This window comes from Patagioenas fasciata, chromosome 1 (genome assembly GCF_037038585.1).
Source record: "Patagioenas fasciata isolate bPatFas1 chromosome 1, bPatFas1.hap1, whole genome shotgun sequence".
In the NCBI taxonomy this organism is placed as follows: domain Eukaryota; kingdom Metazoa; phylum Chordata; class Aves; order Columbiformes; family Columbidae; genus Patagioenas; species Patagioenas fasciata.
The window spans coordinates 173,218,494-173,289,217 of record NC_092520.1 but is presented as its reverse complement, the minus strand read 5'-3'; the positions used below and the strand labels follow the sequence as shown (position 1 = coordinate 173,289,217).

General features: G+C 44.8%; 2 protein-coding genes and 1 long non-coding RNA gene across 4 annotated transcripts in view; 2 read left to right on the top strand and 1 right to left on the bottom strand.

Moving 5' to 3' along the window:
- Positions 1–26,859: 26,859 nt before the first annotated feature.
- GSG1 (germ cell associated 1) lies at positions 26,860–43,074 on the top strand. The gene is made up of 6 exons (XM_065837628.2): positions 26,860–26,997; positions 29,364–29,682; positions 32,315–32,362; positions 35,128–35,280; positions 35,404–35,515; positions 36,604–43,074. Exons 2-6 carry the CDS (start codon positions 29,364–29,366, stop codon positions 36,917–36,919), a joined length of 948 nt encoding a protein of 315 aa, XP_065693700.1. The 5' UTR covers positions 26,860–26,997; the 3' UTR covers positions 36,920–43,074.
- Positions 37,736–60,248, bottom strand: FAM234B (family with sequence similarity 234 member B). 2 transcript variants are annotated; one of them, XM_065837616.2, is made up of 13 exons: positions 60,195–60,248; positions 53,729–54,121; positions 52,666–52,764; positions 49,798–49,986; positions 48,351–48,481; positions 47,550–47,697; positions 47,061–47,202; positions 46,256–46,399; positions 42,692–42,773; positions 42,306–42,461; positions 41,576–41,693; positions 40,198–40,424; positions 37,736–39,784 (listed from the first exon to the last, which is right to left on the bottom strand). In XM_065837616.2, the coding sequence occupies exons 1-13, from the start codon at positions 60,229–60,231 to the stop codon at positions 39,779–39,781; spliced, it is 1,872 nt and encodes a 623-aa protein (XP_065693688.1). In that variant the 5' UTR covers positions 60,232–60,248; the 3' UTR covers positions 37,736–39,778. The 2 variants fall into 2 exon arrangements, with proteins under 2 accessions (XP_065693688.1, XP_065693680.1); XM_065837608.2 differs by having other exon boundaries at positions 37,736–40,424.
- A 7,246-nt stretch (positions 60,249–67,494) lies between these two features.
- Positions 67,495–70,724, top strand: part of LOC136110853 (uncharacterized) — an 8,824-nt gene continuing 5,594 nt past the window's right edge. Inside the window, exon 1 of the long non-coding RNA XR_010652680.2 lies at positions 67,495–67,683. This is a non-coding gene — a long non-coding RNA (uncharacterized lncRNA). The remainder of the gene's footprint in view (positions 67,684–70,724) is intronic.

Below are 70,724 nucleotides of genomic sequence, written 5' to 3'. Positions count from 1 at the left end.
CAAAATCCTGCTGGCTGGTTGCAGGACAAGTAGAAGTGATATACTCCATACTGTTTGCTATTTCTCCGCTTGTCATGACATGGAGAAGGCAGGGTTGAGCCTGAGCTACTGTGTGGGTTTAAAAAAATAGAAACCAACAAGTTTCATACTGCTCTGTAGTGGTATAACTGATTTGTTTGTATATGTTTCCTGGGGTTATCCATGTGATACAGTAATTTAAAGAGACATATGATATATCTCAGAGCGATATGATAAACTGCATTTGTCACGCATGACCCTGCAGGGCTTCAAATGGAAGCATTCATCTACTAGGGAGGAGAGGGCGATGTTTCCCTTATTTATAGCTTTGCTCAGTTCTGAGGAAGCAGATATTGGAAGTCACACCTTTATGGTTTGGGTCATTTCTCTAATGTATGTTGTCATGTTCCTGTCCCCCTAAGGACCACTAAACTTCCAGCTTAGGGAAGCTGACTTTACAAGCTCAGCGGCACAAGAAAAGGGTGGATTGCAGTCAACACTAAACAGATGTAACTCTTCCTCTGTGCAGTCTGTTTTTTATGTTTGTTTGGTTGTTTTGTTCTGTTTTATTAGATGGCAGGAATATTCTCAGGACCAAGTACTTTGGTAAATTGTATGAACAAAAAAACCTACCAAAACGTTTTTTCCAAATTCACTAAGGACTGAGAGACTGACATACTTTTGAAAGTGAGTGATAGGTACAGAGTTGAAAATGCCCTGTGTTTTACAGTATTTGTGTAGGAATGGTGTGTCACAAAGCTTTAACAGACAAGAATTGCAATAATTCTCTCCAGGACTTGAGCATTATGAGTGGGGTCTATGCCAGAACGCATTCCTGCATCACGTCTACCACATCTGGGAAGCCCCAAAGCTTCCCTTGTTTCTTAAACAGGAATAAAATTTAATATGAGCGTGAGATAAGGAGACCATTCCTACCATAATTTGCGTAGTGATTACAATTTAGTTTTGTCCTACTGTGTGCAAAGGATCATACCTTTCATTCTTACATTGAAAAGGGAGATGAGGATGGATTAGGATTCCCCTGTGTAGTGGGTGAACTGACATCTCACACTACCTTAGAGTACTGACATTCACATTGTGGTCTTTGCAGCAGATTTGGAGATTCAGCCAGATGGGGTAAGTGACAATCTATTCGTAACTGGCTGAGAGGTTTGGACTAGTTCTCAGAGCAGCAGTTAGCCCAGAAGTACCTTGCTGTCCTAGATGCTGTTGATGGTCCTCAGGCTGAGGTGCTGAACACCTGGAAGAGGCAGCATGAGCTGGCTGGTGCTGGGAAAAGAGACCTGAACCTGGGAAAACATAACCTTCATCCATGCTCTGGAGCAAAAGAAGGTGTAGCGAAATGAAAGCCATCTGAAATGAGGACATCTTCCCTTGCTTTTATGAGACTGGGAGAACTGCACTTCTTGTCTCATTTTCCCTTACTTTAACCTCTACCTCAATCTCTTTTTCTACTGGAAACAGCCCAGTTGAAGACATTTTCTTGTAATGTGCAAATGTTACCTCTGCCCTGGCAGACCCACCTGAGCTGTCACTTTCCCCAAGAGCCTCTCCCATTCCACATCAAAGAGAGAGTGGCTGGTGGTATTCTCCACTGCATATGAAGGCCTCTCTCATCCATTCTGGTTTTATTTATTGCTTTCTCCTGCTCCTGGCTCATTCCTACTTCTGTTTCTGTGGCTGCTGTATTGTGCAGTACACACTACTCATTGCTTCACCAACAGGTTTTACCATGTTAGTGGAGAAAAAAAAAAAATCCTGCAAGCACCAAGAAATGGCACGAGTTGACGGTGCCTTATTGTTCTTTCATTTAGTGCTGACCAAGGGAATTAGCTGCATGACCGTCCTGCGTCCTGGACTGCAGCTGTGTCATTGGCTGTAGACATGGACCTTTGCTAGGAGACCAAGGCAAGGGCAAGTGCCATTTGTGCTGTGGTTGAGGTTTGATAATGGGACATCCTTCTGTTTACCTGCTGCTCCCATGGGCTGTTTGCACATGTTAGCTCTACTCAAGGTTTGCTGGACTTTCTCCTTAGAGCAGATGTTGGTGTCCTGAGAAAGCTGTAGGTTCTCCCTCTGCATTCAGAGATAAGGTCTTGGAGGGTGCGTGAAGGCTAACTGTACTTGCTTCTCACTCTTTGCAATATCTTGCCAGGAAGATAAATGGCAGAGACTGCAAGGGACCTGGATTTGAACAAACCAAGCAGGCAGATCACTTACTCAACTAAACTGAAGGAAAAGCCAAGAAAAGCCCAGAGAAGCTTGCAAGGGAGCGCAGCGGTATCTGTATGGGTCTCCCAGTGAGGGGAAGGGTTAGTGGGAGGGGAAGGGTTAGTGGGAGGGGAAAAGCACCAAGCTCAGTGTGTAGTGAAGAGGGAGGAGAAGGAAAACAGGGCAGTGTAGCTGAGATGGAAAGACAGGCTGGGCATTGACAGGGCAGAGCAGGGCAGAGGGGGATGAATACCAGTGATGAAAGCGCCTCCGAATTCCAATTCCCTGAGCAAAGTGTTGAGGGCTGACAGGAGGCTGGGAGGTCCTCTCCCTCCTGATGCTGTTGCATGGCAGAAGGGAGGGGAGGATCTCTAGGTTTGCTTTTTCATTCCCTGACAAAGAAGGAAACGATTTCTGTGACTACAGAGGCATGGTTCCCTTCTGAAAGAGGAAACATCTACACGTGTCACGCTATGTGCCAGCTGCTGGGTTTATTTGCAGCAGTGCTGAACTGGAACAACTTGCATCAACTTCATGGCTGTCTTTCTGATTTTGAATTAGGGATTGAAGCAGTGCCACGATGTCAAGAAACTAGTGGTAAAGAGAGAATTACCTCAGCACAGACACTGAGCATTGAACTAAGCTCTTTCTCTGTACTTGCTACCTGCTACCCGCTACCCTGTTTCTTGCCAGTTGTACACTGATTTTTTGAGAGGGAACAAAAATTATGCTTTTCTTCCTCTTGTACACACACACTCCCTTTCTGTGCCTTATGCATTCACAAACACAACAAATTTCATTACTCCATTCCTTCTCCTTTTGTAATATACAGTCACCACTTTCGTGGCTCCCTTGTGTTTGAGGCAGGATATGGAAAGGAACTAATAACACAAGATTCAAACTGGAAAAATGCATACCTATTATCTGGGGGAAAATAAACCCAAAGTTAGCTATTCAGAGGGCGGGAGTCTTTGGAACTTGCAAGAGAAATAAAGCTGGAAGTGACTTAACAGAGACAGCAGACAGAGCTGGAGAAGAGTTTGCAACGTGATACAGCACTTAATGGGGGAGGAGGCAGCCAATGTCATTCACAGCTCTTCAGATGCTGATGTCCATCTTGCACCCACGAATTTCAGAGACATACTTTACCCTTGAAGAGGACCGATCAGTGGTAATGTCAGTGAAAACTGAAAGTTCTCATTGCTGAGAGAATTCACCTCAAATTCTGTGTCAGGAGATTGCTCTAGTGTAGTTCCAGCAGTGCTGTGGGATTGGGGAATTTCTTGGCTGGTCTGTGGTACCTTAATACTAGCCAAAGTCAGAGACATCATGTCCCTGTGCAGCTCTGTGCTGGGAGCGTGGAGGAAGACATGAACTAGACAAAGAGGAGGAGAAAAGGAGCATTCACCACATTGCCTGGCTCTTAGGGTGATTAGATAGCACAGAGAAGAGAAAGTCCAGGAGTTTTGACTTCAAGTGTGTTTGTGAAGGGTGATGCTTTGTGGGTGTGGAATGAAAATCAGAAAAACGACTCAATGACATAAAAAGATTGCTTGAATTTGAGAGGTATCTGGGCATACATGATCAACCAGACAAAAAAATGAGAATGAATGAATTGAAGCAAAGAACACAGCAGACTGGTAGAGAATGCTCCCAGGTGAAGAATATGGACACGTAGAAGTGGACTGAAGGAATGCTGAGGAGGATGTGGTTATTTGAGAGGATTTTTGAAGTTTGGTCTGAAGCTTAAGGGTAACCCCAAAGCTGTAAGCACTACCTTGCTGAGAACAAATGTTACATCTTCTGTGATATGCAAAAGTGTGGATCTACTTTATAATACTGATCAAAATTGGACTACAGGGTGAAACTGAGTAAAACAAGGCACATACTGAATAACCTCTAACAATAGCTTGGCAGTGACCAGGTTTTGTATGAATGATATGCGTACAGGTTCAGGGTGAAACACAGAGGAGTGAGGGGCACTATCATCTTCATCATTTCCAGAAGAAGAGGGCAAAAGCTTTCTGAGTGTTGGGTCCTCTTTACAGTGCTGCTGTGCATGTGTTGGGGCGAGCAATGTGCAGGGAAGGTGACAGGTCACTTCAACATCTGATTTCTATTATTGTGGCTAAATAGGCAGTGAGCCATGTGTTATGACCCCCTTGTGGTACTTCAGTTGTAACTCAGGTACCTTATAGCTGTTTATACTCCTTAAACTGGTGATATTTTCCACAGGTGATGGGGAAGGAGGCCATTCTGCCTCACAGACCACTTGCAAAACAGCTACTCCCAGCAAGCATCACCAGCAGCTCGATCTGGCTGGCTGTAGAGTCCTTTTCTGTATAAGAAAAGTGGTCAGGATGGAGGAGAAGGGAGATACTGATCTCCTTTGATCCCTCCAAGTTTCATGGTAAGGATGGCCTTCATGTGACTTAGAAGAAGTGGTGTGGCTGGGCAGACCAGCTCTGATCAGGCAGTGAATGCTTGTGAGCTGCGCTGCTGCTTGTGGAGGTTCATTGTGCTGCTTTCCATCCATTTCTTCACAGAATCACAGAATGTTAGGGATTGGAAGGGACCTTGAAAGATCCTCTAGTCCAATTCCGCTGCTGGAGCAGGAACACCTAGATGAGGTTACACAGGAAGGCATCCAGGCAGGTTTTGAATGTCTCCAGAGTAGGAGATTCCACAACCTCCCTGGGCAGCCTGTTCCAGTGCTCTGGCACCCTCACTGAGAAGCAGCTTCTTTTCAGATTTAAGTGGAACCTTTTGTGTTCCAGTTTGAACCCATTACCCCTTGTCCTGTCATTGGTTGTCACTGAGAAGAGCCTGGCTCCATCCTCATGACACTCACCCTTTATATATCTGTAAACATTAATGAGGTCACCCCTCAGTCTCCTCTTCTCCAAGCTAAAGAGACCCAGCTCCCTCAGCCTTTCCCCATAAGGGAGATGCTCCACTCCCTTAACTGGAACCGCTGGTTCCAGTCCAGCAGTGTCACTTTCATGGGTCAGTGTAGAGGTGATGTCCACGCCATGGACCAAGGAGCTCTGAAAGTTTACAGAGACCTCTGCATATTGCAGCTACCAAAATAAGTGATTGCAGAGTGAAAACAGAGCAGACACAGCAATGAAAAAGGAAGATGCAAAGTCTTTGGTAGTTGTCCTACATGTCTGTCTCTTAGAAGGGTTTTACTGCTGTCCCTGCTGTTCCCTTGTAGAGAAGCAGGATACATGGGTGTGTTGGAGACATGAATTCCCAGCCTTCCTCTTTGCTGGAAATCGATCCCATCCAATACTCACACAAGCTGCAGTTGCTGGTTGTCCCACTCCCTGCACTGCTGGCAGCTGAGTCTATCCCAGCAGATGCTGATGCTGCTCGCCTGTGCGGGTCTCTGAGTACCCACTGTGTCCCTCCCAAAATGCCTGGAAAGAGTCACTGAGCTGAGAGGCACTGAGTCACAGGAGTTCTGTGGGGGTTTCTCCTCCCAGGAGAGCAGGCTTTGAAGGCAGGCTGCTGCTCAGCCAGTGCCTCGCTGGGTACCACGTGTTATTTGTAAAGCTGAGTTCTTAATACAAGAAAGGCCACCTTGTCACTATAATTTTAAAAAATCCTTTTGCCATCTAGGGAAATGTCAGCAGGCAGAAACAAGTAATGGGAGGGTTTGACCCAGACACAAAGAAGCTGTTGTTTTCTGCCTGTCCTGGCTGTCAGTGGTGTTGGGTTGCTCAGTGCTGCCTAGGAAAGCAGCTCTGGAATTTCTCTGCCTTCCATGAAGGCTAGAGACATGTGAAGTGAAATGCCTCTGCCTCAATAAACACCCGACACACTATCATGGGAAGAGCTGGGATGCTGAAATGTAACAGGGACTGGCACTGGGCCCAAACTGGGAGCTGGGGAGAATCCTCTGGCAAAGTTGACATCTTGTTTTTGATTGCTTGGTTTCCACCTGTAGGTGTAACTGATACCCAGGTGGTGGAGTGACTAAACTTGCCCGCTGATGCTGCTGCTGGGTTTCAGCTGCGCTAAGCGGTGGGGAGGAATAGAGGGGAGGGGATGGGTGTGAGAGAAATTCCTGTCTCAAGAACCACAGAAGCATTTTCATGCCTGGGATACTTTCCTATTTGCTTTCCCCCAAAGTGGCCCCTCTCACCTTGGAGACAGTGTGGCACCTGAAACCATGGGCCGCATGACCATGAGGTTATTTACAGCTGCAAATTCAGGAGCAGATGAGACATTTTGCAGGTCAGAATCCCAGCTGGGGCAGTCTGAGGGATGGATGTGGAGGAGCTGGGGTGTTTCAGAAGAGGATATGAGGGTGACAAACATCTAAGTGATCCTGGCTCAGAGAGCATGTGGTTTGGCAGAGAAGCATGAAGAATGTGCTGTGCCCACCTTTGGCCCACTGCTTTGTTTTCTGATCCATCCCACTATTGATGGCTGGCTCAAAGAGGATCCTTTTATGTGCGGGCTTGTCCACAGTTGGTGGAAACTTGTCCAAGGCTGCTTTCATCAGCCATAGTGAAAGGGAAGAGGCACATCACAAACCATTCAAGTCAAGGGAGGGGAGAAGTTGCAGGGGGATAGTACAGATCTGCATCTTCCAGAGATATGAAAAGCCCCAAGCTTTTCCATGCAGCGACTCTATGCTGCCCTCACATCTCCTGGAACTCAGCAACACAGAAACCAGCAAGCATCTGTGTCCCGTTTGTTCCATCCATGTATTTGCTAGATTTAAGGTCCAGGCCATTAAGGCAATTAGGTCTAGTTATCGCAGAGAGTGTCCTCACATACCTGCTGTCTGAGCACACAGCATCTGTAAAAGGCTGGTGCCAGGCAGTCCTGTGTGCTGGACTACACTCAAAGGTGAGCTCTGGCTGTGGAGAGCTCTGGCAATTGGTACCACAAGTAAGAAAACAAGCATCAGCCTGAGCACTTCAAATGGTCAGTCTCCACAAAGAGCTCATCAGAAGGACCTCACAGGGCTCTGTGCTAACACTAGTGCTATGCAGCTCACTTGTGATCTGGAGAGGAACGTCAACAGCAAGTTAACAGTTTACTTGTGGCCCACAGTTATTCCAGAGAGGCAATCTAAAGCTGACTGCAAAGGGTCGCAGAAAATCTCCTGGCACTGAATAGGTGGGCACTCCCCAGCAGATGAAATTCAGTGGCGACAAATGCAAGGGAATTCCACAAGGAAGAAAACAGCCTGGCTGCACAGAGACACTGAATGGCTCTAAGTCAGCTGCTGCCAGCAGCAAATGAGATCTTGGATTCATTGTAGGCAGTCTCCTGAAAATACTCTCTCAAGCTCTGTAGAGGTCAAAAAGCGAAATAGAAATGTTAGGAATGAATACAGAAGAAACAAAGAACACAATTATCCCTCTGTGTACTTCATGGTCTACTGAATGTTTGAGAGTTGTGAGTGCTTCTGGTTACTCCTTTGAAGAGCATAGAGAAACACTAGTAAGAATAGACAGGACATCAACAGTGATCAGAAGTAGGAGACAGTTTCTAGGCAAGCATATACTGCTAATCTTGGAAAAGAGATGCTTGAAAGGGAATCACAAATGGAACAGAGAATGTAAACAGGCAGCTAGCATTCCTACAGTCCCATATCACAAAAACTAATGGCATCTGATAAAATGTTTAGGCAACAAGTTTAAAACAAACAAGCTATGGATTTTTCCATGTAGACATCAAGGAATAATGGAAGTCATTGCCACAGACCGTTGTAGAAAATTATGCATGAATGGATTGGGCACATCTATGCAGCACAGATGCTACCTTTGCATCAGAAGTTCAAAGGTCCCGCTCTATTCTGCACTGGTGAGGCCTCATCTGGAGCACTTGGTGCAGTTCTGGGAGCCACAGTATAAAAGAGATACAAAGCTACTGGAGAGTGTCCAGAGGAGGGCTACAAAGTTAGTGAAGGATTTGGAGGGGATACCATATGAGGTGCAGCTAAAGTCACTTGGTTTGTTCAACCTGGAGAAGAGGAGACTAAGAGGAGACCTCATCAAGGCTACAGCTTCCTCACAAGGGGAGGAGGAGGGACAGGTGCTGAACTCTTCTCTTTAGTGACCAATAGTAGGACCCAAGGGAATGTCAGGAAGATGTGCCAGGGGAGGTTTAGGCTGGACATTAGGAAAAGGTCCTTCACCCAGAGGGTGGTGGAGCACTGGAACAGGTTCCCCAGGGAGGTGTCACGGCTCCGAGCCTGACAGTGTTCAAGAAGAGACTGGACAACATCCTCAGACACATGGTGTGAAATATGGGGTTGTCATAAGCAGGGACAAGAGTTGAACTCAACAGTCTCTGTGGGTCACTTCCAACTCAGGACATTCTATAATAAGTGACCTAAACAGCAGGCTGATGGAAGGTGATGGGATGTAGCTTAGTAGTTAGCTTCCTGTGTTTCTTATTATTCTTTCCTTAATACCTGGAGACTGCTAGAGAAGAAATACTGGCTTTTAGATTTTTGGTAGAACTTTTTTCTTTTTTTTTTTTTCTTCTACAATCATTTCCCAAATTGTTATCTGACAGCTGCTGAGATCTTACAGGAGAAGTGGGAAGTGAAGCAATGAGCTGGAGAAGACCACAAACTTCCAGATGAAGAGCTGACATCTCTTATGGACGTTCCATATGTTTTGTACTAGTCCACATCATAAGCCAGAAGAAATAGGAACTTTTGAGTAAAAGTAAGCAAATATTGTGGTCATGTTTTTTAAATGAGAAAAGCATTGTTTTCACTATTAGCTTTTCCAGGGCAGTAGACATCCTTAGATATTGAGAAGACAGAAGAGACATAGTCTTCCCTTGCTGTACAAACAGTAAATATGTTCTGACTGTATGAGCCAAACAGTTACACCTGTCCAAGCAGGACATGCCAAGTTCCGTATCAGAAATTAAATTTGAATTTTCCATATTTGCAACTGTGAGTAGAATATTTGCAGAAATAACAGAGTAAAATTTGTCCCTAGAGATGCTGATCTTTCCATCTTGCAGAGATTTATTGCTCGGGGCCAATTTTCAATTGAGAATAATTTTGCATGAGTAGTCTGGAAGGACGTATAAACTGTCCACAGACAATCTTTGCAGAGGAAAAGATAACTAACTACAAGTCCAAGACTGTTGGATGCTGGCAACAAGAACATGTCAGTTGTGGCTTAGCACAAACAGCAAGCGGTCCTGGCCACAGCTTCTCCGGGGGTGTTTCACAATGTGAGATCCTGTCATAGCTCTGGGACACGGAGAATATACTTTCCACAGACAAAACTACTTTTTGTTTTATTTGACCCTTTCCAATCCAAATGCCCTGACTGCTGATATCTGCCATGTCTTAATGACCATCCTCTACTCAGAGACTACAGCTTTTAAGATTATATGTGTCATGAACCATTTCAGCTGTGGTTCTGGTTTTTTATCCTGTTCTGCCCAGTTTCTGACTCCACCTTCTCCGCCTGCCCACCCTCCTCAGTACACAATGTTTTTCCATTTAATTTTATGAGGCAAACGTAAGGCATTCTCATCCCCTCCCCCAGGCCTGGAGAAGAATAGCCCACATCTGGAGGCCATTCACAGCTGGAAGATTTCTTCTGGCATTCCTTGCTTTGAAATCCAACCCATGTAACCTTCTGTCTAAATACTCTGTGCAGCCATCGCAGGAAGGGGCTTTGTGAGGGGGAGTTGGTGGAGAAGCCTGTGACCCCTCCATCTTTTTGCAAGTGTCAGGCTTCAAGATTACAGACTTTCTTCCTCACAAAGGAATTGTTGTTTGGGCTTAGGGCTTTCTAGTTTTGAGGTCTCCAAATAGCCACTTTGAAAGTAATTCCAAAAGGCCACTTTTTTATTCTGTGGTGTTAAATTTACACAGTAACAGTTGAATGAAGCTGTCTGAAGCATTGTGTAGGCTCCACAACTGATCTTGTCTGAACAGTCCAGCTTGTGGCCTGTGGGCTGCATTTTGTCTGTAGAGCAGTTCACTCAGCCTCCTATGACTTTTCCACCACCAAAGAATAAAACTTTAGGTCTCTTGCATCCTCTCAACCCACTTAGAGTAAATTCCTGTAATCTGACCCCTGCTTGCCAAGAAGGTGGGTAATTTGTAGTCCCATTTTAAATACTTTGGAACAGAGACTTACTTGTTATCTCTGGATTTGCTTAGCCTGTATATGCTTTCCTCTGTGACTGCATTACTTAGTGCTTTACAATGCTAGCTACCACACTCATCAATGTCATAAATACTCCTGTCATGACTAATAGGATAAAGATCATTGAGCTGCTGGTCTGGTATTTAAAGGCTGGCACAGAGGAAGCAGGTGTGCCTTTTCCTTTAAAAAAAAAAAAAAAAAAGGAAAAAAAAAAAGTGATGGGAGGTGTCCTGTTTGTTTCCCAATGGGATTGTGTCTGCTTTTATGTTCTGATAGCAGCCAGTGGCTTCCTGCACCCCACAACATGTCCCTTGCCTGAGGGGAGCTCCCTGTTCTGGCTGTGCAATGACTTTGGGTGTTTCACATTGTGTTGGGTCTCTGGGACCCAAATGGGTCCAGCTACCAAAACTTTTAGTGTCACACCAAGGTACTGTTGCATTCATATTGTATGCCTATTGGCCTGGAAACATCTGCCTCAATGCTTCTATTGCAAATCTGAGCAGAGAGACTGTATTATTCTGTGTTAGTATAATTTGGGAACTGTTTGTGGTTGGTTGTTGAATTTTTACTCTTAAAGTAAGTAAGCCTTATTCGGAGAAAAATAGATGTGTGTGTGTGTACATGCACTCAAGAGATGGAGGAATATATTATAAAAGAGTTATATCTGTTTTCTAGTTCTCAACCCCTGAGAGATTAAAGGCATCCATTCACATTTTTATAAGTTAATTATTGCAAGATGTGATTTATACTGTCCTCTTTCACTTCACACTACTACAGCTTGTGTGTCCTGCCTGAGATGATAGTAATAAACTGCTAAACAGGAGTGACTTAAACCATGACATATTTTACAGGGACTTGTCTGAGTCAATTTAGCTTTCTAGGCTGCCCCATATAATGTAATGTAATAATGTAATGTAATGTAATGTTCTGCATATATCTGGGCCTTATTCAACCTATATGCTACCTCAGTTTGACTCACATGTTGTGACTTTTTCCCTGAGAAGACTGCTGAGGGAACAAGGAGTTAATAGCTCTATGGAATAAGTGACTTTTTTTTTTTCTTTCTTTTATTAAGCTAGATTTGTTCTTTGTGTGGTACAACCACCAGAATATCTGGAATAGACATGTATCTGGGGAATATGGCTGCTTGTGCCTAGAGTTAAAGTGTCCCTCCATATACCCCAAGGAATATCTTTGTAGTACTGGGATTAAATTTGCACTGATGTGAAAGACAAGCACAGTGCTCAGTACTCCTACTGACACCTTATTTTAGTAGTTTTTAGGAAACAAACCAAACCAAACCATATCGTTACTAAATATTATTATTGTTATCTCCTCTATGACAATGCTGAGAAACTAGAGCCCCAAAGTGTTAGGTGCTGATCAGAAATATAATGAGACACCACTGTGCTTAGAGGTAAATCTGATGCCGAAATGCAATAATCATCACTAGTGTGGCCATGACAGAGATCTTGGTCCCTGTTTCAGAGTGCAAGCGTTGATGTAGAATGAAGCCATTTTTCCTTTTATGTGCTCTTCTGTTCGGATACCTTGGGGAATACGTGATGTGACACTACATGTGTAATGCTGACCTTTGCAGATTGGTTATTATCTTGCTGGTGACCGCATGGATCTCATCAGGAGCAGTGAGACCTGCCTCTGGAGGCAACCAGTCCTGTCACACTGGGATTGTAGGCTCTTCACCTGCTGTGGGCAGCTGGAGATGGTCACAGCTGCTGTTCCCATAGACTGCTCTGGAATTGTGGTTTCTTATCACTTTTGAAAATCTGTCTCCTGCTCCCAGCATTTCAAGTGGTGTGCTTCCTTTTGGCAGAGGGGAGCCAGAACAGGGCAGGACTGGGTCAGGCAGTTCTTTAAAAAGGCTGGACTTGCACACACAGTGATGAAACTTTGTCTTGGAAGGATGAAGGCAAGTGGAATATGATGCTTAAGGGAGAAGATCCCAAAGAAGACAGCTGGATGAGTGGAAAGAGTTTTAAGGGAAAGGAAATTTTAAGTAAAATATAATTAAATCTTTGCTAGCAACTGACTTTTGTTGGTGTGTGGAATAACTTCCCAAGGGAAATCCAGTAATGGAAGCCTAGCCTATCAGTTCTGGTCTCCAAAACAGTGGAGAAGACACTTAACACACTTCAGGCCAGGAAATAAACTTGCTTTGGGTGGGACAAAGACTATGGGTGTAACCCTGCACCATAAAAACTCAATGTAAGTATTAGCAGTGACCTCAGGGAACACAGACTCCGACTAAACTGTAATGCGGGGCTGATTTTATATCTCTCTTCCACACTTGAATGTGTTTCTTGTCAGTATGCTGGTGGTGGCAGAGTCACCAGGATATCCAGAACCATGCCTTTCCATTCAGTTCTGCTGCTCATTCCCTTCAGGCAGATGTTAAGAAACGATGCAAGAGTCTCTGAGATGCACAGAGCATTGGGAAGAGGGAGCCAGGTCTACTTCCTACCCGCAGGGATGGGAGAGAGCACGTCCACTCTGTACACTGTGCACGTGGCCTGTAAAGCTGTATTTATTTGATTAATTTAAACTCACCTTGGCCTCTGATCTGGTAGGGGCAGGGCAAGGGGAAGGAATAGATGCCTTTCTACCAGGCCTGGTCTTATTTCATGTGTGCCCTCTGTTCCCCTTGGACTCCTCTGACAAGCAGAGGCATGTGACACTTTGTTCTCTCGTTTTGATGACTGGTCCCAGTGGAAGTCTCTGTCTCTTGCCAGGTGTATCCCCGAAGATGCACCCTCCTAGTATTCTTTTGAGTCCTTCGAGGTGTTCCCCAGTTATGCTAAGGTGTGTTAGTGCTGGGGTGCACAGGGCAGCATGAGAAGGGTGGAGGCAAATAGCTGTGGTTTTAAAAGTAAATAATTTAAGCAACAATAACCTTTCCACCCAGGTAATCACAGTGAACAAACATTCTGCATGTCAAAGGTGTTTCTGGAGATAAGGTTAGCACAATCAGGCTCCTGCTTTCTTAGCTTTATCTAGTGTTCAGCACTTAATGCAACCTAGCTCTCTGCTGAAGGTATAGCCTTGTCCCTTTGAGCAGCAGTGCCCCAGTAGAAGTTACCAGTCATTTTTCAAAGAGAAGTTTTTGTGCTGACAATAAGCTCTCAGTGACAGGTATGGTGTTTTCCAGGGGGTCTGGATTGAACCCCTAAAACTTTGCCTTAGACTCTGTCTGAGGGAAGAGAGAAAAGGAGCAGATACAGAATAACACTCATTCTGATGGCTGGAAAATTCAGCTTTGTAGTTGCAAACTGCACTTGTGCTTGCAAAGCAAGCTGAGGCTTTTATTTTCCCTTTTTTCTTTTTTTAATGACACATGCAAATACTGCTTCCTGAAGAAAATCTGTTTCCCCAGCTACCCAGCAAAGGGGAGCTCTACAAAAGAAGTCCTGGAGATTGCTACTGAAGATTTGGCCTTGTGACCTTCCTGATGTATATTGACAGGCCATTACCATGTTGTGATGGTTGCCTAGCAAAGTGATGACAATTGTGCTGAGGCACAGTGACAGCTGTGTCACACCAGAGGGCTGGTGAGGCTGAAACTCTGTAGTATTTGTTTTGCAACAGCTCAGTGCTTGCATCAGTGTATCCTCAATTCATGAGTGTGAGCACAGTGACAGGGTGACACTCTCTACGTGCTCACCTAACTTCTATTAACAAGCGCCCTGCCATGGCTCCCTGGTTTGGTGTTACTCACTACAAGAAAGACGTTGAGGATCTAGTGCGAGTTCAGAGAAAGGCAATGAAGCTGATGAGGGGTCTGGAGCACAAGTCCCTTAAGGAGCAGCTGAGGGAACGGGGGCTGTTTAGCCTGGAGAAAAGGAGGCTGAGGGGAGACCTTATTGCTCTCTACAACTACCTGAAAGGAGGTTGTAGCATGGAGGGTGTTGGTCTCTTCCACCAAGTAGCAAACAGTAGGATGAGAGGAAATGGCCTCAAGTTGCACCAAGGGAGATTTGGATTGGATATTAGGAAAAATTTATTCATGGTAATGGTTGTCAGGCATTGGAACAGGCTTCCCAGGGAAGTGGTGGAGTCACCATCCCTGGAGGCATTTAAAATGTGTATAAATGAGGTTCTTAGGGATGTGGGTTAGTGCCAGTGTTAGGTTAATGGTTATACTCAATCTTGAGGGTTTTTTCCAACCAAAATGATTCTGTGATTCTGCAATTCTATGATTCTACTGACATCACTGTGAACAGAAATGACTGAGCCTTGCTGTGCTGATCAAGACAAGAGGTAGAGTGGCTGAGTGGCAGTTCGTATACCTGTTCCAGAGCAATGCCTGACATACAAAGCCATCCTTTCATTTGTAATACAATTATATTTGTGTTATGACATAATGATTAAGACTGTGGCAGGTAAAAGTCCCTGGGCTGTGATATGGAAACCTTCTTATAGATGGCAGGGTTAGAGGCAAAGATAACCAAAACCACCTCTGTTGAATGGCTTGAAAACCTATTGATGATTAGACTTCAGAAAGTACCTGCCGGAGGTATCCTGTTGTCAGCAAGTGCTTCTAGTGGGGTTCCTATGGAGGTAAAGTTTTAGCCTAATGGTACTGAATTCATTTAGCAGGAAAATTTAATTGCTGGCATATTTACAAGTCACACAAATAATAGCAGGGAATGCAACAACAGTAAGGTCAACTCACATTGCCCAGGCTGAGATGAATGTCTTGAATGCATTTCAATAGCAAAATGTCACGGCTACCTTTTGGTATCAGTGTGTAAGTGGGGTGCGGTGAGGAGTTTGGAGGCAGTATTCTGGAATACACTTCCACTGTAGAGGATATGGGAATCATGGTAAATAATCTTTAGGCTAAAAACTCCAACAGTTTAGGAAAGACATCATTCTTAAATGTATAAGGGGAATAGCAAATAATACATTTTCATTTTTCCAGTCCCACTAACCTCTGTATCCAAGCTGAGCAGCACAAGAGTAACTTGGCACTGTTTAAACTCCTGGTCCCCTGAGAGATCATGTTGGGGACCAGATTAGTGTATTTTCCAGTTGTCCCACACCTGTAGGATCCCTGACCCTGGAAATGAGGTAAGCAGGTGAGGACCTGTGCCTTTTCCTGTGCTTATAAGGAGAAGGGAAGGTGGCAATGACCTGGAGTACACACATGGCTGGTGAGATCATAATACTGTACTGTCTTCTGCTTTCTTGTTTGTGTTTTTCAAAGTATTCTGAAAACTGGAAAGGACTCAAACTTTAGTTTATATAAGAGAAAGTTAAGAATTGACTTAACCACAGTCTACAAATACTTCACTTAGGAGAGAGATTTCTAATAGTAAACAACACTGGCAGAAAAGGTCTTGTTGACATCTAGGTTACACCTACACTAGTAAATAAACTGATCCAGGGCCATTTCTCTGAACCTGAGGGGAAGTGGCACAGCAACCCTCTGAACAAAATTTCTTCTCCCCCAAGAAAGATAACCTTGCCCAAATCACCTGTTGGGAATGATGTCCTGACTTGTGGTGTCAGACTCAGTTCTACTGTTGTTAGGAGAGTACTCACTGCCACAAGCCCAAACTTGCCATGAAGTATGGTAACAGTTTACCAGTGCAGAAAATTGCATGCCAGGGCTTGAGTGCGTAGCCTGAACTGCATAGCTTGCTAATACAGAAGTCATCTCTGTGGGTAGCAGTTGAAGGCCACCTAGAAATATGGCATGTACTCAAAATTGTGAGGCTGATTAGCCAGTGGGGCAGTTTAGGGACAGTAAGTGCCTTGTCAACTGAAGTCTTTCATTCCAGTTTGGATGTCATCCTAATATAACAGAGATGTAAGAGAAACCACAGCCTTATTGTGGGCAGGAGAGAGCCTGAAGGTGAATGCTGTGCATGGGGTCAGAGCAGGTATCTGCAGTGCCCAGCAAATGCACCTGTATCCCTGAAGGGTGTGATCATTACAGGGAAAGCCTCTGTGAGAACATCGTAATAATCAAAAAGAAACTCATTATTCTCCATCACCACTGCTAGCAGCCCTAAGCTCTGTGGAAAGCTCTTCATTAAACTCCCCACCTTCAGGATAGAAGATGGAAGCAGCACTCCCTGCACTCTCTGCTGCTCTCTTCCACGAGAAGTCTCAGCACCTACACATAACCCAGTAGCCAAGAGGGGCCATGGGGGCTAAAAAAAAAAGAGAAAGAAGCTTTTTGGGGGTGGACATTGCTATTTGAAGCCATGTCCATTTTCCAAGCAGTGATGGAATAAGGTGGCAGAGATCCTGCAAGCATCAAGTCACTTTCCCTGGATGTACATTTTGGTTATGTGCTAGTGACCTGCACATCCAAGTCAATGCCCCAGTGAAAGCCTAGGAACGAGGAGGTGGAGAAGGAACAGTACAAGAATCTTACCATTAGGAAATACAGTAAAAAAGGCCAGATTAGAGGTATGTATGGCTCCCTTGACATCCCTGCCTCTGCTTGCAGGATACACCCCGAAGAAAGTAATTGGTGCTGACTGGGACACCTCGTGGTTTACCACATTTGATCTACGACCCACTGCATTTTTCTTTAGCAACAAAATACTTCAGTAGCTTTTCTCTCCTAGAGGATCTCAAAGCCTCTTGAGGACCACATTTGAGTTTTTAAAAGAACAGTCACCAGATCTTCAGTGCAGAGGTTAAGCCAGCTGTAAAAGCGGCTATGAAGGATCATGGAGAAGTTAAATCACTCCAGAGTTTAATTTTCTTTTAATAACTACTAAATGCATTTTAATGTCTCTAGAGGGGAACAGCAGTTCTGCTCTAGCAAAGTTGTGAAGCACACGTTTAAGGTCTGTAACAGACTGTGGATGGAAAGAAACACCAGTAAGTTCCAGAATGGTTGAGTTGAAAATCTTAGCAGTATTGCACTTCAAACATCATGGTCATCCCAAACCTGGAGCATGACAACTACAGAGGGAGGTGTTAGCCTGGACTGCTGTGTTAGCCCAAACCAGGAGGTGTTCCAAAACTGAAATAGTAAAACATGTGGTCCAACAGGATGGATGGACTTTTCTAGGGCAGACTGAGTATTGCTTAATACAGGTTGGACTTCGGGTACCCATAAGCAGTGTCCTGGGGCATCCTTAGGATTGCAACACAGACAGATCATCAGGGCTGTAGCACAGGCCAGTGAACTGCTTTGAGTCTCATGAAAGGAGAGCGGCTGACCTGTGACTGCAGCCAGTCATGACCTGAAATGCCAGGGGTTTTGAAAGTCAGGATTGTGGTGCATTGGTAAAGCTGTGTGTGAGGCTTCAAGACTGATGAGAGTAATTAAGGATGTTTGTTGTGTCCAGCACTGGATTAATGAAGGAGTGCAAGGCCAGCTCTGCAATCTCTCTTTTAATCCAAGCCTCTGAAAGCTGATTTCAAACCAAAGCAATACAAAAACCTCTTGCTTTAAAAGGAAGGAGGGTAGGAGAGAAGGCTCTAATCAAATGTTCTGCTAACTCAAAACTCCTTTGGTGAAAACTAGCAGGGGAGAGTCGTGCAGAGAGCTAGAGCTGAGCCTTCCCACTTCTTTCCCAGTGTTGCAAACAGACCACTGGTGACGGCAACATGCTTAAGTAGAAGTAGGGTCGCAGTTCTTTCAAAATCACCCTCTTCACCACTGACCTAACCCCTAATCCTCACCCACAGTGTCCCCAACATAGCTCACTTGCGCAGGCATCCACCCGGTGGGAGCAGCCGCTCCAAGCCATGTACCCTCCTGTTCTCTGCAGCCAGACTTTCTAGTTTTGCAGCCTCTGTGAGGCTTCAGGCTTCTTATTCATTGCTTTTTTGTTTGTTTGTGTGTTTTTTTTGTTTGATTTTTTTGTTTGTTTGTTTTGTTTTGTTTTTGGTTTTTTTGTGTGTGTGTTTGTGTCATGCAGGAAACACAGCCACCTTTCTCTCTCCAGCCCCATCTTCTGCCCTGCTCAGAGATTCTGTAAATGGTGTGAAGGAATTTAGAGCAATGCCACCCAGAGTCTTTTTGGTGTTTTTTGTTGTTGTTGTTTTGTGGTTTGTTTGTTTGTGGTTTTTGTTGTTTGTTTGGGTTTGTTTGTTTGTTTGTTTGTTTTTAATACCTAGGAATTGGAGATAGGAGAATCTTGCTAGCTCATCCATTCTCACATTCTAGCCCAGCCCAGTTCCTGCAAGATTCTTGCCTACAGTACATTTTCCAGTCTGGATGTACATGATTTAACCAATGGACAAGCATCTCTTCCCATGAGAGACCGTACCACAGACAACTACTTTTCACTGTTTAGAAGATGTTTCTGGAGTTTTCATTCTGGTTGACCTAATTTCTCTAAGCTCTGCCTGTGGTAACACTCTAGCCAAATGTTCTCCTTTCTTTCTTGCTTACCCTGTTCAGGTGATGGCAAATAATTCTTGTTTAGTCAAGCTGTTCAGCCACAATGCTTAATACTTAGTTGTAAAGCTCAGCAATTATAATCCTTGGCTACCTGGGAAAGACTGATGTTGAGATTAGCATGTAAATGGGTGCTCAGAACACAGAAGACAGTTGCTAGTAGCATTGCCTCTTTATTATAATAGTCACTTGACACATCTCATCACAAGGTCTGGGTTTGGTTGCTTTTCACTTTGCCAAACTTGGAGTCAACGTTTTCTAGCTCATGTCTGCTTCAGTTGTTCTATTGGTTTCTTTTTGGTTTTGTTTTTAATTTCAGTCAAAACCACTTATCTGTTTCTGAGAACAAGGCTGGCAGGAGAATATTCTGTTTATTCACATTAAAAAAATATTGGCAGCTTCTTTTTAGAAAACATCCTCTAAGTAGTGTCTTGCTTTAAAATAAATCACTTTTATTTTTGTCAGGAATATGTCTTTTGCCATCTATGACAAAGTCCCCCCTGACTTTGGCTAAATAATGAGCCTTTGAGTAATTGCAGCTCAAGCCTGCTCAGAAAAAAGTAATGGGGGCCAGGAAGGGCAGTCATTTGTTATTTTTTTTTAACTGTGGGCCTGATGGAAATAATAGAGCACGATTTTGTGATTAAGGCCCAGGATACAACGCACTTGCAAAAAGGGCCCTGGCTGCGGCTCCACAGTCACCTCGCTCTGGCCTCCTCTGGCCCAGAATGGTGTCTCCGCTCCTGGACCCCTCCTGCCCACAGTCAGGGCCATCCTGGGGAAGGGATGTCCCCCATTTCACGCGTGAGGCCAGGGTTGCCCAGGCAAGTGGAAACCTGGATGTAAGGAAACAGGGAGGTATGGAGAGAGGAGGAGGGGAGAAAACAAACAAAACCAAGCAACAACAAAAACAACAACAAAAAACCCCACACAAAAACAGCAGAAGAGAGGGAGACGCCCAAGTTCTCTGTCATCAGTCTCCAAAATATTTCTCGTTTTGGTTTCCACTGACTGGGGCCCTCCCTTCCCCAGGGACATGTAGGAAAGCCCGGGTGCCCTGCACGCAAGTGCTTTGCCTGCTCCCAGCACTGCCTGCTCCCTCTGGGCCTCCAAGGCATGGAAATGGGGGCCCAAACTTGTGTCACTGCTGCCCTGTCCCAACCTGTCCCCTCCCCAGTGCTAAGGCAACCCCACTGTGCTGCCCGCCACAGTGTGGAAGGGCACAGGAGGCATGGGCACCCAGGATGGCACTTGCCAGCAGGACCACCTGTGAAGCCACAATTCCAAAATCATAGAATCATAGAATCATAGCATAGTTTCAGTTGGAAAGGTCCCTCAAAGGTCATCCAGTCCACCCTTCCTGAAATGAGCAGGGACATTTTCAACTAGATCAGGTGGCTCAGAGCCCCATCCAGACTGGTCTCGAATGTCTCCAGGGATGGGTCGTCTACCACCGCTCTGGGCAAAATGCCCTGAAGGAGTGGAAAGGGATTTGAAATCCTCATTACATCTCGGAATAAAAGGAGATGCCCTCAATCCTGGCTAATTACAAGGACATCCAGAAAGATAAAAGGTGAAATTAAAATATTTAGCGCCATTGTTTTCAAAGCACCCACTGTAACATAACCTTTTTGCACAGAGCTTTTAAGAAAACCGGTTTTATTATTCCCTTTAGACCAGCATATTAGACCTTGATTCCTCTGACCTGTGATCACTACTGTATCTGCTCTGTCAGGGAAGCCAGCCTGAGAAACTCCCTTCTGCCTTCTGGCCACCCCAGTTGCTGTACCTCTTGCCATGCTGCCTCTTTATTCATGAATTCTTCCCCTCCCAGTTTTCTCTCCCTCATTTTTTTCATTTTGTGCCAAAGCAAGGAGTTTTTAATAGCTAAAGAACGAAAACACCTCCCACACCTCACCTCAAAAAAGCTAACTCTCTCTCTTACTCACTCCTTTTGATTTCCAAACCTCTCCTGCTAGCTTAGAGTCTTCCTTTGAAGCACTGGTTCCTCAAACACTAGTGTGTGAGTATAACTTTAGTAAACCATGCAGTTCCAATGGCCTCAAGGGGACAATCTGTGTGAGTAAATAATACAGATGTAGGATGGAGACTATGGCATTTAGCAGAGATGGAAAAGCTTTCTGTTGGATGTTGTGATTTGGTTGGAATCAAGATATTGCGAGAGAATATAGTGATTTCAATCCAGGATGGAGTTGTTTCTGCCTTGTAGAAAATTTTAACAGTAGACTTGAAGGTCTTTAGGGTGCCTCAGGTGCATCGATGCAGATGGATTGACTAGTTTGGAGGCTTCCTCTAGCTCTGCTTATTCTGATTCACCATAGTGAAATGGAGAAAAAGATAAATTGAAGCAAAGAACAATTGCTTTGAGTTACTCATTTCCATACATGAAACCAAAGTGCAGTGTGATTCAACTGTATTGTTTCAATTATTTTTGTGTTAAAACCAACATTACACATTTCTTCGACTCCAAGATCATCGACATATGTGATGTACTTTTCGCACAGAATTATTTTAGATCCTCAAGTTCTGTCATTATGAAAACAGAGTGTCTCTTTCCCACTGGCTTCATGCTGATTCCAACACCAACAGGGATCAGCTGTGGTGTAGGTTTGCGTCTGTGGGAATGACTACAAAGACCTAACCTTATAGTGTAGGGAAACAAGTTATTTTTTGAACTATTAGTCCAGCCATGGCAGTGTGAAGTTCAACACAGCTTACTCTACTCTCTTTCTAGACTGAGATTTGTACCCCACATTGTGCTCCATATTGCTGGAGCGAAATTGTTAGCAACACCCAATTAAAGCAAGCACTGAATGTTTACTCCCCATCACTGCCACTGCTTTGACTGCAGTGTAAATGCACCGCTAATGACTTGGCCCATGGGAGGGGAAAATTAGGTATCAGAGCCAAGTACAGAATCAGGAATTTGGGCCATCAGCCAGCTTGTTAGATCACACTGTGTGCCTCTAATGAAACGCATTGATTTGCGACTCTTACAATAACATTTTTAGGAAATCATTTCACTGGCTATTTATTTGTTTATTGGAGCAGCCTGATGAGATTGAAAACTAAAGTAGACACTGTGCTCTTTACAAATCAGGAGCAAAATTTTAAGAATGAGGTCAATTCACCATTGAAATAACTTTTCTAAGGATGCGATGGGTTTTCCATCATATCCTGTTGCACGGTCAGTACTAGCTATTTGTATAAAATATATGCTAAAGCTGCAGCAGGAGCTCTGTATATCGCTAGAAATTATTGTCTGAAGTTCTTCGGGTTCTATTACACCAGAGGTGAGACTATGTTGCTCTAATGATCCCTCCTGATGATAAAAAAATCCTATGAGCTTGTGACAGCCATTGAATTTGGGTGTTCATGATTCTGTGGCGTAACAGACTGAGATCTCATAAGTGGTAGATTTAAAACTGGCAACAATTTTCATAAAGGGGACTACCAAATTACAAGACATATTCTGCAGAAGTGGACGCCCTGCCAATCCTGCGGCAGCTGATATAATGCACTGTGATGAATTAGCAAGCTCAGAAAGAATTAACCCATCAATAAAATGACAGATTTGGTACATTTCAAAGCATCTGGTCAGATCTCATGGAATTTCTTGCCTGCTACATGTTCAGTCAGAGAGAAAGAAATAGTGGGAGAGCCCATGATCACCTTGTAGTATTTCACTGAATGCTTCAGAAGAGCAGGTGAGGATAAGGTAAGCCTTTATCTACTTGGGGATTCATATGGACTCTTTCCTAGACTGACTCCTCTTTAATATCCTTATAGATTTAGATAAAAATATTTTTCTTCTTGTCTGCTTACAGTTTATTGTTGGCTAAATTTCATATATAACTTTTTTTTTTTTTTTTCTGTATGCTCAGGTGAACACATCCTAGAGTTGCTAGAGTTTAAGTATTCCGTGAAAAGCAATCTCCCTTAAGTAGTCTTATGTTGCCTATCTAGAAATTGAGGCATTTAGAATCTTTAGTGATCCTCAAAGTCTGTGTTGCTGCATTTGATTATTTTTTTTTTAATTTTCATGTCTGCTTTCTATGGGTTTTTTTGAATGGTTCTTAAACATAAACATTAGAAAAAATCCAGCCAAGTAAGACTTCTTCTGAGAAAAAAAAAAAAAAAAGAAAAAAAAAAGAGAAAAAAGTATGAGAAAAATAAAGTAACTAGGTCCAAACAAGCTTCTTTGTTCATTTTTGAGATACACTTGATTATTCCAATTCAATCCTTATTTCTGTTATGCCACAGACTTGATGTCTAGCGATGTAAGCTGTTCATGTTTAAAAACATAATTCACCTTTAAACGTACTTAGACTAGAAAAAATATGCCTGGTGAGGTCATTTGCAGATCAAGAGTTAATGCATCATGCAAACAGCTAAATAAAGGTTACAATCTGAGTGGAATTATTCAGAGCTCAGGGAGAAATCTGGCATTTGCAGTCTGTCACTGAGTTTGAGAAGTCTGGCTCTCTTGGTGTCCCTGTCACCCGGAGACACCCTGCTTTCTGTGTGGCAGCAAGGAAGGGACAGCGGCACTAGATGGTCTTCCTGTAAAACCAGCAAAAACCAGGAGCACTGGGAAGTGTCATGTGCGAGGAATGTGTGGAATGAGGGGTGAGTATGAGCCCGTCTTGGTCCAGGTTACACAGAGTGACATTATGGGTGTAAATAGCTGCTCTCCCTCCCCTCTTTTTCCTCTTCAGGACAGCTGAGGAGCCACTGTCAGGATGGCATATGATTTCCAATACCCCTGGGTAGGAAGGCTGCATGGAGGGCTATGAAGAGCTGTGTGTCTCTTGAGACCTACTGGTTAATATTGCAATCTTTGGGCCCTATCTGATAAGGGCTTCTCGCCCCTGTTTTCCACCAACCTCCTTGAGGATGTCTCTTTGGGACAGGATACACCCTAATTTATGTGATACAACTGGGATAAAAATGCATCGCTTGTAAATACCCAGGCTTTTGTAGAGTTGTCGGTCTCCATAGAGGTGCTGCGTTAAGATTGTGGTTTGCATTTCGTTTCCTTGTTTTGTTTCTATAAGCCAAGTACTGGGATGATTGCGCAGGAAATCAACTGCTATGGGCATTCACTTCAATGGACAAACTTTAAACGAGTCACCAGGGACTGGCTGCTGCTGAGTTCAAAGAGAAAGAGACATCCAAAACCTCTAGCCAAGCCAAGTTATTGTGGGAAAGGTCAGATACAAAGAGGAGAAAACTGGAAGGCACAGGAAGGTGAAATACAGATACTGCTTGTTTTTTCTGTCCATAATTGATCAGATTAAGGCAAGGTTGGAATGGGGATTAAATATATATATATATATACATATATATATATATGTATATATTCCTAAGGGAAGTTTGTCGAAAATCAGGAAATGTGCTATAGTGTATATGTTCCATGAGGTGTGTGCAATAATCTGGGGATGGAAGCAAATTGAGAAAGTTAATATGGTACTTGATGAAATATTGGAAAAATGTATTAGAAACAATAGTTCTGTGCAGGGGAGAAGGTGGAGCAAATGCCATGCTAAGCTACTCCATTTATTCCTTTATTTTTCCTTTCTCCAATGATTTCAGAAATCTTCCCAGGCTCAGATAACTCGAAGATAACTCAAAACCCCACATCCCCAGATCGGGGAGGGGAGGAAACATAAAAGGAAGGAATAGAAGCTTAAAATTGGATGTTGCTTTCTCCCAAGCATACATAAATAGCAGAGACTCCCAAAAAGAAGACTAGAGAAGATTGCCATCTTCTGGAAGGATAAATATCTGCCGTTATTCAGAATACTAAATCTGTTATATGTATGTTTTTGAAACCATTTCTGAAAAAATTATTTCAAAATCTGAATCCTTAGCAATAAAAATCTAATTCAGCCTCACTTCATCAATACATATGCAGTGATCCCAGCTTTAGAAACTGACATAGCATGCTGGATTTTAATGAGACTCTCATCAAGCTTAAAATTAGGAACATGTTAACATTAAGGATTATCAGTAAGAGATGGACTTTATCTATCCTTGAGCCTGGAAAACAGGCTTTTTTTACTGAGCATTTAGAAGCCAAACTTAAGTTATCCAGATGCAGAGAGACTGCACAATGAAAAAGAAAATGACTCTCCTTTTAAACAGCATCATCTGTTATTCTACCTCTTTCAGTAAACTGAGTATATCTGTGTCAAACAGAATCTTTTTATTAATCAAAAAACCTGCAGACAGTCCATGAGACACAGAAACATTTAGCATTGCTTTCAGTTAGCCAGCCTTAGAAATGATTATCTATATTAGAGGAGCTTATGCAGTGAGTAGGATTAAAATAACTGCAGAGCTATTGACCATTCTGCTCAGGGCAGGAAGGGTCAGGAGCCGGTGATGGCACATTCCACATACTGCACTGTGAACCTGCCAGCTCCATTGTGCTGTACAGGGGCTGTCACAGGATGTGTGTCACTCAGAGCTGTCCTCACACCTGCCTTCCAGCCTCAGGCTCTGGTGTTGGAGGCGAGGGATGAGAGCAGATGAACCACTAGTGTCCTCTGTCCCAGCAGAGCAGCAGGCAGGCATGCAGGGAACCTGCCTTGCTCCTTCCCATGCTGGTGGGAGTCTCACCCACTTGGCACTGGGCAGAGCCTTCGTGGGGAAGATGGGCTTAGCATCTTTGGTATGCTCCTCTCCCTTGCAGTTTGATTCAATGTGGTGTAGGTCCGTGCCCTCCAATGACAGTTTGTTCTCATGAGCAGCGATGCCATTCTCACTTTTCACTGTTCTGATACCAAACAAGGTGTATTGACACCGTCAGGTATTGTGGGAGCCTTTAAACTTTCAGGACAAGAGCTCAGAGGGAGCTTCATAGAATCATAGAATCACTTTGGTTGAAAGAGACCCTTAAGATCACTGAGTCCAACCATTAACCTAACACCATCATTAAACCATGGCCCTAAAAACCTCATCTACACATCTTTTAAACACCTCCAGGGATGGTGACTCAACCACTTCCCTGGGCAGCCTGTTCTAGTGCTTCCCAACCCTTTCTGTGAAGAAATTTTTCCCAATATCCAATCCAAACCTCCTCTGGTGCAACTCGAGACCACTTCTTCTCATCCTATCGCTTGCTACTTTGGAGAAGAGACCAATACCCTTCATGGTACAACCTCCTTTCAGGTTAGCAGTAAGGTCGTCCCTGAACCTCCATTTCTCCAGGCTTCACTTCGAGTGAGTGTGAATCTTTCTGTCTCTCCATACTACCTTCCCAAATTCCTCCAATGTGAAACTTCTGAGAACTGGAATTCCTGCTGAACTTTGCACCTTGGTAAAAGCTGACACTACAAGGGACCCTGAAAATCTTCCTCATGCTCCCACCTTTTGAGTATTGGATTTCTTTGACTTGTCACTGTTTCGTACACCTCCATCATGGTGGTAATGCCGTGGTTCTAGTCTACCACTCTGCAGCACTTCTGCTAAGGGGCTCCTTTTGTCATTAAAATCTCCAGCACCCATGGACTGAGGTCTTTTTAGGGCCTGAAATCCTCAGTCCTCAGAACAGATTCAGTTGCAAAAATTTTCCTCTCCCCATTTTTTTCTTCTCCCCTTTCTACGACTGTTAAGTCTGGCCAGGAAGATACCCCAGGGCTGGGTGACTTGTGACCTTTGCCATTCTGCTGAGACTGTGTGCAGGGTGAGAAGTGACCCGACACCAAGGGTGCTGGTAGTGTCTGAGCTAAGGTCATTCATTCCCTGAAGTGCTGGCCAGAGAGCTGCCAGCTCGCTCCATACAAGCTCTCAAACAGGCACCGTATGGAGATGGTTGGGATTTGTCCGTGTTTTAAGGAAACTTTCTGTTCAGTCAATACAGGTCACTGCTTCTGCACTTAATCCTGGCCTGCAGCACCAATCGCTTCCCATATAATCTCCCAGAACAGCTGTGCTGTGATTGCATTGTGGATTACAAAATGACCATTTTCCACAAAACAGCTGCTGGCTGGAGGGATAGCATTTAATAATCACTAGGGATGGGGGGGTGAGGAAGGATGGGAGGAGACAAAGGAGAGAGAGGGTTTGAAGCAATTTGGTTTCTTGGAGTATCTAGAGATGAGCAAAACAGCAAACAAAGCCTAAGTCCCATTTCTGCATTGCTCCTTCAAATTAACAGGACTTCAAGGACTTGCTGCCAAGGTAAATTCAACTCTTCTTTTGGGGCTACCAGTGATTGTCAGTAAGTGCTTGGCTTTTATGGAGGGAAACTTTTCTGACAATGTTCTCATGAAGGAGTAGCTCAGATTTGCTTCTCATTCCCCATGTCCTCTGCACCCCTGATCCAGTTCCTTCTTCTGACTCATTTGTTTCTTATTTTTTTTTTGCCTCTTTCCTTATAACTTGTTCCGAAATTATATGGCTTTTCAACTACTATCATAAATCAACTGAAGAGAATATTTTTCCCACTACTGAAGATTCAAATTTTAAAAAAATGATTTTTGTCAATATTATGAATGGAAAGATTTTCTTTTAAAACAAAGCATGACCAAACTGAAACACAATGACAGAAAATCTTATAATCAAGCATTGATGAAAAACTGAAAAACTTTGTGTGCTGAAGGTTTCTGTTTTCAGGTGAAATATCATGTTTTTGAGGGAAGCAATTTTATCTACAGGGTGTTTGAAAAGATGGACCCAATCTGAAATCACTGTATCTCTACAACTGTAAACCACTCATGAATGAAACTCTTCCCACTTGAAAGCGTGGGGCATAGAGTTTCAAAGGATTACTAAAGGTAACTCATTAAACCCTTTGTAAGAAATATGCTAATTTGAGACTGGATCCATCCTTTTGAAACACCCTGTATAATTTTATATTCAGTCATAAGCCAAATTTTCCACTGAAAAAATTTCAGTGAGGATTTTGCCACCAACCTTAGGCCGAAACCTTCATATAATTAAGTGTTCCTAGTACGTGTCTGCTCTATGAAAATGGTGATATCCAACATGCCTTCAGGTCATGGAAGTAATTAGTTATGATATCACTACGATTTTACCATCTCCAGGGTGCAGCGTCTCCATTGCTGAAAGAAATGCATAAAATAATGCATGAATTTTTCAGGAGCTGGTATTTTCTTGCCTTCAATGAGGATATTTTGGATCAGGCATGCATAAAATAATGCATGAATTTTTGAGGAGCTGGTATTTTCTTGCCTTCAATGAGGATATTTTGGATCAGGCATGCTTTTCTCACTGTAAGGAGGTGCTAATGATGTCCTGCTTTCCAAGAGGAACTTCAGCACATTATTGACCACAATTTCGAGCTTGCTGGTTAGCAGAACAAATGCTTCCAGCTGCACTACTTTTAGCTGCAGTGCAGTCACAAACAATTCAAAGCTCAGTCTCATAGAATTTATTTATAGTAGTGTCCACAGTATGCAGGGCCTTTGTCACACATTGAACATTGTGTGAGTCAACCAGTTATGTGAAGAGGACTGGCAGCAGGCAATATCTGTACAAAGCGAATCTATCCATGGGCAAATAGATTTTGACAGTCATAAATAGGAAATGGTGGGAGTATCTGGATGAAGTTGTGCCAAACATAGGGAGTGCCATGTGGGAAGAGGCATGCGTTGATTATATGTAAGTTGATGTGTGGGTAGATGACATCTAATCAATCCACAGAGTGGTAAGCTGGGTTTCTCAAAAGTCAGTGCAGGGTTTTGCAGGAACCATAAAATCTTAAGCTTCCTTGTGAGTGAGAAAGACCACAGGACCCTGGTATACAAACTGCCTTCTGAATTACTTTTTCCAATGAGATGAAACAGAGAAGAGTGTTAGCGACAATGTTTGCTCTGAAAAAAAAAGACCTTTGGCACTTTGTTTGAGAGCAGAGACACTGTCATCCTATCACCCTACCGAATTTCCGAATGTGCAGAGCAGTGCTTGCTCAGGTGGAGGGACTGCTCTGAGGTTTGTTCTTGAGCTGCCAGGTCTGAATACCTGGATGTGCCTCCTGCGCAGGTCACCGCCTTGATGTGTGGCCTTCAGTGATCTGGGAACATTTTGCTACCTTTCCCCACTGTGAAATCAATACAGTTGCTACCTCCCTAGATACAGTCATGAACTTCTTGAAAGAGTGTTTTGGCAGCAAGTACATTTAGTTGGACAGAGCATTCATCAGGACCCATCTAAAGGCAACAAATGGTATTTGGGGAAGTTGGTCAGCAGTTTTTCCCTACCACCTCTGAGATGGAGTGAATATGATATCCTTCTCATTTTGCTCATGTGCTCACACACCCTGATGTACTCAGCCCCACTATGTCTGCTGGGTCACTGGTACAGATGTTCAGTGTACTTCGAAATGGTTGAAGCTGACCTATTGCTCTACCACCCTGGCTTTCAGGAAATGTTTCTTCCATGCTGGGTGAACTGCTGGGATGTTGTGAGGAGGGCAGAGCACTCATAATCCCTCCCCACGGGTGCACGCTGGGAAGACCTGGGATTCGTTAGGCTAGGCAGGACAAGCAGCTGGTGTGACAGTCCCTCCTGTTTGTGTGTTGTAGATGGAGCTGCTGAAGGGATTGCCATGGCGCCGTGCTTTCCTGGCTGTCATCCTGAACCTGTTGGCTCTCACCCTCTCCACCACCGCCTTGCTTGGCAGCTACTGGTGCACCGGGACCCAGAAAGTGCCCAAGCCTTTGTGTGGGAAGAGCAAAGCCACCAAGTGCATCGGTGTCCCCATGCCCCCTGATGCAGAGGGTAGCAATGTTTCATCCCAGGAGGTGGTGCACTACAGCTGGGAGACCGGGGATGACCGCTTTGCCTTCAGATACTTCCACACGGGGATGTGGCTTTCCTGTGAAGAGAGCATGGAAGGGCCAGGTAGCATCTTGTCCAGGCAACCACAATTTCTACCCTTATATTTACTCCACAGGAGTCTGGAAATGAAAGGCAGGAGGCTGACAACACTTGGGAGAACTTCATTTTCTTAGATGGCATCAGGCCTGTGCACTGCTGTGGTCATTATATTTCTGTCCTTTATTAGCATGTTTACAGAGGGGAAAAGGGAGAATGGTTGCCTCTGGTGTGCCCTTTGGCCTGGCGCAGGGGCTGTGAAGTGCAAGAGGTGGTAGTGGTGGCAGTGACTTTGTGATGGCATCATTTGCCCTGATGTGAACTGGGGTGAGCCTCCTTTCCCTGTCCTCATATCTCCATTCCTACACACAGCTTACTTTATGCTCTCCAGAGTGCATTTGTGCGTGTCCCCTCAGAAACATAAGCGGTGTGATTTTATGCAATGCTGTCAATTCTGTCATCACCGTGAGGACTGCAATAGTTGGTGTTCTCCTTAAATTACCAAACTGAGCAGTTTTGTGAATTGAACAGGGACTTGGCTTTCTAAAAAAAAAAAAAAAAGAGAGAGAGAGAAGTACTGCCTTACAGATACAGAAAACCTGGAAGATCTGAATCCAGAAGAACTAAAGTGTTTCCTTCTCTGGAGATATTCCAAACCTGCCTAGACACATTTCTGTGCAACCTGCTCTGGGTGAACCTGCTTTAGCAGGTGGGCTGGGCTAGATGATCTCCAGAGGTCACTTCCAACCCCAGCCATTCTGTGATTCTGTAAAGCTTGGAGGCAAATTGACCTGAGGATTAGACCTGCAATATTGTAATTTTTTCAGTTGTTTTTGTGATATTGTAACAGGTTTCATTTGTGGTTTTTGACCATATGGGACTGGCACTGCAAACCCTGGAGTGCCAGGGACCGGTCACACAACCTGTACTAGACACCTTTGCTGCCTCACTTTACCCTTGAGCTGCTCCTGTCCAGTCCTGCTGAAGTCCTGCTGAAACCTGTGGCACACCAGCACAGGTGGATGCTTTGCAGCACACAGATGCTCTTTACAGCCTGGTACACACATCAAGGATCAGAACTGACCCAGAAGGTGGCCAACAGGGAGATTTATATCTAAAGATACAATGATGAAAGTTGCTTTCATCAGGCTCATTCCCCTGAGCCCACCATCCTTCCTTCAGCTCTTCTCCAGCACTAACATCTCACTTTCTTTAACTAAGCCACCATTCTAGTATGGCATTTCTCATTTCCTTATCTGTTGCTGTCAGAGTCTGAAAATAAAGAACTGGTGAATAAAAGCAGACAGAAGGGGGGTGGGAGCAGGAGTGAATGTGCTTGAAACTCTCATGTCCTAATGAGAGGGCTGCTTCATTATGAACATTTCCAGACGTGCTGTGGAAGGACATGTGTTTATTTGGGACTGCTTTGGGTAGGGGTGTGTTTCCATGGTGCTTGTGGGAATGGGACTGCATCCCTTGACAGCTTTCTCTGAAAGACTTGTCTGGTCACCAGGCAGTCCTGGAATAACCTCGAGGGCTGAAGGAATATAGAGAGTGCGTTACATCTGGATCACAGCAGAGCATGGGGTAGAGCACATAGCCTTAGTCCCCTGCTTCCTGTAAATGGAGTGCAACCCAACCACTTCTGTGGGTCTTTGAAGCAAGAGACAATAACAAACAATAAGGGGCTACCATGAGAAAAAGGGGTTTGAGCTGAGCTGGATAAAGGATTTCATTATTGAGGCTAATCTCAAGATCAATTTAGATGAGCCATTACTGAATAACCTCATTAAAGGTGAAGTAGCAAACCGCAAGTTAATGAGGACTGCAGATGGCACTAAACTGGGTAGCATCCTGAGAGCTGTGGATGACAGAAGTAATACAGGAGATTGGGAGAGATTAGAACTGGGGGTAGAAATTAAGAAAATGAGATTCTTACATGAAGAACAGCAGGCTGATACTTCTGGGAGAAAACACTGTGCCAAGGAGTGGAGAGGACCCTCAAATGCCGTAATGCAGTATGCAGTAAGAGAGACTTGCAGATAATAATGATGGACCCTCAGCTGAGACAATAGTTTGCATCTGGCCAATATAAAAAGCCAAAGCAAATATGAACACCATTTGTCCAAATAGCATGCCTAAAATGTGAGGACAGAAGACCATATTTCTGTGTGATTTTCTGCCACTTAAGAGGGACTTAACATCTCTGTCATGTAGCATTTCACTTGGGAAGATGTTTTTTGCTGTTTTCTTTGGGAAGCAGTGCTGGAACTGCTCTACTGAGGGTGTAGTGAGTGGGAATTCACATTCTCAGCAGAAGCCGGTGGGTCTGCAGTCTGTTATAAGCTACATCTTTAATAGGCGTGACCAACAGTGATGTTGTGAACAAGTAGCAACAGATTTTTATATTCAGCAGAGCCTTGTGGGATTTACAAATTGCTGAAGGTTTTTTTTTTTTTTTCCAGGCAGACATTACCTCCTCCTACCTTGCACCAGTGAAGGTCTGGAAAGATGGTCAGAAAGAGAGTAGAGGCGAAAAGATCTGATGGGTAGACTCAGGGATGACGAGCTATGCAGTGAAAAGAGACTGAGAAGTAGAGATTTCCTTTATGTACCCTGCATTGTTTTACAAACTAATATATTTGGTTTTTTGTTTCAGAAGAGAAATGCCGTAGCTTTATTGAGCTTTCACCGCCAGCAGAGAGAGGTAAGAGCAAATCCCCATAGCTCACTGTAGCTGCCCAGTCTATCTCCTTGGGATGGAATACCTGCAACACTTCACCTGTATGAGGACACCAGTGGGTCTCCAAAGAGCCACACATGAAATCCTGGCTTCATGGTTGCTGAAAGAGCCAAGATGTCCTCCAAAATGTTTGCCTAAACCACTTTAATCTGTGAGGTCAGTGCTGGAAACCTCAGACCCTCTCCCATATGAAGTGGGATTTGTCTCATATACAAAGTTGCCCAGTCTGAGCTTGTCATCTTGCTGTAGTCAGTGGGAAGGGGATGGATGTATCTGAGGACAGTCCTTCCCATGTATGCTACATGTTGACTCAGGGCTTCAGTTTTGGGGTCTAATGTGGTGACTCTGGATGCTGAATCACCTCTTACTTTGTGGTAAGTGATCAGGACATCTGAAAGTTACACTTTCAGGGTGAAGTCCTTGCCTCATCAATGTAAAACTTCATTTGGGTTGGAAAACTCCCCCTTCCTGTCATTGTCACGTTTCAAATTGTGCTGGGGATATCTTCAGCATACCTGGATGTATGTGTACATACGCAATGGAGATTTTACTTACTGAAAGCTTTTCAACTGGTGTGGGCTTGCTAAGTATAGCCTGAGATGGGAGCTGGAGGCAAGTCATTTCAGAGGATGTTTATATGTGAAGAGAAAGGTCTGGGATAAGGAACATGTGTCAGTGTTTAAGACATGAGAGCAAGGGCTAGAATAGATGCTGGGCAATCGCAAAAGCCAGCAGGGAGGTGAGTAATTTGGGGGAGCTTATCTTCTTTTCATGCCTTGTTTCCCCCATTTTAAAAACACCAGTAAACTCCTGACCTGCTTTTATTAACTAATGTACATTCCCAGATGAGGGGTCCAGTGTGAGTGGTGTGCAGTGGCATCGCTGTGCAGATTAACCTCAGTCATTCTTGGCACAACAGCAGGGTAGAAAAGCCTCCCCTGCTCATTCTTTTGGGAAACAGTTTTCACACAATTCAAATACTGCTGGTGTTACAAGACCATTTTGAAGTCCACTTTGTCATAAAATGAATGACCTAACTGTATTTACTGAATAACTCTTGCATTTACTGTAAAATTCTCACTTCACAGGGAGTAGCAATGCATTTTCCTGCTTTCTCACCTTCTTGTGCTTCATTCCCTGCCCAGGCTTCTTCCTCTTTTGCTTCCAATGTCTTCTTTATAGACTGTTTTACTAAGTAAGGAGGTTTATGCAACCAGATTATGTGTCTTTGTAGATCTTTCTGTCTGTCCTCCCTCACACTCCTCCTACTGCTCCTTGTCTAATTGCAGCCCAACACTGCTAGAAAGGCCATGTCCTGTAAGACATTGAGCTCCTACAAATTAATTGGAAGATCACTGTGAGCTCAAGCATGACACTGTGGTCTTAACAGCTCTATCACCTGCTTTTGCCCCTTCCTGCACATGGCATCATCTTAACATGACCTTGGCCTTCAGTGCAGCCATCATTACATAGTTGGGCCAGCACTGGAGAAGGTGGTGTGGCTACTCATTGCAAGCTGGACTGGGTGTGTGCAGAGCAGCTCCACATTACACAGGCAGCACTACAAGTCCAGATTACATGGCATATGTAGTGAGCCTGGTCTCACAGGAAAGTGATGCAGAGAGGGCATGTGTGTTGCCTGCAGCCTCCAGGACACTTTTGTCAGTCCAACCTCTAATGAAATATTGTTCCTGATGATGCTGCAGCAAGCAAGCCAGATCCTTTAAGCAGGGAATGCAGCTCATAAATTCCTGCTAAAGAGCTGGGTGACTCTATGGCACTAATGATGTTGAGTAGTCAAGTCAGTGCCACATTAATGAGGATTTTCTCCATGCTCCTTTTCCCCAGTTGAATGTCTCCTCCATGGCCATTAATACTTGCTAACAGTAGTGTTCACAGTGCTGCTTCATTTGGCAGATTAACATTTCTTCATCAGTGAATCCTGTGCTCTTCCACAGCCCAGCATTGCAGAGTGACTTATTCTCTTCCAAGTCCTACTGTACAGTAAACTCAGCTGAGGACTGTGGTGTCACAGTCCCGCTGATAATCCTGGTATGAAAGCACTTGTGCTCACTTCAAGCAGTAGGGTGAGTGGTGAATATTACTGCACTAGCTGGATATCCACCCGAAGGAATATAGTTTCATTTTAATTGGGGTTTCTGTGAGAAATACAAGCCTGCAAATGGGATATCCTGGATTCCAGAGGCCAGGTCCTAGTCATTGCCACAGGATGCTCCATAATGTTTTTTCTTAACCAGTTAAATTCCAGGTTAAAAGTAATTTGTTTCTACCGTTGTGTTTAGAAATCTACTGTGAAGGTCACTACACAAACAGGAAAGAACATTCTAACATGCAGCTCAGATGTTGTCATAGCCAACCTATGAACACTAGATCATGTGCTCAATAGCTTTCACCCTGCCTTTTGCCCATGGTGTCTTCCTTGCTGTTTATGAGCAATGCTGTCTTGTTTACAAACAGCTGGTTTAGTTCCTCTCAGCTTTTCCAGTGCCAGACCAGCCAAGACATCTTCTGTGATGGACTTTCTGTCCCCTTCAGCATCCTTTAAGCCCTTGCTCACAAGTTGGTGGGATTGCTGTTGGGTGTTCGTTATTTTCCTTCTTTCCCTTCTTTCCAAAGGATGTCCTTTCAGGGTTGGGTTGGGAAGTGGAAGTATTCTTCCTTGAACAAACCCTCCTGTATTGATGTGAGGAGTTTCTGGTTCCTGGCAGGAATCCTGTGGCTGTCGCTGGGATCAGAGATGCTGTACATTAGCTTGCTGCTCATCAGCTTCATCCTTCTGATGTCAGAAATGCTCCATACTGGCAATCCTGTCTGTGGGTTGAAGCTCAATGCCTTCGCTGCTGTCTCCTCAGTGCTGTCAGGTAAGTGTGTTCCTGCAGATTTGGAATCACAGCAGCAGGAGAGCCTCCTCTTCCACATAAAGCTGAAATACGCAGCTCTGGTTCCCACTGTAAATTCCTTGCTTTCTTGTCTTCTTGTGTCAGGTCTCCTTGGGATGGTGGCACACATGATGTACTCTCAAGTCTTCCAGGCAACAGTTAATCTGGGACCAGAGGACTGGCGACCGCACTCATGGGACTATGGCTGGGCATACTAGTACGTGAGCTCTGAATCCATCTTCACCTCCCCAGCCCTTTGAGTTTCATCCATGCTACACCCTGCTGAAACCCGCCTCCTCCCTTCTTGACCTTCCATGTTTCCAAAGACAGGTGTACTATGGTTTTCCTACTGCTAATCTCCTGTCTTTGCCTCATCCCCTGCTTTAACAAATAGTCACTGAGTTACTTAAATGAGTAGCTACCAAGGACTGGCAAAACAATGGGGTCATACCTAAACAAGTGCCTACTGACTAATCAGGTTTGCCCAATGCTGGTTTGCCCTGTTCGGTCTCAGCTGTTCCCTGTGTGCAGAGGCCAGTGTCACACCTGCGATGATGTTCTCAAACACACCTTGTTTTTCTGCAGTTTAAATAAGTTGCATGCTAGTTTGGCACCTTCACTAACCAAATCCAAAGGACATATTCCTGCAGCACCATACCTAGACACATGCTTAAAGAAGTGGACACTGTAACTAGGAAGAGCAGCTGCAAAAAGCAGGTGGCTCAGGGTTCCTTTTTCTAAAGGCTAAAGGAGCCAACTGCAGCTGTTACACCATAACTGACTCGAAAAACAGATGGCTGAGCTTTGCAAGTGCTCATGGAAAGTGAAGGCTCAAATTGTAATGCTGTACTGACAGTGAGCACACTGATTCTTCAGACTTAAACACTTCAGTGCCATGTGCCAGCTGCGGACATCAAATGTCAGCACGGTTGTCTGGTTATGCTCAAGTAGACATGCCTGGTATCCATGAAGACACTGAGCAGCCCTGCAATCCAGAACTTGGTTCCAAGCTGTGCTGTCCTGCTCTAACCAGTTACAGACTTTCCTGCTGCCCTTTTTCTTTTCCCTGCATCCCTCCCTTTCCTGTGTCAAGGATGACCAGTGTTCACCCCACCAATCTAAGAAGCATGCTGTGGTGGGATAAGCCCTAAGAACTGTAATGTTATGAGCCGTAGTCTTTCTAGTTCATGTCCATGCCCAACAGCTTCTGCCTGGCAAATCAGGGTGCATCACGGTGCATGCAGGTCAATTCCTTAACCTACTTGGCTTCTCACAGCATGTGCTATTCTTGTGTCTCTTCTGCAGCATGGCCTGGGCCTCTTTCACCTGCTGCATGGCCTCTGCTGTCACCACTCTCAACACCTACACCAAGACAGTGCTGGAGTTCAAAAGGACCCACATCAAGGGCTACAATGGGAGCTTCAAGGATCAGCCTCAGCATCACCAGTGCTTCATACAGCAGCAAATAAGCAGCTACTATGAGCCCCACAACAAGCCTCTCCGTTCAGTCTCTGAGGGAATCGACTTCTACTCTGAGCTGCAGCAGAGAGTGCTACAGCGAGAACCAGAGCTGGAACTGGATGAGGTCTTGGGACACACGATTGGGGAGGAGCGCTGTTAGGGATGAGTGCGCAGGGACAGAGCAGTGGGGTTTGGGAGGCACAAGAGCTCTGAACCAAACAGTAGCACCACTGTTAGCAAATTTTTGAGAAACTTCTTTCCTCTACTGTTTGGGGAGTGAGAAGGTGGGCACAGGGCCAGAACAAAAGCAGTGCCAACAGTAGCAGGGTGGGTCCTCCCTGATGGCAGTTTGACAGATGTCCTCAGCTGGGAAGGGTAAAACTGGAAGGACATGTTGCTGGTGCCAGGTGCACCCAAGGTCTTTCAGAGTTGAGGTAGATGTCCTAATCCCAGCAGTATTGCACCTGGGAATAAACAGACAGCGCCATCTGGCTGGCAAATTGCTGTGCTGCGCCTCTTTGAGTGGTGTCACATTGACCTTCCAGCAACCCTCTGGTTCAGTGCTATGGTGAATGGCATTGTTGCTCATATTCATTGGCTGTAATCCCCTCTGAATACCCTATTTATTCCTCATTTCCAGGCCCAACCTCCTCCTCTCCCTGCCCCCAGATTAAAAGTGCTGCTGCAGCAGGAATGGGGGGTTGCTTTCAGATACATCTCTCCTCTTTTCTATCTGTAATGATTCTCACATACTCCCTTCTTGCTTTTTCCCCCAAAACTGCCCATTCTGAGGTACTTCCTGTCTATCTCTTTCTACTGTGGTTCTCCACAACCTTTAAGAATCCTTGGCTGAGCTTTTTTTTGTTCCTTTTCATCGGTCCCCTTCTCCCCGTTGTAAAAATATCACAAACAATCCCCAAATCAAGCAAACTCATAATCTCTCAAAGGTGAAACAATGCTTCACATGACACACTGATGCTGTACACAGTATTTATTTGCTCCATTGCAGTGCACAGTTCAAATACATTTTTCCAACAATATACAGATACTCTTCATTCACAGTGGGGATGTGTCTGTGTGTGGGTAGGGTGAATTCACATTATGGAGGAGCTAACGTCACTGAACTTGAATATCAGTTCTCTCAGGAGAGTAACTACTTCACGTAACAGCCACTTCACCTTTTCCAGCAAGGTGGTGGCTAGACAGGAGGGAAGGGGCACTCCTGTTTAATCCTCATATGTTACTGGTCCTCACACTTTCAATCCGTATTATGCAGCTGTATTAACTGACTATATATTATAAACACTAAACCCTGCCTAGAGGAAAATGCCAGACCTAGAGCCATTGCTACAGTTGTGCTAATTATATACACAGCTATTTACACAAAAATACCATTGAACATATACAAACTGTTCACAGGCTCTGACATTAAGAGAGCAGGGCCCAAAGACCAGCCTTGGGACTTGCAGCTAATCCTGAAGGGCTACCCTGGAAGCTTTATACGGAAATGTAGGGAAGGAAAAGAGAGAGGGTGACATGGCAAGGAGAGGCGGCAAAAGACCAGAAGAGCAAACCCATGGTAGATGTGTCCATCTGGACCAGAGTGTCAAAGTCCTGCCACCACCTTGCCACTCACAGGGAAGCGTGGGGAGGCTGGAAGGGCATGTACCAGCAGGAGGACAGAAGAGTCCCTTGCAATCCTCATCTTAGCCTTGCTTTGCCTAATGTCAAAGGTCAGACTTCGAAAGGCATACTGGGAAAACAGTTCCTATGTTGTTAACCTGCACTATAGGGAGCTGCTGGGGCACCAGAGTGGTTGGTTTATATGTGGTCATTTTTATTAGAAGAAAATGAATGCAAATGTCAACAACTACAACACAGGAGACTGGTGGCACGCTCATAGGTGTAGTTCAAAGTACTAAACATAGTGAGAGCAAATGTGCCCTGGGGGTAGTTTGTTCCTCCTGGAACCCAATATAAGGCTGGCCTGGCAAGAGAATGGTAAAGTTGAGCTCAGGATAGAGGTAAAATGCACATAGCTTTCCAGTTCTGCTGCTGTCTGAGCCTCTAAACCCTGAAGCAGTGGTGTGGGAATCAGTTTTGCTGTAACTGAATCCAATGTGATCTTTACATTGCCAGTGGGGATGTGCTGGGAATCTATCCCAAAAGGGCTGTGGTGCAATTGCAAAGGGGAAATCAGCCCACTGGACTGCAGTGTGATGTTACAGTGACACTTCAGGTTCATAAAAAGCTTAGAGATGAAGAGGACACAGAAATAAGACGTGAACCTTTCAATTGTACATGATCCACATGAACTCGTCTTGAACTTGAAATTAGGAAAATAAATATACAAGAATTGGCAAATGCTGTGGGGATCATCTTTCTCTAGACCAGGCAATTCAGCCAGAGAGCTAGTTTGTTCATGAGTTTAGTGACAGAATGGAGAAGAGGGCTGAGAGCACAGGAAAGGTTGTGGACATAACTAGCCCTGCAGGACCCAGAGGGAGGCTTCTGTCCAAAAATATAAATATTAAAGCAGGTGGTGTCCTTTAGCCACACCATTTGCCTTGAGTCATCACGGCCTGCTCTAGTCCTAGAGCTTGTTTGACTGCCTGGAAATACTGTTTGGACATAAAAAGGAGTGTCCTAAATCTTGTTCATAAATTAAACATACAAAAAATATACATATATTGTATAAATTCATACATATATATATAAGCGCCTTGCTTGACATATATATATATGTATATAAATTCTAAATTCACATTTCCATGTTACCTGGAAGGAAGCATGCAATAACAGCATATGGAGGAGGAGATGCTGAACAAAGTTCTGGTGCAGGACAGGTCTGCCAAGGACTAACCTGCCTCCAGCATCATTCCTCAGAGAGCTGAAGAAAGGGGAAATGCTTTTAGCCCCCATTTCCTCTACACAGCAGTTTCCCTGAAGATCCACAGAGCAACTTCCAGTATTTCCCACACAGGCCACAGGTCCAACCAAAATCTGAGGAACCACCAGGTTACAGCTGGAAAAGGAAAGGCAAACAAAACCCAAAACCTATTATCAACCAATCTGGTAGAAAAACATGGTAATTCACAGATCAGCAGCTGAACCTGGGCACCAGTATATGGAGGACCCTTGTTTGCCCATGTCAAAACAAGTGATCTCCGTCCCACCTCTATTCCCTCTGTGAGTCTGTCAGTCCTTTATGACCAACACCCCTGGTTCTTTTCAAGATCCCTTTCCTCGTCCAATTGCCAAAGTAACGGCCTCACAATCTGTCCAGCTTATGCCCAAAGGGGCAGCCAGTCATCTTGCAAACAGTCTCTTTGCATCCCACCAGTTTCTCTGCATCCCAAAGAGCACCTGTGTCTGTAGCGAAGAGATCAGATGTTTTCAAAGGCCTGGATTTCATTAGGGATTCCTGCGCAATCTCACCTTCTGAGGAAAGTCAACAAATTTCAGCCGGGCAAGAAATCGCCTCACTTCTCCACGGCTGATTTTGGGAGTGGTGGTGTCCTTGAGCCACACCATTCGACCTTGACTCATCATGGCCCACTTCAGACCCAGCTTGCTGACCGAGAGAAATCCTGGCTGCTTTTCAGAGGTTGCAGTTGTTGTCACAGTGATATGAAATGCATCCTTCTGGAGATCATTAATTCCAACTGGTCCATCAGAAAAGGAAGAGAAAATATTGGTGAGGAATAAATGGTTATGTTTCTTCCAGAAGAAATCTGACAGTCTTTGCTCAGTCAAAACATCCACTGGACTGGGGGTATATTCAGTCTGGCTTTACAATTGCACGTACTTCAGTTAATCAGGGAAAATGATTTTAAGTTAAACATTTTCCATGGAAATAAACTGAAATTTGGATCAGGAATGGAAGGGTTTGGTTCCAGGTGATGTTTTTGAGTTTGACATAAGACATGCACATATTTCAATAATGCACTTCACTTTCAGAGAGCTTTCCTTCCCACACCTATTAGCAGATATTGCTTTACTTCTATAGAACGGGAAACTGATAAAGCACGGGCAAGTCAGTTCACTCCAGTCACTGCAGAATGATCTGCACAGACTTCAGAAATCCCAGTTTCTACCAAACCTCTCTAAAAATTATATTCTATTTGTTCTTGACTGAGCTGTTTTTCTGTTGTGTCCCTATGTAGCATATTTTCTATGCTTCCTGGCCTACTGGACTCAGTGCTGTATAAAACGATCTTTTCTCACATATTCTGCTATGCTCAACAGGCTGGATGTTGGTTGAAGTGCTTTAGAAAGAGCAAGGTTATCCAACAGGGACTGTACAACCTTGTAGAGATATTAAACCCAGATCTACTTGTTCTTGAAACACACATTTAAATATTTTGGATTCCCCTTTTCAAAAAGAAAGAGGAAGAAAAAGCACAGCTGCTATCCCAGAGAGTAGAAGAAGATGGCCAACAAAGGCAGAAGTGTATCTGAGGTGACAGAGGAAAGTTTCATAGTGATTCTTCATGCACCACCTTAAATCATAAATAGCTCCCTGGAAAGCCAGGGAAATTCTAAGATATAAGACATGCGTGAAACCAAACTCAGACCTTTCCTCGCTTAAACATGTGAAGAAACTTGGTGGGTCTTCTACTTGCAAAGTAGGGGTTGCACAGAATCCTCCTTCAGGAAGAAGATGAACCTTATTTCACATTGCTAGCCTATGTGTGGTGGACCTCAGGTGCTACCTTTAAAAGCACAGCTACACGTAATTATTACACAGCTACCTCTCCCTTCATATTTCTTTTTTTCTTTTAACATAGGTAGTTTCTCCTCCATTTGTACTCACCTGCTGAAGCGATGACTTTGTCTGTGGCATTGGTGAGGTCCAAAAGGACTGTAGGAAAAACAGGATGAAGGAGATAGAGGTGGTGCAGCCCTGGGTGCTCAGGTCTGGGACCAGGTTGCTGTTGGAATGAAGGACAGACAAAAACATTGCAGCTGGCTAGCAAAGAGGGTTTAGCTTTGCCACAGAAATGAAGAAGTTTTCTGTCACTGTGCTGTCTTTATGTGGATCAGAAAATCAAAAACTCTACGGTTTTACAGAGATGAAATCCTGCTAAGTTTTTTTTCTAAAACAGAATTTGTTCTACATCTTCTGTTTGGTGTGCCTGAGATCTGGTTCTGTCAAAGCCAGCTTGATGGGTGAAGCTACAGTCTGGAAGTGTGAGTCTCCATGCTGATCTGTGTGCCTGCATGCAGAGAAGCAGCACTCAGGGACTGGGAACAAAACTGCAGTAAAAATATCTCAGTGTTGCAGAAAAAATGAAATTCACACAGAAAGTTTTTGTTTTGGGGATGCGAACATTCTGTCAATAAAACTTTCTGATGAAGAATTTGCACACGAAAACTCCAGTGTTCAGGCTCAGAGAAGTCAGAGTGTCAACGCAAGAGGAAAATATGTCCCTGAAAGCCTTCTTGTATGGCAGGTTTAAAGTTCAATTACATTAGGAATAAAAGACAGGGACTGCATGTACCTCAAAGAGAAACCTCCAAGTGAAGAAAGGATGCTTGCTCACCAGACTTTGTAACACAGGTTGTGCTTCATCAGCCCAGAAGAGAAAAACAGACTTCTTGTCCAAAGTCATGACTGACAGCGCATCAAGTTGTTGCTTCTGCCACGGAAGTTCTTGGTTCCAAACAGGGAGGCCAGATTTGCCATCTACCACCATCACCTCAAGGCAGAAGAGAGATTTAGCATTAACAAGTGTTCAGGTTTGGGTGTACGAAAAGCCTCCTTGCAGTGGCATGGACTGTGCTGGTCCCTTTCATGCCTGTGGCCACAGTGTGATGAGTGTCAGGCATAAAATGGGAAGAGCGAAACATGGGCAATTACTTGTCCCTTTCTACCCAACCTCCCTCACTCCTACACTGCCACTGCCCTCCTTGTCTTCACTTGATTTACCTTTTTTTTCCCATCGCCAGTCTGTGCTTGCAGCATGAAGTCCAGAGTTTGGTCAGCACCGAAGTAACCTGGTACAGGCTGGCTGCAAATTTGGAAAAAGAAACAGCCCCATCACAGAAAAACAGGGATTTCAGATGGAGGTAGCACACTTACTTTCACTCTCCATTCTGCCTCTTAAAAAGGCAGGATTTGGCATGCTAAATAGGATCTTTCATACACTCAGAACTATTCTGGCTGTCAGGAACCATTTGCTGGTGGATCAGAGAAGTGAAAAATCATCAAGCAGCCCATGGTGCTTGTTAGCCATTCTTCAGAGTCATCTGTGTGGAGGGCATTTCTTGCTGGGCTGTGTAGACATCTGTTAATCACCCTGTGACATTAATCTGCATTGTTATTTGCTTAGCACGAGAACTGCGCGGTTTTGCTATGGTCATAAAAAATTACCCAGCCCTTTCAATATGCATCGGCAGATTTGACCTCCTGCTGAAAGTGCATTTCCCAGGCTGCCTTAGCTGCGTGAAACAGCTCTTAATATACTCACCATTAACGTCAGCTCATGATTCTTTGTTTTCTTGCTGCTGGTGGTTTTACAAGCCTTTTCATAACCTTCAGCAGTTTAAATTAAGTCCCCTCTCATCCTCTCCCTTCTGAGTGACATAACACTATTACTTTAATATCTCTTATTCTAACTATTTTCTAATCATCTTGCCTTTGCTTTCTGAGTCTTATCTCTGTCTTCCTTACATTCACCACAGCTAGAAACAAGGTTCTAAATAAGCACAAACAATTCCTCAAAATTCACAGAATCGGAGATTTTATGGGAAGGCAGGGTCATCAGAAAATGTCCTCCCTCTTCTTGTTTATGACGGATTGCTGTATTTAACCAAGTATCAGTGGGCTGATTTTGACTAGATCTACCAGCCATGAGGCTTGCTACGGAAATACAAAGATGAGATGAATTCATGGACTTCTCGTGACAGTCAGTTCTAAGGATTCATCTCACTCAAAGAAACATGCCTGCATTTTCATTTCCTTGAACATGAATGGCTAGCACTCCTAGGCACTTGTTCTTACTATGGCAAGATTAAAATGCGTGTTGGCTCCCATTACTTGCACATGCTTATGAACTCACCTTTCAGGCTTCTCTTTGGTCATATAAATCCACTGACTTAAATCTTCCATGCCAAAACATTTTTTCCAGCCCGTTTCTCCAATTTTTTCCAGCTTTCCCTTTAAAATGTGCATAACAGAATGGTTCCTGACCAGCAATGCCACAGTACAGTAGTGGCTTGACTTCTATACTTTTATACTTATATACTTACAATATTTATACTTACTGCATCAAACAATGTCATTCACTTTACAGACACCTTTGGCAACCAGAACCAATGCTTTCAAGGCAGTATCATGGGAGACTCTTATAGCCTGAAAGCTCTCCAGTAGCAAAAGGAAGTAGTCGGTAGTTCTATCAGCATAAACTTAAAACCTCTCCTAAGGTGCCTCTTCTTGTGTCCCTTACAGGTTACAGTCAGTGACAGATCTCACAAACTGAATGCAGGCAGGCATGTGTATTTTAGATGCTACCAATCAACTGAAAAATCCCCTTGGCGCTTTCTCAAATGAACCAGAAGGCTAGTAATTATTCCTGCCCAACAATAATCCCCACAGCAACCTGCTATTAATCCTCTCTCATCTGAAACATCCATTTACAACACAATTTTCAACTGCTTACTCAATTTCATGGTCTCTGAACTTCGCCCTTGTTTTATGATTACTGATTCTCCTTTATGGTTTTCCAGGGATCTTGTCAAAAGCTATATGGAAATACAGCACATCTGCAGTGCCCAGGCTGTTTTTATCAGAGACTGTTCCCAAAGGGCTGGACTCAGTCTGCCCGGCTGGAGTGGTGTGTCTAGGGGCAAGTCTATCCAGAAAGAAAGGAGCTCAGCTAGCTCTGTAATCTTTTTCTTATGAGGAACTGGGCTTGGGTCTGTTTGATTATCTGGTGATACCCCTGAGCTGAATTAGTCCCCCAGCCTGTGTTTCTCAAGCAGAATTTCTCTATGTCCTAAAAAAAATACCCTCTTAAATAAAACCTTGTTCACAATATATTCAGTTTACTAGATTTCATCTCTCTCAATTCCCAGAAAACAGGCAGTCCAGGACTTCAGCACAGTGGCCTTGAACAAGAACGGTTTTCATTATTTTTCAATGCCTAACTGGCAGCCCCTGTACACATGCTGAACTCTGTCCCTTGGGAGGTCACAGAACCAGAAGAAACAGGGCTGGAGTGCAGCAACTTGGGATACCAGTTGCCCAGAGAGGTAGTGGAGTCCTCAGCCTTGCAGATAGTTAAAACCTGACAGTTCATATCCCTGAGCAGCCTGCTTTAGCTGAGCCTGCTTGAGCAGATAAATTGGATTAGGCAATCTCTAGAGGTGCCTTCCAACCTTAGCCATACTGTGATGATAGGAATGGAAGAGGTAAAGCAGTTCTCAACCCTTCTTGATTTGAACTCATAGAAAATTTCCAATTAATCAGTTGGTCCATTCAGAAATTTCTTGCGTATCACTGATTTTACAGCATCTAAGAACTGGCTTTGCTTTGTGAGTACACAGCCCCAGACACATCCAGAAGTCTGCAGACTCTAGGCTCAAAGCACTTTGTTTGTCCCCTTTCCACATAGCAAGATCAACTAGCCATAAGCCACTCCTAAAGTCATTGCTTATGTCACCCATCAGCCCTCAAGAATGTGGACATTATCTGAATATCAAACCTAGTTGAACACCGATTTTTTTTTTTTTTTTGCCTAATGAAGTTCCACTGACTTCTTCCTATTGATGTTCTTGACAGTCAGGTAACACTGCACTAAGAGCTGCTTTCTTTCCTCTAGACAGCAGAGCAAGCAATTTGTTTCCCACGTAATTTCCCTCAACTGTGCCCAACTGCCCTTTGCAAATATTTAATACTGGGTAAGCTGAAATTGCTGGTTATTATAAGTCCACAAGTTCTGGCAAATTACTTCATTTCCATGTGTGAAATTAAAGGATAAGCAGTATTATTTTAAGACTTACATTTAGTATAGATGGCGTGCTGACTGCCCTCAAAGTGCTCATTTTCAGCTTTCAAGGAATATTAAGATCTGTGACCCATACTCAGACATCTTCTCTAAATACTTAACATCCCTAATGCAACTGGGCCCCTCCACTGAGCTGGCAAGTGGCAGCCCTGAACAGCAGATGGGCTGAATCACACACCAGTAATCCCCTGAATTCCAGTGCCACAGTAGTCATGACAACAATGCTGGGTACCTGAATCAAGCCCCTAATTTGTGATCACTCACAAGCACACAGCTCAGGTTTGCAGCCTCCTGTTCCTTGCCCCTCCCGTTCCTGCCCTCCTCACTTGTTCAGTGATGCATTTGCACACCTTCAGTTCTTAGATTTCTCTGCAGACATGGAGAGTCCTTCTCAATTGCTTTCTAAGGAGCACATATACTTAAAAGTGAAGGGCAGAAAATGGTACAGGAAGAACTAGGACAGAAAAATGTTCCCAGTATATAACCTGCTGATGTTCTGCAGTTCCAGGGTCCAACGGGGCTCCAGGTCCTGCCCTCGCAGTAGGATCAAGCCCTCTTTGGTTGTGATGAGCAGGTTGCTGCAGTTTGTGTCAGGTGTCTTCACTGTCTGGAGAAAGTCAACACCCCCACTGGCACAAATGGAAAGCAGAGAGGAGATTCTGAGTCTTGTATCTGCATATCTTAGCACTACCTGCCTGTCCACATGGCAATTCATCCCACCTAAGATTTGAACTGTTCTTGGAGAAGCCCATCTTTCCCCCAGAGATGGAGCTTACCTTCCTCTGGGGGTTCCTGAGTTAAGTGGGTTAAATTCAGGTGTGGGCTCTTCTGAACAGCTTGAGCTACTATAAAAAAACATGGAGTGTAGGGGTTCACATTTGCTCCCTTTCTTTTATTCCTATCCCAACTGATCTTGACCACAATTTGGCAGCAAAGAAGGAAGAGCTGAGAAATCCATGCCCACAGTGCTGGACATAGACTGAGCTTCCCAAAGAAACTCCATCAGCTGGGAACACCTTTTTTTTTTTCCTCTAGGTATGCATCACAAATGGAAGAAAAGAAAGGAGCAGGAGAAGCAAAGGATTTCTTTTTACCATACTCTGCACTTCTTCTGCTAGGACAACTGCAGGACGGGGAGGAAACAGTGGGTTCCCCAAAGTACTGTTATCAACTGAGAAATGAAAGGAAGGGCAGTTTTGAAGTAGGAGGGACCATCTCTAGGAGCACTAAGAAGTGACCATTCTCCCCATCCTCTCCCGACAGAAGCAAGATGATGAGTCCATCTCCTACCTATAAATGTCAATGAGCTCTGACAGGTTGACAGATCTGCGCTTCTCCCACTCTGGCTCTTCATGCTGCAGCATTGCAGGAAAGCTGTCCCGGTTTCTGGCTTGGGTAAAGATATCCCTCAGGGCAACTGCTTGAACATTACCTGCCAGGAAGAGTAAAGTTGAAGAGTCCTGCCTGCAAAAGTTATCTCCCTAGTAGCATGGAGGGTCCTTGGGACCACTGTGGTTGTGATAGAAAGAAATGCCCAGAGCTGGAACTTCCTTGGCATGATGTGCCTTTGGGAAACTCCAAGGTATTCCAGGCTAGCAGGTATTGGTGCTCCTGCACTTTTCCACACCATGGCAGTGAGGCTTGTTCCCATGCCCCCTACTCCTATCTTTTACAGCAGAAGGCATGGTAGAGATAACCCAGGGATGCTCTGGCGCATTTTAGGTAAAATGAATGTTTTCTTAGTAAGGAGAAGTGCTGGACAGGCAAGGTGCAACTTACCAAAACCAAATAGGATGTAGATGGCTTCCCGGCTGGTGATGTGGACTTGGGGGCCAATCACTTTCCCTTCTCCACTGGTGCTGTACATCACAGGCCCACCCAAAGCAGTCCCAGTCTTTCCTGACACCAAGATGAAAAACACATCAGGCTGCAAAGAGAGAGATGCAGAGATTTTTAGCAGTGCTTTCATCTTTCCTGGTCTCCACAGCAGGAAGCTCCACTGTTCTTTCACCCCACAGCAAGGTCTAGCTCATGGTCTTTTTATCTTTGTTCAGTCTGAATTCCTGGGACTCTCACATTCATGCTTTTCCCTTGACTGCAAGTACATCAAAGATGGAAGGGACTTCAAAAACCCAAACTCCTCTAACAACATTAATGCTAGATTTGTGGGGAGGGATAATCACAGAGGAAATCTGCATCTGAATTAATCACATAAGTACTTCTTTCTTTCGGATAAGCTGAATGGTCCTTTCTCCAGAGATCTGTCTCAACACGGCTCCCTATGCTGCTAAACATTCACTTCAAACCAAGCCTTCACTGAACAAAACCAGATAATTCTGAAGTCTCAGAAAGGGGTAAATAATGACCCTTCTGTTCACTTCCAGCTGACAAGAAATGCAGGTAGTGTCATTATTGCCTGATCTCACTGCTTTGAAAGAAAAAGGGGGCTTTCCAGGGAAATCTAAGGGAGTGGATATTAGGGGCTGTTGCAGCTCCTGTTACAGTTTTCCACATCAGTCTTCCTATTCTTCCTCTAGATAGTCAAGGTCCTTTCAAACCCCAAACAGGGCTATGCTGTACCTGTGTCTCTTTCAGAGCCAGAACAACAATATCCCTAGTCCCGTCTCCATCTACATCCGGAAGAATTGCAGCCGGTGCAGCCAAGAACCCACTTGAAAGGTGGATCAAGTTCAGCGTCCAGATGGTCTTGCCTGTGGGAGGAACAGGATGAAAGTGACTCACAAAACTTGGGCAACCAGTGGGCATCCCCAGAGGGTTCCAAAAAAACTTCTTGAAGAAGGAAGCAAGAGAGGTTGTTTCCCTCATTCTCTGAGAAATAGAAAGACAAGTCTACAAACTGGGGCAAGCTGCAGTGGAAAGCAAACTTCTTCCCCCAGCATTTCTTCAGATTGTCTTTTAGTCATGCCTCAAGTCCTGCTGTGCTTGCTTCTTAGAATCTCTCTAGAAAGACCCGAAACCAAAACAATTCCTGAAACAGCAGAGAATATTTGCGGTTCACTCTTGGAAGGAGAACCTAAATGAGAGTGCTGCTCTGCAGGGCAGCAGTTGTTTTCCTCAGCCAGCAGTAAAGCCTATAGGTAGATGCCAGGAAAGGGAACAGATGGGCAGTCCTGATATTCAAAGAGCAAATCTGCGTCTCAGTTAAATTCCCAGCAGCAAGTAGCCACTCTAGCATGACATGCTTGCTCTACCTCAGGGTGAAAGCACGTCAGCAGACATGATGTCAGTAAAACCTGATGTGCAAATTGGCAAATAAACACCCCAAAAAGGCAAAATGAAATTCAATGCTTTTACTTTTCTATGATTCTTCTGCCAATACTTCTGCTTTTTCAATAAGAGTCTAAAAATGCCTTTCTGCTGCTGCTGCTGTGTAGGATAAGGTTTGCCCTTGCACGACAAAGGAAACCAAAGGCCAGACCTGCAAACACTTGCACACATTAATAACACTACTACTGCTGGTAAAGGAGACAGTTGATGGTCCTGACCATCAATGAATTTATGTAGTAGAACAAACAGCAATCAGAGAATGGAGATGCACGTGATCAAGTGATTAAAAATGCAGTATTCATTCACATCTAATCAATTCTTCTATGGGTCTAATTTCTCTTGAAGGTTTCCTGGCTGTAGCACATGTCCTTATATAACTTTTCTAAGGATGGTGCTCAGCTTTTCAGTGCTGTTAGGTAAGTGCTGAGTTGTACTAACAGCTCAATGGTGATGAGAACAGACCTCACATACCCTTTATACCATGGGGATGCTACAGGATAACATGAACACCTATAAATGTTCTGAAATGGTAAGATGAAGATGCTGCCACAGAGCAGCAGCAGTTTGGGTTTTCTTACCCTGTGTAACTAGAAACTCATTAGTATTTTGACTCCTTCCTGTGTGTAACTAGGTAACAGCCACCACGAAGTGCCAGCAGTGAATCATGCATTCTTATCAGTCCTTTAAAGAAAACAAAACAGTAATAACATATTTCTAATATGCTGGCAGTTGACTCTACCTGTGGAGGCACTGAGAAGGCTGAGGAATTTTGCTGTTCCTGTAACAAGGCAGACAGGCTCTCCAGGTGCCCCCAGTGACAACCCTTTGCACTGCACGCTTCGAGTCTCCTCTGGAAGCTGGATGGACCACAAGGTGCTGCCATTCATACCAGAAAGGGCCACCACAGTTACGGAGGGCCTAGAGACACCTGGAAGAGGCAGGAAAGAAAGAGTGAAAACGGAGGGCCTAGAGACACCTGGAAGAGGCAGGAAAGAAAGAGTGAAATCCCTTGGCACCACGGGCTATGTTCACTCTGCCTCTGGTCTTTGTGCTTGAGTTCCAGCTCTAGCTCCTAGAGCTGAGTTGCTCAAATCAGCCACATTCACACTGTCTGAAAGCAAATGTCAAATCCCACCCCACAGGAGAGTCTCTCTGCCTACAGAGTCTAGCAGTGATCTCCAGACAAGCTGTGCTGTCAGTCAACAGTGCAGACAATCACAGAGGTTGGACCTGAGCTCACAGCAAGAAATGTGGTCAGCCGGGCATAGAGGAACCAAGATCCTGGGGACAACCTGCTCAGCTGTGCTGAATTCCTGGTGTGAAATGTACTGCTGTCAAACCAGACTGGTCCTTCTGATCCTATCTCCCTCAAGATCTCCCTCTCTTGGCTAGTATCAAGGAGAAACCTCACACGACTCCCAAGACAGATGCCACCTCATGTCAAAGTCCTGGGTTGCTTGTAATTCTGGAGCAGTAGAAAGTGACTGGCAATCTGAGAGCTTTTCCCTTTGTTTTCCAAAAGAGTTTTACTGTGAAAAACAGATTGAATGCAACCAGCTGGTGTAACTCTGAGTCCTTTTCCTAATTCACTGGTTAGCACAAAATAGTTGCAAAAAAAAAAAAAAAAAAAGTGCTCTGCGCTGTTCTGATTGACTGTTGGCTCTGATTCCAAATGTCAACAACTGACCACAGACATAACTGCGGTTACTGTAGTCTCCACTTGGTATGCTCATATCACAATTTAAGATGAATACATTTCAAAATAACAACAGTCTCAGCTGACTCCAGTCTTACTATCAAAACAACATGTAATCTGAATACACAAAGGGTGTATCTGGGCCACTAGCTAAAAGCAAGTCTGAGCCCACTCTCTAAATCAAACTCTCTTCCCAAACTGAAAATCATCTGACTTATGCTAAGGGGCTGCCTGAGCCCTAGTTCTCTTCATTGGGTTGGCAGGGACTAAGAACAACTAACTCCTGAATGCAGCTCACAGCTGTTGTGTGTACAAGCTGGAGAAACAGCTAACAACGTCATAGCTTACTCCATTAGGTACCTATCCTGAGCTTATCTCTACTTGACACTGTGTGAATGCTCTGAGCACAAGCTACGGGAGGGCTGATGTGCAGCTATGTGGTTTTAGGATTGTGATGTGTTTACACCTGCTTTAGTGTCTGCTTTCTGTCTTCCAGCATAGCTATAGACCAGGATGAACCTACGCATGACTAGTTCTATTCAGAGTGTGCTGACAACTGTACATATGTCTGCGATGAAAGATAAATACAATGCAATGGAAATATATAGAACACAAGGACAACCTCTACAAACTGAATGCAGCCTTTATGTCAACAGCATCTCCTGCTCTCACTTTCTTTTTTAACTTAATCTACAGTTTTCTCTCTGCTCACAGGTTTCTTTCCAAAGGGCTTGTTGTGAAATACTGAGGTCCAGGCTTGCGCCACGGAGAAGTGGTATTTTCCCTATCCACTAACTATATTTTTATTACCCAACTCTTCGAACAATCAAGGCGTTCTGCTCTCACAGGAGTTGTCTTCATGCTGTGCAATGTATGCTTGCTATCTGAATACATCTCTGAGACTGAACAGATTCATGTAATCTCAGGTGATGCCAGGCTGGGCAGAGGCCATACAGCAGGCAGCTGGGAATCTCCAGGACTTTAGAACTCAGTGCAATAGGATGTCACTGGACTTGGCAACGTTTGTGTAACAGTGGCCAGTATCAGCAGGTTGCTGCTATGTTACCTGAGGGGTGTGAGGGCTAACAGAGTAAGCAAAAGCAGCCAGAAGGAGGAAGCAGGGCTAAACAGCTAGGCACAGCAGTTTACCCACCATCAGGCAGTCTATTATCTGTGAATTAACAACGGCTCGGAGCCTGGAAAGTATATGGAGTGACTTGGAGAAAAAAGCAGAAAGGGGAGGGTGCTTCCTGCAATGCTGACCTAGAGCTGCCCTAAAAAAATTCATAATGTTTCCTGTTGGCAAGCAACTGGCTAATTCAGAAGAACCAAAGTGCTCCAACAGTCAGCTCTGCCATCACTGTCCCTCTTACCAACTGCCCTTAGTAATGACCAGGACACTAGACCACAGACGAGGAAAGAGTTGAGATTATCACTGAATCTCATTTGTAACCTTTGTCGAGTTGCTTCCCTCCTCTGTGCTTCCACCTCTGTGCCTGTAAAACGGAGGGAAGTAGACTGAGCTCTTTCGTGAAGATAACAAGATAACAAGAGGGGAAAAAACCCCACCTTATTTCCAATTGCTATTTGTAGAGCAGTCCTTTCTGATTGCTTTATCTCTGACCACAAACCAAGTGTGCACAAATACGGGAGAAAAAGATGGACTTGCCCCAATAAGAAATAAGGGGAAACAGATGATATTGACCCAAGAGGTATGAGAGCACAGGCTTGCAATGAAAATTATGAGCAACGTGACAAAGCACAGACACAGTACACCAGCCATTTTAAGGAACTCTGAAAAGAGCAGTGAAGTAGATTTGCAGAGACAAGAACTGTTCCCATGCACAAGACAAAAAAAGGTCTGTACTGACATGCACAGAAAGAGGAATCGAAAGGAGCTGCGGTGCTTACCCCTGACGCTAGCATTCATCAAGGCGGTGAAGACTACGAGGATGTCAGGGAGCCCATCGCCGTTCACATCACACAGTTCCAGTGGGGATAACACACCACCTGCAACAGTCACAGAGAATCACCACACCGTTGTCAAAAAGGCCACCCAGACCATCTTCCATGCTGGGAGAGGAGGGCCAGCCCAGAAAAAGAGACTCATGGACAGCCAAGCATCACAGAGTCTGCTAGGGAACCACCAATGTCAGGCAGCTCACACCACAGTAAGATGTTTCATTGCATGGAAAGGCAGAAATGTAGCATCTGGGTCAGGGAAATGAAAGGGAAAAATAAAGGAGGTAACAGGAAAAGATTTCTGCATTCCACTTCACTTTCTGAGGTGATGTGGGAGCCACATATCTTACGAAGGGCTAGATCTGGAAGCCAGGGGTAGAAAGCAAGGAGGGAGAGACATATCTAGACCTGGCAGAAATTATTTCACAAACCACTGTTACTTTACTGCAGAAGTCAGAATAGGAGATACTTTAGAAATGTTACCAGTGGCCTGAATAGGATGACAAAAGACCACAAATGTTGATTTATGGATTCAAGCAGGACAAGAAGACAAAAGAAATAAGGTTAGTTAAGCCAGACAGAAGACACAAAGACTTTAATCCCTCTCCTGCTGAACACACCCCCACACTTCAGTGTGGAGGTGTTGGTGAAACACAGGATGTAGAGAGGGAGGTACTATGTTTTAAAGTGGGCTGGGCCATGTCCATTTGGAACAGAGCATACCATCTGAACAAAAAGGCAGGATGGCAGAAGAGTCAGAATGTTTTTTTTGGTGTTGACAGAAACAAGATTTTGTAGCACTGTCATCTACTGATGTCAGATTTCACAGGCCTCAGCTTGAAGAGGAAGCAGGGCACAGTTGCTCATTTACTATTCTACATAGAAGCATCTGCAGTGGTGAGGAAGGGCTTCTGCTCTGACCTGGCTCTCCCAGATAGGTCTCTCCCACCGATGCCCAGCCTGGGAGCTGCCACCTCCCCCATGCCAGATGCTGTTCCTGAGGCTTTCTCACCTGCTCCCTGACCTAGGTTGCGGTTCCAGGTGTTATGCAAGTCTCTAGGGGGACAGGGAATTAGAAATGCGCACACCAAGACAAGAATCATTGAGACCACCACAGTGAGCAAAAAGATCGCTGTGCGCAGGTATGGCATGAGGGAGGGAGCAGCCTTCTGCTCCAAACTCCCAGCCGTCTCTGCAGAATAACCCTCAGGCGTGCTCTCTGACGTGTGCTGCTTTGTCATCCCAACCTCCACATCAGAGTCAGGGTCCTGCACCTCCTCAGGGGGGCTCTTCCCATTCTTGACACCCCCGTTCTTCTGGATGTTGAGTACCAGGTCATCTTCACTTTCATCACTGTCAGCCTGAGTGAGGGGATCATATTCCCCAAGGTCTGGGCTCTTCTTTCCTGAGGAAAGAGATGGAGACAGACAATAAAGCATGAGTTCCTTGCTTTTGCAGCATCTCAGTGGAGAAAAGGCTGCAGTGGAGAGTGATACAGAAGGAACAATAGCGCAGTCTGTGTTTTGCATGGATCCAAGTGAGAGGTACGAGAGAAAAGACAGGGTCTGTCCATGAGTAGCAGCTGCAGGAGAAAAGATGTCAACAGTTTATTTTCCCAGGATAAAGGTGTATCTATATCTATGTACATATCCATAAACACTTGTATGTATGCATGTATGGAATTCATGGCTGACTTAATTCAAATACTTTACTGTTTGGTAATGAGACACACTGATATGAAGTCATGCTTAACAGTCTTGAACACCTAAACTGCAGCACTCTCTTGACTTCAGGTTCTGAACTCCTTTAGCGTTTGCCAGCCTCTAACCCTGACACAGCCCCTTTCCACTTGTAGTCTGTGTTCCCTGAGGAGTCCTCTCTCTGCAACTCATTTTTCCCCTGCTCCTCCTGCCTCGTCCAAGTGTACCATATCTGCTGTCCTGTTTCATGAGGGACAGGAGGGATAGAGCACTGCACATGGCTTCTTTGTAGTGCTGTTAAAAATGAGTATTGGCTCCCTGAAGATGATGGCAAAGTGATTTTCCGCATTTGGGCCAGTAACATGCAGGTGTCTGAAGGGATCAGGGCTGCCCCTCTAAGACACCACGTCTCTTCATGGGTCAGCACTGTGAGAGGGAGTGCTCCAGCCCCGCAACAGGAAACCACCGTGCTCCTGCTCTATTGCTGCTCTCACCAGAGCCGACAGCTTGTGCTTAGCCTTGCCAAGATAGATAAGTTAGTACTGATGCCTTCAGGTGGTGGTACAAGAAAGTAGCTTAGCTTTAGGTGTCTCCCTCACAGATGCCTGGCACATGGACTAATTCTCCCCCAAGCCTTAGATAGCCATGGGGAGCGTGACGAGGGCAGATGCAGAGCCTGGTCATACATACTGGTGCAAAGCCAGGGCCATCTGTTTATGGGGCCAGGGAAGATCACGCAGACTCACTGCCCTGAGCTATGAGTAGAGGATCACGTCTCAGGGAGCTGCTCTGAGCCACCAGACTGGGCATGGAGCCATGGCCACTGCTCCAATGTTTGCAGGGTCTCAGTCTATTTCTCTCTCTCTCTCCTGTTCCAAGGGGGGACTTTGCTATCCCAGATATCTGCCTTATTTCCCTTTGTCTAAAGTTGACCTGAGACAGGAGCTAATTTGTGCCCAAAGACGCTTCAAGTAATACATGCAAGGCATAAATTATAAGCAAAAATATGCAAGCTGTAACAACTCTTGGACACTAAGATGATGGGAAGGCTTTACAAAGCGGAAATTTGAGAGCTTTTATGATTATTCTTCCCGCATAAGATAATACGCCCTACTTTTGGTTTTCCTGTTAAAGGTACACTCAGTTACAAACATTGTAGTATCTAGTTAGTGCAACACACCTATTTTGCATCATCTAGAATCTATTTTGCAGCACGTGCATCTCATTTCTTTCTCATTTCTCACCCCACGAAAGCACCTTCACTTCCCTTTCCTGTAGCACTTATAAATGGCATTCAGTGTCAATTTTAGGATTTTAAAAAAAAAAAAGTCAATCCTACTAAAGGCCAAATGCCCCACACTAAGTAGAACAGCCAGGACAACCCACCCATGCTGAACAGAGGGAAATAAAGATATCCAAGATCATGTACATAAATTACACCCTCCCTTTTTGAACTAGGGGTTTCTACAGAAGACTCACAACAAAACAATCTGGTGCACACACACACACACTCCAAAAAGCTGTTCCTTGTGGAGGTAAAGCACCCAGCTAAAAGGTATTACACTCCTATGGGACAGTCAGGTGTATCCCTGTGAGACAATGCATTGTTTCACATTGATCTGTTCTAAGTGTGGTCTTTTCAGCGGTCTTCATAACCTTGGGTCCATCCTGTGAGCAGCACAGAAGGCCACCAAACTCACTGGCACACAGCTCTCTGCTCAGAGATTGCATTGACAGCACTGTGTGAATTTCCCAGATGTCTATACAGTAGGTTGTGCTGATAAGTTGCTGAAGGAGTACTCAGCAAAAACAAGAAATTCCAGAGAGGACTCACTGGCAGGGTATTTGCAGCTTCTCACTACAGATCCAGATGTGCCAGTTCAAGCCAGGTCAGAGTGGTATGAAAAGCAAATGCTGCTGGCCCACGAGTAAATGGTATTTAGCCTGGGAAGTCAAAATTGGACAGTTATGTTAAGCAGACTGCTCCCAGTTTTCGAAACTGCTGTGCTTTGAGTAAAACAACTCAAAAGCATAATTACATTTCAGATACACTGTGATTTGTTTAATTATCTTAATTTCAGACAGTCAATCCAGAAGACTGAAATCTGCTGTTCATCCTTGGGGCAACTAAAAGCATTGGCAGGAATGAGCTTTATCTTGAACAGTTTTGTTCCAAATCTCTAGGAGACAGAAAGGACCTCGAAACTATGGCTTACCCATGGATGGAACTGACATGTTGGGAACATCAACAGTGGTGTCAACCACCACAGACAAAATGTAACAGGAACACCTTTCCTGCTGAGAACCAGGTAAGAAGCCAAATCTACTCATCAGAGACTAGAAAACAGCTGCTACACAGTAACGACTTACAGCTTTTTGTGATCTACATAGCAAAGGATTTTTTTATATGTAAAAGAGCTATAGAGCCTGGCCAGTTATAGAAGAGCTATAAAGCCTGGTCAGGAGGCAGAAACTGGCATTCCTTCTCCATATCCTTCCTCAAAAGGTTAGCTGGCACTTTCGCAAGGCACAGCCACTCAGTAAGGTCTGGCACAAAATGCCCTGATGATTTTTGTTTTTAAGTCAAAAGGAGGGAAGACACTGTCCTTTAACAATGGCTTTTGGAGCACTCATGTAGCACATGGGAAATGCACTTGCATATCTAATCTCAGAGGATTCAAACACTCATCTCCCATCATTCAGAGAGCCCTAACAATCAATATATATAGCTGTTTTGGGAATATGTCTGGAGGGGTGGCGAGGACACGCTCAGCCTGGCCTCCTGAGGCTGTTCTGAAGTGCAGAGAACATGTAACTCGTGATTCACCTGGCTGGAGAGAGAGCAGATAGAACAGGTCTCCTCATCTGGGTTTCAGGTCACTTGCTGTGGGAAGGAGGGATACCACACCTTGCTTCCTCTAATTACTTCCAAATGCCTTTCCAACAGAAAAGCATAAATAGACAGGAAAAGCAAAAAACACTGTATGAAAACAAAGGCAGTTTCACACCATTTAGAGAATTCTGATTTATTAAGAAGTGCTCCAGAACTCAAATTCTTTCCTTTCTGGTGAAGAACAAGGCTCAGGCTGGGAAAAGACATTTTGTCCATCAAGAGAAAGCTAAAACTGCCTCTGTTGCAAGTGATCAGCTGTCAGAAAATCCAACACTCCCATGCAGTTTTCAACTTTCCATTGTGGAAATGGAAATGCTAAGACCTGAGTTGGCCTCTTGGTGAAACTTGTACTCTGTCTCCTGAAAAAATAATCACTGCATAACTTTAATGATAAATTGGTCCCTGCACTAAAGAAAACAGACTCTAGACCTAACTTGAGCAGCTCTGTGGCCTTGCATAACTGTATAACTCATATCTTATCTGTCTTTTGCATAGCATCTCTAAGTGGTATAGACTTTGCATTCACTTTATAGGGGACAGAGTTAAATCAGTTTCCATGCTGCTCTGTGCTCTCTCCTACAGGTATAGTAAATAAACCGTTTCTGTTCTGACCTGCTCTAAATTGTCTTGTTTTCTTCCATAGCACCAGCAATAAAACAGAGGTTCCCAGTCAGTGGCCTGTGGTTACCATCAACCTGAGGAACTGTCTGTGGCTAAATTACTGATCATGTTGCTCTAGTGTTTTGGTTTTTTTGTTTGTTTGTTTGTTTGTTTTTCTGGAAGAAAAAGCAAATACTAGAGAGGGAGGTTTTCAAAGGCAGGAAAGAAAATGCCTCAAATGTAACAACTTTCAAGGGCAGCTGGACTCTAAACTGCACTTTATGACTTTGAAACTCCCCTGTGCATTTTCCTAACAGTACTTTCTGCAAAGGCAGCTCTTGCACTATTGCAGAAGTAAAATGTGACCTCTTATAGAAGATGAATCACGTGATCATGATTTGGAAAGAAGGCATCTGTGAGGTGACCTGTGTTGGAATCAGGTCCCACTCATAATGAAATACTAATTTCTAGTGCTGATGGCTTGAAAGATATTAATTTTAACATATTTTTTCCTGAGTTCGACTTACTGGAAAGGCTTCTTTGAACTCACTTTGGAGTGAAAAGGGCCACTCTTGGACTTTAAATAAGTACAATTTTCATTGCATTATTCCAATGATGACATGCTGGTTCCAGTATCCTTTGTACTCACTTCATGTTCTGTTTATTTTTCTGGCAGTTGGCAGGCACAAGTCACTGGGTACTGCAGACATATCTCTAAGCCCACGGGGAGATAAGTTGCCACATATTGATGTAATTAATTTAATGAGATGGAGCAGGAAAAACCAGCTATAACAATAGGCTCTCTGCTTTCTCATTGATGTTGAAAGCTACATTTTTCAAGAGTTAACCACACAAACAAGGTATGATACATGCAATTTAAATGAAAGACTGATGCAAGAACTGTATTCTTAACTGCAGTGGCAAGGCCTATGCTCTGTTCAGAATCAGTGTGTCCCAACAGCAGATATCAAATACATCACACTGGTTCCAGAGGTCCCAGAAGGTATCTGTACATGTTATCGTACAGTTCCCCAGTGGCCACACCCCAACACACACACTTACAGTCACCAACTCACACTTTTTCTAAACTTAATGTAAATTGTATTCCTTTTCATTTAAACAAATATATATATATAAAAAACCTGGAAAAAAATGATTTGTAAACAAAACTTCTTTGAATGAGATCTAACAGGCACTACATAAGCTAAAAAATAATTACTCCACATACAGGTTACTAAAAGCTGACAGCAAGGACCCTGAAGACATTACTGTGATCTTTATGGACTGATGGTGTAGGGAAGTACGACCTGCCCACTGAGTGCAGCTTCACAGAGTGGTGCACCGCAGGACCACAGTGATGTGTGGTGCCAGGGAGGAGTCTCATCTCTGTCCCATGGCTGTCTCAAAGGCAAGACATGGTCAGGAGCAGACATGAGGCACTCTCCCCCTGGGTTAATGCAGCCAGGTGCATTGGCACCTTCTCCAGTCCACCCCACAGCAGCTAGCACGCTCTCAAGATCTGGTTTCCAACATGTTTTCATTCCCTTTTAATCTCCTCGCTGAATAGAATGGTTGTTGGACTGCTGTTCACTGCCTAATCTTCGAAAGATCTGGTTCCCTGACACAATAGTCCCTTATGCTTGAATATCCTTTCATCTCACTGAAGATCTCTGGCTGGAAGGTATGCAGGGTTGGCAGGCAGGCTTTAAACATTTACCTAAGGTAATTGCAGTGGCATGTACCGAACTCCTGGCTTGGCTTTTGGGGGCAAAACCCGGCAGGAGTGGATACGAGAGGGTGTAACACTGTTCCGCGGTGGTGGCGGCTGTCTGGAGCCCTTCCAACCACAACCGTTCTGTGATTCTGCGATTCTGTGCCCGATTCTGCGCCCGCTTCTGCGCGGTCTGCGGGACCCGGCGCCTCCTCCCGCGCACCCCCGGGCCCGGCTCCTCAAAGGGCCAGGGCCCCTCGCCGCCACGCACGACGCCCCCGGAGCCCCGAGGTTCTGCCCCGTCCTCTGCAGCCCTCCCTCCGCCACGGCACCCGGATGGAGGCCGCCAGCCCCCTCACACTCCCCGCGCCCCCAGGGCAGCCGGGCCTGCCCCTTATCCCCAGCGCCGGGCCTCGCCGCACATCGCCACATCACCATGGCAACGCACCCCACCGCCCCCGGGGAGCGGCAACCGCGCCTCCCCACCGCTGGGGGCTGCCCCGGACGTGGGTGTCCCCGGCCCTGCTCGGCGCGGCCCGTCAGTCTCTGCCCGCCGCGGGTGCAGACCCCTTACCCGGCAGCTTCAGCGCCCGGGATAGCACCGTAGCCATGCTGGAGAGGCGCAGTGCGCATGCGTACCACCCACCCCTCCCAGCGCCTTCCCACGGCCTGCTGGGAATTGTAGTTCTGCGGCCTGAGGCTCTCCGGGAAGGGCGCCCGCCCCCCGCAACCCGGCCGGGTCCGGGGTAGCCTCTCTCCTCGCCCGCGAAGCCTCACTCTGCTGAGGCGGGGGGCAGCCCCGGAGGTCCCTGTCATGGGGAGCTGCGGGTGAGAGCCGCTCGTGGGCAGCCAGGGGGTACGAGGGGTGCAGGCCGCCCGCCGCGAGGTGCGCTCGCCATGGGGCTGCCACCTCGGGCGGGGCTCCGGGTGGGATGGTACCAGGGCCATCATCTGGCAGGTGCCTCCCTCCCTCAAAGGTGGCCATCCGCCTGGCATAGGCTTTGGGATTCCCACCAAAACCGAGGCTCTTCGCTGGCTCAGTCGTCGTTTGTTCGCTCCCTTTTGTTTCACAGGGGCAGAGACTCACAGGGTGGTGGGGGCTGGTGGCAGCGAGCCATGGTCAGGGACAGCCCAGCTTTATACAGCCTGCGTGACTCTGCTGGGCACATACACATGGAAAAACACACTTGCTGTCCTAAGTGGTTTATGCAGAACGTGCCAGTCCTTTAAGTTATTCTTGGTATAAATATATGCCTTCATTCTTAGGAAGTTTTTGGTTGGAAGGAATCTTATTTGTTGATATTGTTTTATTTGCAACTGTGTGTTGTTGTTTTTTTTTTTCCTTAATTACAAAAGACCATCAGGATGTTTTCCAAAGCTGTCCTTGATCTTCACCACAGCCTTCTGAGGCAAGTGAAGAAGTGAACTCTCCCTTTCCCACGATGGGGAAGTTGACCAAGGAGGGTTTTGTGGCTTCCCCAAAGCCACAAAGTTTCAGCTTCTCAATTCCCAGATCCGTGCTCAGGCCACCTAACACCACCAGTTCTTTGAGTCATGATTTGTGTGAGAACTCTCAAATCTGACTCCTTTGTCACAGAAGAAGGGCAAGGAGTATTGGCTCCGTAATCAAAACAGAGTCCAATTGACTAAAGAGCACATCATGCTTCATCAGCATCTGCTGCTGCTTTCTCCTGTTTCAGGTGCTGTTCCTACAAATAATGTACTTACTTTTGCCTTTCAGGTCTGTCCTGAAACGCTTTAAGTAATAACAATAAAGAAGGAGCAGAAGAGAGACACCAAGTGGTCTAGCTGGTGAATTCTTTCTATTTTTTTTCCAATTCGAACAGGAAAAAGAGTTGTTCTGATCCAAAATATTTTGGTACCAGAGGGACTATTTCCATTGATGTCATCAGGCTTCAGATCAGGACTGTACGGAGAACACAACACTTGCAGAGGCAGTTCCAGGTGGCAAACTCTGGAGAAGCCATTAGATTCGTCATTGTTCTTTCCCTTCCAGGTCTTCCTAAATACAGAGTCTTTCTCTTTTTTATGCCATTTCCCCTCCTCTGCTTTTTGATTTAAGCACAGTGATGATCCTGTATCTATGTAAATATTTACAGGAGGGATCCCAGATCATTTTCAAGCCTCAGTTAGCAAAGCCCATGATACACAGGGACAAGAGCTGTCCAGCAGAGTGGTTCTTTCTAAGAAAATGTTTCTGGTACCAGTTAGAGCTGGGAGTAAAGGTATGGCAGAAATCAGCCAGAAGTGGGGACTGGAAAATCTGGTGTCCTTATTTGTGATCTTCTAACATCTGGCACACACACATACACTGCAAGAGCCCATAGTTTACAATGCTGGTATGTTTGCATTACAGTGCAACCCACTCTTAATTTCAAGCACCCCCACAAAAATGGCTCATTCCCCAAGCCCTGAGATCTTTGTGAGGCTAATGGATAGGAAAGACAAGTGATTTGTGGTGAAAACTGATGCTTTTGAGGAACATATGACTAAGCACAGTGTTCAGAGGGTGTAATGATTTGCAAAGCATGAGAAATGAAATTTTCCTACTTTACATTGTGAATGTAAGCTGATTTGCATATAAATTGGACCCGTCAAGTGTACTAATATCAATCAAAAAGCTGTGAAAATAAAACTGGAGTTGCAAATACATCATTCATTTATGTGAATGCTGCTGTTCATTTTATTTTTTTTTTTCCAAAGCAGTTTGAAAAAGCCAGATGCTGAAAAATGAGATACTTGGGGTTAAGCTTTGAAGTCTGAGAGATTTGGGTTGGCAGTGTGGTTGTTTAGAAAAATGTTACAAGCCAAAAAGCATGAAAATATGTACCCACCAGCCCGTTATTAGTGAGTGCTAAACCTGTGCAAGCCCTGTGTACCCACCCTGACACCTGCTGTCCTGAGCAGGGAGAAGACCCTGCCTGAGGTAAATTTGCTATGCCCTGCGTTCTGACCTGACCCTTTGAAATGCTGGTCTGTTGGAGTCTCTGTATAAGTACTCAATATTCACCTGACCTACACAAATTGTAGTGATATCCAGGGTCCACTTAATAGGGCCAGTGCAGAAGACTTTGAACTTGGCTCAAAAATGGTGGAAGGCACCATAAGGAAACTTTTCCAGTGTCACTTCCTTCAGTAACTCCTCGCTGTCACTCCACACAAAAGGAGGGGGGTGATGTCCTAGAACAGCAGCAGGAGCACAATATGTGGGGACAGCTGCCTGGTCCAGAAATCCCAGATAACACACTCTAGCCCTGCCCCCAGGTTGCAGCTATCTTCTCTTTTCCCTCTCCTTTATTTCTTTCTGGGACAGGTCATGCATAACACCCCTCATCCCTCGCAATCATTTTGTTCCATGGCTTTAGCCACTGGTCCAGCCTACACCAAATATCCCACAAGTGAAAAGTGCTGCCCATTTTGTATGGTGATTCACCCTATACAGGTGCCAATCCCTTTGTAAATGATGAGGCTAATGCAAACAAATGGAGAAAGAGGTTTAAGTTGAGCTGCAGTGGGGCAGGGTTAGCTGCTGAGGTTCCACATCTCACTGCCTTGCTTCTTGCCACCTTTCTGCCAGAAATTACAACCTTTTCCAGGTTGTCTGTGCAAGAACACCTCTGTTTGCTCCTTTATACAGAAAGGACTCACATTAAACACTGCTGTTGAAGGTTCTCAAGGTAGAGCAGGTCACACAGGCAGAGCTGCATAATGGTATGATTGCACATGCAGTTCTGTTGTAAGATCAGAGAATCAATTGCCTCCTGATGAGCTACTGGGACAGGAGCTATTCTGAGCTGTCCTTTCCTCCAGGTGTCTGGAGGGAAGAATTAACCTGCATCTTTGCACTCCTACTAGTGCTACTCTGATGCTTTTACCTGTTGTTCTTGTCCTGCCCTTCTTTGCATGGCTACATGGAGAGGGCCAGGAGCACCATTCTCTCCTCCCATGCCTGGCTGAGTCCCTCCATGACAGAGGACTCACACAGGAGCTGATACTGCAATTAATAGGAAAGTAAGTAAAAACCAGTAGAAGAAAACAGTAAAAAAGCAAGTAAAACCAGGAAAAGTTATGATAACATTTCTAGAAGATGGAAACCATGCCAAGCTTGCTTGTACCTACAGCAAGCACACTTCAAGCAATTTTAAACAGTGCAGAACACTGTAGCTTCTAATGAGCCCAAGGAGTAAACCCAATGCCAGCCCTTTGTACACCTCAGCATGAGCAAAAGACCTAAAGATGGTTGGAGCTCTGCAAAGGTTTCAGCAGTGCAGTCCCCAGGCTGTATGGTGTGCCCACATGCTCTCATGGGGCAGGCAGAGCGTGTGTCAGCTGCGGGAGTTACTGTGGGGAGCTGCCCCAGCCAAACCCCCAATGGGTCCATCTCCAGAGACTCTTCCAGTCCTAGCCTTGTTCTGACAATGCTGGGAGTCCTGTGGCTGTGAGCCTGGAGGGAAGTGCCCAGTGCTGTGTGAACTGGAGAAACAACTAATGAAGGGAAGGAGAGGTTAGATACTAAAGGGATGTGTTATGCACAAAGTGGAGGGAGCATATGCTGCAAAATCCTGCAAACTATCAAGCATACATCTTGATGCACCCTTGGGAGTTACTCTTTTCCCTCTAACCAGCTGGGTCTGACAACGTCAGGTGGATGCATGCTATGAAGTGCTGTGTAGGGTCTCAGTGCCAGAGCTGTGTCCCCTGTTGTTCTTTGTGGCTTCCTCTGATGTCCTCATCTCCCCATGTGACCTCGGGGTGATGCCACGAGAGATCTGAGTCCTCCTGCAGGTGCCTGTGCCTGGAGCAGTGACACGCAGAAAGCCCTTGCTTTCATCCCAGTGGGGCAAGGGAGGAAGCCTCATGCAGCAGAGATGTTTCACTCATAGATTTGCAGCAGTCCAAAGCAAGCATGAAGTGGTTCTGAGGAGAGAGCAGCACTTTGTAGGTGCTCAGCACTTCCCTTGATCTGATGTGAGAGAGAAGTGACTGCAACTACATGGGCAAGACCTCAGAGCAGTGATGTGGTTTGCGCAGGTGCAGGCAGGAGAACCAGCACAGCGGTGGTGGAGGTGGCTTTTTCTGTAAGCCAGGCTGGGAAGGGAGGGACTGTTTCAGGCAGGCTGCTTTCTGGCTTGTGTACAGGGCTGAGGCAAGTCAGAGTCCAGCAGTGGCTGGCTGGCCCTGGGGCATCTCCAAAGATGGATGCTCTTAGAAATTTCACGGGAGCATCTATGACACTTCAGAATTCTATTGAAAACCCTGGTGGCTCATGTGTGGACATTTAAAAGGTCTCCAGCTCTACAGATGCTAACATATCGAAGCCAGCCTGCCCTCTGGTCCCTGGGATATGTCAGGAATTCCTCTGCATCTTCATCTCACTCAGGGCGCCCAGTTTCTGTGCTCTAGGGGTATTTTGTCTCAGTGTGTGCTTGGCAGCCAGGGCTAGACACAAGCAGCAGCACTGGGGAGACCCTCACAGCTGCTGGTCTCCCACATGGCCCAGGGCGCAAGCACCCTGCAAGGCACAGGGGATTACAGAGAGGGTTTGAGCCCTTTTTGCCCTCAGCTTTCTAAATCTGCACCTGCCCAAAGGCTGCAGGTTAAACCAGCATCTGGGGAAATGAGCATAAATGTTTCTGCAGATGTTTTTCTTGCCTGAGGGATTTTGCTGTCTTGGCACTCTTGTGTGTCCTCAGAGACCCACAGACAGGCACATGAAATAGCCTGTTTGCATATCACAAGCAAGCTTCAAGCTGAGGCTATTCAGGTTTAGGAAACTGACTGCAAGCAGCAGTCCTCATGTGGAAGAGCAGATCAAACACCTTGTAGCTGCTTGTAGTGCAGTTGCAGAGATGTGGCAAAAACAACAAATTAAAAAAAAAAAAAAAAAAGAAGCTCCTAATTAATTGGTTGTATTAAAGTTCCCAGTCTATGCTTAGTGTGGTCCAGTGATGGCAGAGGGGTGCTAGATGTCCCTATCTGAAAGTAGCCAAGGTAACAATGGTGGGCTGGGTAATACTTCTTTCACATCGCTGGGAATGTGGATGTCACGAGACAGGGAAGGGAAGTGCTACAGCTCCTTCTTGTCCTGCCTCCTCCACTGATCCCCAAGGAGGCACAGGGAATGGGGAATTTCTGATACACACTCCTGCCAGCTGAAAGCCATGCTGAGGTAGCAGGCTGCCAGCATGAGACCAGGGCATTGGGCACACACACTGACTCTTCACCAGCCCAGGCTGGATTTGAATGGGGGTTTCGGGAGTGCGTTGCTGTGCCTGTGTGCCTTTCCCCATCAGGTTTGCTCAGTTGGTGTCTCTGTGCCATGCCATTGACAGCTTCTCACTTGGAACGTTCCTTCATCCACCATCCCCATCTTATACCTGAACATCAGCAGTTCATTTCCTCTTTCCAGGGCGATGCTACAGCAGCATAACAGGACTGTGTTTGATGCAAGCTGAATGAGGAACAGCTGGAGACAGATGATTGTTTGGGTTATTTGCCTGTTGCCTGGACATTTTGTTTGCTTGTTTGAGCCCTGAAAAAAATAGGTTTCTAGTTCCTCCAGAGGCTGGTCTGTGTTAAGCCTGTGTATTGTGGGCAGCTTTTGAAAAGCGGTGTTTTATAACTTTGCAAATGAGTGTCCTGCTGCTTCAGTGGCAAGGCTGCCTAAACACGGCAATCTTCTCAGAAATTTCCCTGCCACAGAGCCAGCGTGACTGGGGAAGCAGGGACAGCCAAAACCACATGATTTTGGTGTCAAAGAAACAGATACGCCTGAGTGTGGTCCTGGTTTGACCTCTCTCTTGAGTGGATTTAAGTGACTGGCTAAATGATAGTGCTGGCTGATGTTTATGGACTGTGCTTAGACGATGCTACTCAGCTTTCCTCTTGATCTGCTCCTCACCTGGGGCAAACCAGCATCACTCTCTTGCAGTCATAATATTGTGTTTTAACTGCCCTGTCTGTAACACTTGCACATATCCTCTGGCTCCTTACTTCTGGGTGTTTGCTTTTATTCTGAGTGGCTGGACAGTACTTCACTCTCTGAGAAAACCAGCTTTTCTTTCACTGCTGAGTGCAGACATTTTGGCTGTGGGAAATGGAGTTAAATAAGAATAGGCTGGTCAGGAAACAGAGAGGGTGTTGTTGCCAGCTGATACTGGAGAAGTAATATCACGAAGAATGCAGATTTGGCCAAGGCACTTGCAAGCAGTGCCATGGGTCTAGTCATGAGCCTGGGTGTGCAGCGATTGTGCAGCTTCAGGCTGTAGCAGCAGCACATCCTCTCATATCACAGCAAACTGTCAGTCTGACACAGACATGGGACCAGAGTAAAGTGTCCAGCTCCTGCTTCACAAAAAATAATCCCTTTAACACCATGTGTTCCTTTGGAAGTGTCTTTATTGAGTACTGACCAGACCTGAGCCTGTTTGATTTGGCAGGCATGGACCTGGGGGAGGGGGGCAGAGGAAAAAAAAATAACAACACTGCAGCCGATTCATCTCTCCTTGTTTATTCCACCAGAAATAGATTTGGCAGGGCGCATCAGGAATGAACTAATCAGCAGAGAATTAATTGGCATGTTTGCTAAAAGACAGGAACAAACGCGGTGAACAAATTAATGGCCGGATGACCAGAGGGTTCAAGCAGCCAGAGAGAAGCGCTGCACCGTGGAAACTGTGACTAGTAAGAGAAGTCATACAGCTGTGCTGGAGAGCCAGCAGTTGAGAGCTGCCCAAAAGAACCTGGGGCAGAGATATACGGGTGTCTTTGCAGACAGAGCTGCTTTTGATAGTGGCTCCATTGCCCAGACTTTTCTTCCATAAGGCTCCCATGTGTGGGGGGAGATGGAGGAGTGGGAGGGAGGGGTAGGAGAGGTACAGCTGGAGGAGTCTCCACAGAAAGACTGTGGAAATACGGAAAGCGTGGAAATGAGGAGGGACACGTCACTCATTGCAAGCTGAAATGCAGAAGGGGTGGTGAGGAGAAGAGGAGGCAGAGATTTGGAAGCCTTGTCTACAGAAGGACTGGCCTCAACAGCACAGGTAACACTTGTATGCAATTATCTGCCTTCTTTCCCAGGAATGTTTTGTTTCCTTATCTGGAGGAGACACATCCATCCACCTCTGAAAGAGCTTGTTGGGTTGAGGGATTCCAAAGGCACCTGTGGGAAGGGCCAGGAGAGAAGGGAATGTGTGGACTGGCATAGACTTGGAGGTTGGACGTTTGCTACCTACATTTCCAGAGAACAGGGGCATACAGAGTGAAAGGAGGAGGGAGAAAGGAAGAGTGAGCAAATCCTTAGAGACAGCCAGACAGGCAGACATGGAGAGTGCAAGGTCTGTGGATGCCTATCAAGAGAGAGAGAGGAAACTTTTTAAGAGGGTGCACCAAGCTCTAAATGAGGAAGAGACAGAGATAAAACATATCCTGAAAGAGCAGGTACATCTGGAGAGGAGGGAGAAGGTGTATATTATCTCCTCAAAACTACCACTACTTTCCTAATGTTATGATTTGCAGTATATGTGTGCTTTGCACCTGGATGGCTTTTTTTTGTTTTCTTCTTTAGCATCAGTATGCCTGCCTGCTGACAACATCATCATCCTAGCTGTCAGTCATTGGAGCTGTCAGTCAGACCCCTTTGTTTGGCAGGATGGTCAGGCTGTTTGAGGCATTCAGGTGCTCTTTGCTTTCACACAACATCTGGGCAGAAGATGAGCAGTGTAACTCTTAATTATATGCAGAAGCACTCAAATATGTTGCCAAACTTTAAAAAGTCAAGATATTGTTATTCCTACATGACCCAAAGCTGAGTGTGCACAAGTACCAACATATGCCCACACACATATAAACCAAAGAGTAATACATTACAATGGATTTTTAGCAAGGACTTTTGAAACAGGTGATATTCTAGCTGTACCACTGTGGCTGGGTTAATAGTGTAGGATCCAATTTTTAAAATTGCTTTGACAATTTTCTTGATCTTTCCACCATTACATAATACTACAAGCATATGCTAATATTTATATTACCCTGATTTTTTTTTTTGCTTGGGGAGCTACAAATGTCATCCGCTTTGCAAGTAAAGCTTTCAAATTCTTTGATTGTTCTGGACTCGGAGTCTTGGCAACTTTCTCCTCTAAAAGCTCAGAGTCTTTTCAGGATCTCAGTCTGGGAGCTCTGGCAGACCTGGCATTAACTAAGAAAGTGTGTGCAGCTCCTATTTTTTTTTTTTTTTGTGAAGCTGTTTAGCTTATAGCACTTAAACCTTCTGTGACTTTATACATAAATCAGAACATTTTAGTTTTGTGTATGTAAGTAATATAACCTTAAAATATTCTTAAAATATTGCATATTGAAATAGAGAAATTTCAACAATCTGCAAAAATACCTTTATTATCTATTGAGATCCTTTACAAAATGGAGAATCTTGAATTTACTTTGATGTTTAAATATCCATTATGATTGGAGTGAGAACTACATTTTATGTATTTATGATTTATCTGAGATCAAACTCCCTGGTTAATTTAAAAGTATATTTGCTTTCTCTGCAAACAACCCTGAACCTAATATCACTCTTCAGCTTTAGTTTGAAAGTAGCTCAAAGGGAACTTGGGAAAAATATCAGAGGAGAATGGGTCTCACATGAAAACCACAAAGCTAATTCACTTGCATTCCAATATTGCCACAAAAAATCCTTCATTTTAGGTATCGCTACTGTGATTGCTAACTCTAAGCAACAAAATCTTCCTCTCAAAACAAACACAGGCTTGAGCTAACACCCTGGGATACTTATATGTGACATCAGGAGAGTGTGTGCGTGTGTGTGTGTGTGTGTGTGTGTGTGTGTGTGTGTGTGTGTGCGCAGAGCCATCCAAGGCGCTGGCAAAGGTTTCAAGCCCTCTCGATATACAAGGGGTAGTCATGCTCTGAATCGTAATGCAACAGCTCACATGTCTGCAGTAGGAACAGTGTGTTCTCAGGCTTCAGGGGAGAGAGGGCTTGTTGGAATGAAGCTGTGTTTGGCACTGGGAGAGGATAACTCAGGCAATTCTGCTATATCCAAGCAGGCAGCACAACCCATAGGCAATAGTGAACTCAAGCTGTCCCCTGCTTTCTCTGAGTTTATCAAAATCTGGGGCAGGTACCGATGTAATCTCATTGCTCTGGTGTAATTCCCCACTGAGTAAAATGGAGTATAGTCGAGCAGCAAGAAATGGAAAGGGTGAATGGGAGAGGAACAGAGATGGGACTTCAGATCCTGGCAGGGCCACTTTGCTTTGAGGCAGGGATTCAGGCTTGGATGGCACAGCTGCTGATCCCAGCAGGGCTGTGCTCAGGGTATTGAGCCAGCAGAGCTCTTTTATCATGTCTGAGTGAGGAACCGAGAGGTTAAAAGAAGAAAAATATATGTTGTGTAATAATGAGACAAATGAGACAAATATGTCTGTCTTCATTGCTTACAGATGAAGGGACTGTCTGGGGAATATCTAAGCCTTCCCTGCTTGAAGGGCAGAATATGATGTAATTGTCTGAGAGAGAGCATGCCATACTCTTGTAATTAATGGTAACAATAACAAAGCTACTATGTTATTATTGTTCTTCTCTGGATTTAGAAAAATGCTTCAATCAAAGCATGTAAGATAGTTTTCCTTGGTTGCCAATCCATGTTTTACCCTGACAGTATTTTCCAGTGCAACGCTGCAACGGATCTGAAGACATATTTGCAACAGGGAACTGGTTTCTATTACAGATGACCCTGCAGACTTTTTCTGCTAGAAACCTTATTAGTGAATAACCATTTGCCTTCTACAATTCCACCTGAGAGGGAAGATAGCTTAATTTCTGTGTAAGTGTCTGAGATTTGGGAATCTACTTCAAAGATTATTGTAACCTGATGTTTAGTATGACAATAAATTACAGTGGGTCCTCAGGAATGCAGGGAGCAACGTTACAAAGAAACTGGTCCATGAGGGAGCCTGCAAATAGAGCATGTGGGTCTTGGGATTCATTTGGACACCTGATGTTTTAAAAAATTTGAGATCAAGTAGAGTGGATTTTCAGTATCAGATGTAGATGGAATTTA

What these genes read in the sequence shown, in the direction of transcription:
- GSG1 (XM_065837628.2), top strand. Translation starts at nt 29,364, where the DNA reads ATGGAGCTGCTGAAGGGATTGCCATGGCGCCGTGCTTTCCTGGCTGTC. An exon ending in TGTCTCCTCAGTGCTGTCAG is followed by an intron (nt 35,281 to 35,403) that starts GTAAGTGTGTTC and finishes TTCTTGTGTCAG; the next exon opens with GTCTCCTTGGGATGGTGGCA. An exon ending in GACTATGGCTGGGCATACTA is followed by an intron (nt 35,516 to 36,603) that starts GTACGTGAGCTC and finishes TCTCTTCTGCAG; the next exon opens with CATGGCCTGGGCCTCTTTCA.
- FAM234B (XM_065837608.2), bottom strand. Translation starts at nt 60,231, where the DNA reads ATGGCTACGGTGCTATCCCGGGCGCTGAAGCTGCCGG. An exon ending in CTGGCGATGGGAAAAAAAAG is followed by an intron (nt 42,462 to 42,691) that starts GTAAATCAAGTG and finishes TTCTGCCTTGAG; the next exon opens with GTGATGGTGGTAGATGGCAA. An exon ending in AACCTGTGTTACAAAGTCTG is followed by an intron (nt 41,694 to 42,305) that starts GTGAGCAAGCAT and finishes TCATTCCAACAG; the next exon opens with CAACCTGGTCCCAGACCTGA.